We start from the raw sequence: 72,089 nt of genomic DNA, 5'->3' as shown, positions 1-72,089 counted from the left end.
CAAAGAACATAAGGATGCAGGGAATCATCCCAGTCCGTGACTATAGAAGGCTAAGAGCAGAGCTGCTGACACAGCCTGGAACAACGCCACAAGAGAACCGACTGGAAACTTCAAGAGAAGTGAGACCGATCCAGCCTTTAAGCTTGTAATGCAAGAGAATAAGCACCCGATAGGTACTATGTCGATGAATACAAGCATTTGAGACCCTAGGGATGGTGCCCAAGGCACATGCTGAGCTTCTTAAGCACAAAGAACAATGAGGATATTAGGACCCGAGGAAGCTCCAAGACACAGAAGACAGACTACACAAACTACACAACACCACACCGACACAGGCTGGAACTGCCCTGCCCAGCACACATAATGTGTTGCTGATAAGCAACCCACTCCCTTTACCTGGACAGCCCTATCCCCTACATTACCTTTTAATCCCACTCCCCACCATTCCCAGCCTTGTCTGCCTCCTCCCAGCCCCAGTCCTTCAACTTAGCTTTCAGAGAGCCAAGGGTTTGAATCCATCCTCAACAAAAACCAAACAAGCCACACTGGCTAACTGGGGCATTCCTGCAGTCGCCAGGTTCCTCTTCATCACCTGCAAAAAAAAGAAAAAACAAACAAGTGCCAGCAGTAAGCATCACATCAGTCGACACTGACCTCTTGCACAACACCCTCCCCCCCAAGAGCAAGGTGGCCTTCCGCTCACGCGCACCGTGCCGACTCCAAAGTCGGACGCTGTGGCCGTCATCGCTTCTGGCACCTAAGATACCAAGAGAGAGAAAATTACTGTTGCACTTGTGAGAAATCACCAGCCCTGCGCTCCTCCTCGCTACTCCCCAGCTCACCTCAAAAGCTCATCAGTTCCACAGGCGGCCCACACAGCACCTGCAAGACCAAAGAGAAACGCTTCACGGAGTGGCCACAGGATACTTTGCTCTTAGACACCGACCCAGACGACAACCACCTCACCTTCACAGACCTCTTGTCAGCACGCTGCTTTGTCCCTCTGAGACAACGTGCAGCACCTGCCAAAACAAAAGCAAAAAGGCACATGCTGAGGTACTGCACAAAACCGCAGGCTGCCTGCAGCGATTCCCATCTCCTGCTCCTTTACCTCGGCTGCTCACCCGCCCTGCCTCTGCTATTTACAGGTTGCTACACTGAGACTCAGTTATCACCTGTAAGACACAAACAACAAGGGATGCTTCAACCTTCACCAAGAATACAAGACCTGAAAAATAACTGCTACTTGAGCCTGCTAGTCATGGCTCACCTTGCTGGAGTCAGCTCTAGTGCCAATATCCTGCTTTGCACCTTTAAAATTAAAAACCACGAAATCTATAAGCTAGCCATACAGCCACCGGTTGCATCTTCCCTCCAACACCACACACCAACCCACCTTCTTAAAGCATTCTGCTGGCCTCTCCTCCGTCACCCATTGGCACACAGCTTGGGTCTCTGCATCTGAAAATGCAATATTGAATGAGTCACCCAAATGCTGATTGATAGCTGAACAGGTCCAGAGGAATCAATTTCATTTAGAAATACCATCTGGAGTCTAAGTACAGCCTCCCATTATAACAAAAGAGACCAAAAACTTTAAGCCCCACACATACAAGCCTTACCACCTTTGAGATTCAGTCTGCTTCACTACCACTGAACAGCCCCTCCCACATGGCTCTAATCACCCCCATCAAATGCTATGGAAATGACTGTCCACACAACCTGCCAATGGCTACTCAATTTCAGATGACCGTATAACCATTGCCTAAATAGTCTAGGCATATCAACATATTAACCATAGGCTCTTACTGCTATTCCACCCACCCCTGACTCCACACACCTGGGCAGAGCAGCTCCAAGCCAAACACACACACAGAGACCAACACCCCTCAAAACATGACAGACAATGCAACTCAAAAGACAAGAGAAAAGCTCTCGGCAAGAACAACGATGTCCGGACCAGAGATGCTGTCAGGCAAGAACACCTACAGGGCCACAACGGTGAGGCGAGGAGGCTCTATGGCAGCCCCAGAAAAGAGTGCAACATAATGGCCCATAAGAAGTTACAGTCAAAACTGAGATGATGGATGCACAAGAGGCCTGGCTTCAAGACCAAAGAACATAAGGATGCAGGGAATCATCCCAGTCCGTGACTATAGAAGGCTAAGAGCAGAGCTGCTGACACAGCCTGGAACAACGCCACAAGAGAACCGACTGGAAACTTCAAGAGAAGTGAGACCGATCCAGCCTTTAAGCTTGTAATGCAAGAGAATAAGCACCCGATAGGTACTATGTCGATGAATACAAGCATTTGAGACCCTAGGGATGGTGCCCAAGGCACATGCTGAGCTTCTTAAGCACAAAGAACAATGAGGATATTAGGACCCGAGGAAGCTCCAAGACACAGAAGACAGACTACACAAACTACACAACACCACACCGACACAGGCTGGAACTGCCCTGCCCAGCACACATAATGTGTTGCTGATAAGCAACCCACTCCCTTTACCTGGACAGCCCTATCCCCTACATTACCTTTTAATCCCACTCCCCACCATTCCCAGCCTTGTCTGCCTCCTCCCAGCCCCAGTCCTTCAACTTAGCTTTCAGAGAGCCAAGGGTTTGAATCCATCCTCAACAAAAACCAAACAAGCCACACTGGCTAACTGGGGCATTCCTGCAGTCGCCAGGTTCCTCTTCATCACCTGCAAAAAAAAGAAAAAACAAACAAGTGCCAGCAGTAAGCATCACATCAGTCGACACTGACCTCTTGCACAACACCCTCCCCCCCAAGAGCAAGGTGGCCTTCCGCTCACGCGCACCGTGCCGACTCCAAAGTCGGACGCTGTGGCCGTCATCGCTTCTGGCACCTAAGATACCAAGAGAGAGAAAATTACTGTTGCACTTGTGAGAAATCACCAGCCCTGCGCTCCTCCTCGCTACTCCCCAGCTCACCTCAAAAGCTCATCAGTTCCACAGGCGGCCCACACAGCACCTGCAAGACCAAAGAGAAACGCTTCACGGAGTGGCCACAGGATACTTTGCTCTTAGACACCGACCCAGACGACAACCACCTCACCTTCACAGACCTCTTGTCAGCACGCTGCTTTGTCCCTCTGAGACAACGTGCAGCACCTGCCAAAACAAAAGCAAAAAGGCACATGCTGAGGTACTGCACAAAACCGCAGGCTGCCTGCAGCGATTCCCATCTCCTGCTCCTTTACCTCGGCTGCTCACCCGCCCTGCCTCTGCTATTTACAGGTTGCTACACTGAGACTCAGTTATCACCTGTAAGACACAAACAACAAGGGATGCTTCAACCTTCACCAAGAATACAAGACCTGAAAAATAACTGCTACTTGAGCCTGCTAGTCATGGCTCACCTTGCTGGAGTCAGCTCTAGTGCCAATATCCTGCTTTGCACCTTTAAAATTAAAAACCACGAAATCTATAAGCTAGCCATACAGCCACCGGTTGCATCTTCCCTCCAACACCACACACCAACCCACCTTCTTAAAGCATTCTGCTGGCCTCTCCTCCGTCACCCATTGGCACACAGCTTGGGTCTCTGCATCTGAAAATGCAATATTGAATGAGTCACCCAAATGCTGATTGATAGCTGAACAGGTCCAGAGGAATCAATTTCATTTCGAAATACCATCTGGAGTCTAAGTACAGCCTCCCATTATAACAAAAGAGACCAAAAACTTTAAGCCCCACACATACAAGCCTTACCACCTTTGAGATTCAGTCTGCTTCACTACCACTGAACAGCCCCTCCCACATGGCTCTAATCACCCCCATCAAATGCTATGGAAATGACTGTCCACACAACCTGCCAATGGCTACTCAATTTCAGATGACCGTATAACCATTGCCTAAATAGTCTAGGCATATCAACATATTAACCATAGGCTCTTACTGCTATTCCACCCACCCCTGACTCCACACACCTGGGCAGAGCAGCTCCAAGCCAAACACACACACAGAGACCAACACCCCTCAAAACATGACAGACAATGCAACTCAAAAGACAAGAGAAAAGCTCTCGGCAAGAACAACGATGTCCGGACCAGAGATGCTGTCAGGCAAGAACACCTACAGGGCCACAACGGTGAGGCGAGGAGGCTCTATGGCAGCCCCAGAAAAGAGTGCAACATAATGGCCCATAAGAAGTTACAGTCAAAACTGAGATGATGGATGCACAAGAGGCCTGGCTTCAAGACCAAAGAACATAAGGATGCAGGGAATCATCCCAGTCCGTGACTATAGAAGGCTAAGAGCAGAGCTGCTGACACAGCCTGGAACAACGCCACAAGAGAACCGACTGGAAACTTCAAGAGAAGTGAGACCGATCCAGCCTTTAAGCTTGTAATGCAAGAGAATAAGCACCCGATAGGTACTATGTCGATGAATACAAGCATTTGAGACCCTAGGGATGGTGCCCAAGGCACATGCTGAGCTTCTTAAGCACAAAGAACAATGAGGATATTAGGACCCGAGGAAGCTCCAAGACACAGAAGACAGACTACACAAACTACACAACACCACACCGACACAGGCTGGAACTGCCCTGCCCAGCACACATAATGTGTTGCTGATAAGCAACCCACTCCCTTTACCTAGACAGCCCTATCCCCTACATTACCTTTTAATCCCACTCCCCACCATTCCCAGCCTTGTCTGCCTCCTCCCAGCCCCAGTCCTTCAACTTAGCTTTCAGAGAGCCAAGGGTTTGAATCCATCCTCAACAAAAACCAAACAAGCCACACTGGCTAACTGGGGCATTCCTGCAGTCGCCAGGTTCCTCTTCATCACCTGCAAAAAAAAGAAAAAACAAACAAGTGCCAGCAGTAAGCATCACATCAGTCGACACTGACCTCTTGCACAACACCCTCCCCCCCAAGAGCAAGGTGGCCTTCCGCTCACGCGCACCGTGCCGACTCCAAAGTCGGACGCTGTGGCCGTCATCGCTTCTGGCACCTAAGATACCAAGAGAGAGAAAATTACTGTTGCACTTGTGAGAAATCACCAGCCCTGCGCTCCTCCTCGCTACTCCCCAGCTCACCTCAAAAGCTCATCAGTTCCACAGGCGGCCCACACAGCACCTGCAAGACCAAAGAGAAACGCTTCACGGAGTGGCCACAGGATACTTTGCTCTTAGACACCGACCCAGACGACAACCACCTCACCTTCACAGACCTCTTGTCAGCACGCTGCTTTGTCCCTCTGAGACAACGTGCAGCACCTGCCAAAACAAAAGCAAAAAGGCACATGCTGAGGTACTGCACAAAACCGCAGGCTGCCTGCAGCGATTCCCATCTCCTGCTCCTTTACCTCGGCTGCTCACCCGCCCTGCCTCTGCTATTTACAGGTTGCTACACTGAGACTCAGTTATCACCTGTAAGACACAAACAAGGGGTGCTTTGACCTTCACCAAGAATACAAGACCTGAACATTAACTGCTACTTCACCCCACTAGTCACAGCTCACCTTGCCTGAGCCACCTCCAGTGCCGATAGCCTGCTTTGCTCATTGCTTCGCACCTTCAGAATAAAAAACCCAAAACCTATAAGGTAGTCATATAGCCACCAGTCACATCTTCCCTCTGACACCACGCAACAAACCACCTTCTTGCACTGACCACTCACCTCTCCTCTTTTGCCCATAGGCGCCCAGCTCATACCTCTGCATATAGCAAAGAAATATTGAACAGCTCACCCGGATGCAGAGTGATAGCTGAACAATTGTAGAGGTCTTGTTTCCATTTAGGAATACCATCTGGAGTCCAACTACACCCTACCGTGAAAAAATCTGGTCATCCCCTGTGTCTGCATAACACTATGGAAATGACTCTCCTCACCTGCTGCATATGTGGCTACTTGCTCCAAAATGGACTGTACACCCTTTGCCTACAAAGCCTAGGCCTGTCAAGATATTAAGTAGAGAATCTCACTGCTATTTTTTGGCTGAGTCTATCACTGCTACGCCCCCAGGCAGAGCAGCTCCAACCCAGACAAAAACCACACACAGACCAACGCTGCACACAAACAAGACAAAGGACACAACCCAGGGACATAAGAACGCTCCCTGTAAGAAGAACGAACTCCTGGACCAGAGATGCCATGGGGCAAGAACACCTAAGGGGTTGTGAGGAAGAATCTACAGCAGTTCCAGAAAAGTTGAATGCCGTGCCATGTGACAATAAGATACGGCCACAACTGGGACGAAGCGTGTGCAAGAAGCCTTGCTTAAAGACCCAAGAATGTAGGGATGGAGGGAAGAAGTCTGAGAAAAGAGATCCATGAAAACAGACCACTCAACATCAGACATGCTGATGTGGCCTGGAACAATGCTGCAAAAGAGGACTGACTGGAAACTTCAAGATGCAAGACCTATCCACACTTTAAGCTTGAAATGCAAGGAAAGCAGCACCCAGTTGGTACTATGCCAATGCATACAGGCATTCAAGACCCTAGGGATGGCACCCAGGGGACATACTGTGCTCCTTGAGCACAGAGATGACATGGAGACTTTAGGAATGTCTACGACACAGAAGACAGACTGCGCAAACTACACCACACAGACACAGGCTGGAACTGCCCTGCCCACGCTAGTCTTGTGCTGAAAAGTAACCCCCTCCCTTTACCTGCCCAAAGGTGACTCTTCCTGGGCAGCCCTATCCCCTACACTAACTTAAATACCCTCCCTGCAATTCCCAACCTTGTCCTCTTGCCCCAGAGCCCCCTCCCCAGCCCTGGTCCTTCCACTTATCTTTCAGAGGGCCAGGGGCCTGAATCCATCCTACACAAAAACCACATCAGCTAACTGGGATATTTCAGCAATTGCCAGATTCCTCTTCATCTTCACAAAAACAGTGCCAGCAGTAAGCATCACATCAGTCGACACTGACCTCTTGCACAACACCCTCCCCCCCAAGAGCAAGGTGGCCTTCCGCTCACGCGCACCGTGCCGACTCCAAAGTCGGACGCTGTGGCCGTCATCGCTTCTGGCACCTAAGATACCAAGAGAGAGAAAATTACTGTTGCACTTGTGAGAAATCACCAGCCCTGCGCTCCTCCTCGCTACTCCCCAGCTCACCTCAAAAGCTCATCAGTTCCACAGGCGGCCCACACAGCACCTGCAAGACCAAAGAGAAACGCTTCACGGAGTGGCCACAGGATACTTTGCTCTTAGACACCGACCCAGACGACAACCACCTCACCTTCACAGACCTCTTGTCAGCACGCTGCTTTGTCCCTCTGAGACAACGTGCAGCACCTGCCAAAACAAAAGCAAAAAGGCACATGCTGAGGTACTGCACAAAACCGCAGGCTGCCTGCAGCGATTCCCATCTCCTGCTCCTTTACCTCGGCTGCTCACCCGCCCTGCCTCTGCTATTTACAGGTTGCTACACTGAGACTCAGTTATCACCTGTAAGACACAAACAAGGGGTGCTTTGACCTTCACCAAGAATACAAGACCTGAACATTAACTGCTACTTCACCCCACTAGTCACAGCTCACCTTGCCTGAGCCACCTCCAGTGCCGATAGCCTGCTTTGCTCATTGCTTCGCACCTTCAGAATAAAAAACCCAAAACCTATAAGGTAGTCATATAGCCACCAGTCACATCTTCCCTCTGACACCACGCAACAAACCACCTTCTTGCACTGACCACTCACCTCTCCTCTTTTGCCCATAGGCGCCCAGCTCATACCTCTGCATATAGCAAAGAAATATTGAACAGCTCACCCGGATGCAGAGTGATAGCTGAACAATTGTAGAGGTCTTGTTTCCATTTAGGAATACCATCTGGAGTCCAACTACACCCTACCGTGAAAAAATCTGGTCATCCCCTGTGTCTGCATAACACTATGGAAATGACTCTCCTCACCTGCTGCATATGTGGCTACTTGCTCCAAAATGGACTGTACACCCTTTGCCTACAAAGCCTAGGCCTGTCAAGATATTAAGTAGAGAATCTCACTGCTATTTTTTGGCTGAGTCTATCACTGCTACGCCCCCAGGCAGAGCAGCTCCAACCCAGACAAAAACCACACACAGACCAACGCTGCACACAAACAAGACAAAGGACACAACCCAGGGACATAAGAACGCTCCCTGTAAGAAGAACGAACTCCTGGACCAGAGATGCCATGGGGCAAGAACACCTAAGGGGTTGTGAGGAAGAATCTACAGCAGTTCCAGAAAAGTTGAATGCCGTGCCATGTGACAATAAGATACGGCCACAACTGGGACGAAGCGTGTGCAAGAAGCCTTGCTTAAAGACCCAAGAATGTAGGGATGGAGGGAAGAAGTCTGAGAAAAGAGATCCATGAAAACAGACCACTCAACATCAGACATGCTGATGTGGCCTGGAACAATGCTGCAAAAGAGGACTGACTGGAAACTTCAAGATGCAAGACCTATCCACACTTTAAGCTTGAAATGCAAGGAAAGCAGCACCCAGTTGGTACTATGCCAATGCATACAGGCATTCAAGACCCTAGGGATGGCACCCAGGGGACATACTGTGCTCCTTGAGCACAGAGATGACATGGAGACTTTAGGAATGTCTACGACACAGAAGACAGACTGCGCAAACTACACCACACAGACACAGGCTGGAACTGCCCTGCCCACGCTAGTCTTGTGCTGAAAAGTAACCCCCTCCCTTTACCTGCCCAAAGGTGACTCTTCCTGGGCAGCCCTATCCCCTACACTAACTTAAATACCCTCCCTGCAATTCCCAACCTTGTCCTCTTGCCCCAGAGCCCCCTCCCCAGCCCTGGTCCTTCCACTTATCTTTCAGAGGGCCAGGGGCCTGAATCCATCCTACACAAAAACCACATCAGCTAACTGGGATATTTCAGCAATTGCCAGATTCCTCTTCATCTTCACAAAAACAGTGCCAGCAGTAAGCATCACATCAGTCGACACTGACCTCTTGCACAACACCCTCCCCCCCAAGAGCAAGGTGGCCTTCCGCTCACGCGCACCGTGCCGACTCCAAAGTCGGACGCTGTGGCCGTCATCGCTTCTGGCACCTAAGATACCAAGAGAGAGAAAATTACTGTTGCACTTGTGAGAAATCACCAGCCCTGCGCTCCTCCTCGCTACTCCCCAGCTCACCTCAAAAGCTCATCAGTTCCACAGGCGGCCCACACAGCACCTGCAAGACCAAAGAGAAACGCTTCACGGAGTGGCCACAGGATACTTTGCTCTTAGACACCGACCCAGACGACAACCACCTCACCTTCACAGACCTCTTGTCAGCACGCTGCTTTGTCCCTCTGAGACAACGTGCAGCACCTGCCAAAACAAAAGCAAAAAGGCACATGCTGAGGTACTGCACAAAACCGCAGGCTGCCTGCAGCGATTCCCATCTCCTGCTCCTTTACCTCGGCTGCTCACCCGCCCTGCCTCTGCTATTTACAGGTTGCTACACTGAGACTCAGTTATCACCTGTAAGACACAAACAAGGGGTGCTTTGACCTTCACCAAGAATACAAGACCTGAACATTAACTGCTACTTCACCCCACTAGTCACAGCTCACCTTGCCTGAGCCACCTCCAGTGCCGATAGCCTGCTTTGCTCATTGCTTCGCACCTTCAGAATAAAAAACCCAAAACCTATAAGGTAGTCATATAGCCACCAGTCACATCTTCCCTCTGACACCACGCAACAAACCACCTTCTTGCACTGACCACTCACCTCTCCTCTTTTGCCCATAGGCGCCCAGCTCATACCTCTGCATATAGCAAAGAAATATTGAACAGCTCACCCGGATGCAGAGTGATAGCTGAACAATTGTAGAGGTCTTGTTTCCATTTAGGAATACCATCTGGAGTCCAACTACACCCTACCGTGAAAAAATCTGGTCATCCCCTGTGTCTGCATAACACTATGGAAATGACTCTCCTCACCTGCTGCATATGTGGCTACTTGCTCCAAAATGGACTGTACACCCTTTGCCTACAAAGCCTAGGCCTGTCAAGATATTAAGTAGAGAATCTCACTGCTATTTTTTGGCTGAGTCTATCACTGCTACGCCCCCAGGCAGAGCAGCTCCAACCCAGACAAAAACCACACACAGACCAACGCTGCACACAAACAAGACAAAGGACACAACCCAGGGACATAAGAACGCTCCCTGTAAGAAGAACGAACTCCTGGACCAGAGATGCCATGGGGCAAGAACACCTAAGGGGTTGTGAGGAAGAATCTACAGCAGTTCCAGAAAAGTTGAATGCCGTGCCATGTGACAATAAGATACGGCCACAACTGGGACGAAGCGTGTGCAAGAAGCCTTGCTTAAAGACCCAAGAATGTAGGGATGGAGGGAAGAAGTCTGAGAAAAGAGATCCATGAAAACAGACCACTCAACATCAGACATGCTGATGTGGCCTGGAACAATGCTGCAAAAGAGGACTGACTGGAAACTTCAAGATGCAAGACCTATCCACACTTTAAGCTTGAAATGCAAGGAAAGCAGCACCCAGTTGGTACTATGCCAATGCATACAGGCATTCAAGACCCTAGGGATGGCACCCAGGGGACATACTGTGCTCCTTGAGCACAGAGATGACATGGAGACTTTAGGAATGTCTACGACACAGAAGACAGACTGCGCAAACTACACCACACAGACACAGGCTGGAACTGCCCTGCCCACGCTAGTCTTGTGCTGAAAAGTAACCCCCTCCCTTTACCTGCCCAAAGGTGACTCTTCCTGGGCAGCCCTATCCCCTACACTAACTTAAATACCCTCCCTGCAATTCCCAACCTTGTCCTCTTGCCCCAGAGCCCCCTCCCCAGCCCTGGTCCTTCCACTTATCTTTCAGAGGGCCAGGGGCCTGAATCCATCCTACACAAAAACCACATCAGCTAACTGGGATATTTCAGCAATTGCCAGATTCCTCTTCATCTTCACAAAAACAGTGCCAGCAGTAAGCATCACATCAGTTGACACTGACCTCTTCCACAACACCCTCCTCCTCAAAAGCGACATGGCCTTCCGCTCACCCACACTGTGCCAATTCCAAAGTCAGACGCTGTGGCCATCATCGCTTGTGGCACCTATGATACCAAGAGACAGAAAACTACCATCGCACTTGCAAGAAGTCACCAGCCCCATGCTCCTTCTTGCTACTACCCCAGCTCACCTCAAATCCAATTCCACAGGCAGCCTGAATAGCACCTGCAAAACCAGAGAGAAACACCTAACCAAGCTGCCACATGATTATCTGCTCTTTGACACAGACCAGGCTGACAACTGCCTCACCTTCTCAGACCACGGCTTCACCCCTCCAAGCCTGCTTGCAGCACCTGAAGAAACCAAAGCAAGAGGCATATGTGAGATACTGCCTGAAACCACAGCCTTCCAACCTTTCATTCCTTTACCTTGGCTGCTCACCCGCCCTGCTTCTGCCATTTACAAGGTGCCATGTCAAAGCTTGGGTACCACCTGCTAAACACAAGAGATGCTTCTAATCTCACTACAAAACAACACCTGAAAATTAACTGCTACTTGAGCCCACTAATCATGGCTCACCTTGCCTGAGGTCACCTCAGTGCTAATAGCCTGCTTTGCTCATTGCTTCCACCTGCAAAAGAAAAAAATCCCCAACCTGTAAGCTACTCAGTCCTGATGCTTATAATTTATGAGGGGCCTGCCACAAGCTGTAAAGGTTTAGGGACAAATTAGTACTCTGTGGGCAATTGGGTAGGTGATGAGCTGCCCCATACCCTGAAAGACACTATGAATTATGTCCCAGCTACTTTCTTAAGAAATGTTAAAGTTCATATACAGATGCATATAAAATGCTCACCCTAAACCCTGTTAGAAAAATTTCACTATCAGTCTATTAGCAGAGACTATATCAGCAACATACACAACATATAGCACAACTAGTGAAAAAAACAAGGTTCCACCTTCAATAAAGTCAGGAAATGCAGGAAAATGCAACACATCTAGAATAAAAAACCCTGCATACAATCAAACCATCTTGCCACCCCTAAACACTCAATACAAAATTACTGACCTGAAAAAAACCCCAGTGCATACAGGTGTACTTTCTACTACCCATGCTGCTGAACCTTGACAGGTCCTGAAGCTCTTACCTCAGACAGACACCTCTGCTTCTCTAAACATCAAAACACATCTGCACAAATATCTTAGACAGCTCAAAAGCAGCAATCAGCTGAAGGAACAGCAGAGCACTGACACCAGAGAAGCCCAGGAGCAGAATGAGCTCCCTGAGGAGAGGCTGTGGCTCATATACCCTGGGCCTCGCCCACCGCCCTTCCCACAATCACCTGGGGAAGGGGAGGGGTGAATCACCAGAAGGCATAAAGGTGGCCGGAGGAGCAGCAGCGAGTTCACTTGCCTACCTTAAGTTTACAGCATGTAAAGCACGGAAGAGAGAAAGCAACCCTTACTGGAAATGATGATACTTGTGCTTTTACTACAACTATATCTATTGCATCAGCAACGTGACCAGGTAGGGAATGAAACTTAATTTTTCTGGGGTGTAGATAGAAAAAGATAGATATCATACTAAGTTATATAGGAAAGTAGTTCATTAAAAGCAATAACTATATTATTATCAAAATTTATGTGCTTCAGTTTCCTATTAAAAAAACCCAAAATGCTGGAGGGTTACACTTAATTTCCAGCAAGACCACGCATACCATCTAACTTCTACCAAAACTATGTTCTGGGTAGGACTGAATGACAGAGCAGAATTAGAACCCGTAAGAATCCCTTCTCAAAAACATCTCTGCTTGCAAAGTAAGTTATTTACTGTAAATCACCAATGATTCAGAGTTACCTTGACAGTCTCTCCGACTGACTCCCTTATGAAAACTAGATGAGTCCCGAAGGGTAGAAAGCACCAGAAAAACATGGAAATACAAAAAACGCATCAGAAACTGTATGAAGCAGCCTAATTAGCACTGAAGTAGCTAGAACAAAACGAAATGGCAAAACACAACAAAAAACACAATGGGGAAAGTGTTGATAAAAATAGATGAAGCCTATTGCCTTCTCTGAAAAGCTCAAGATGAGATCTGAGCCGATGATAGACATCTTTGGGGTACCAGATACCAAATAGGAACACACTATGAGACAGAAAACAAAAAGACTGCTCTGGAGTGCTAAGATGGCTTTGGAAAAGGTTCTGACAGAACAAGAGGCATTGTCACAGGGATTAGAGAGGTCCCGAAGGGGCCAGAGAGACCAAGGAAGCCTTGGGGATGCAATGAGCACAAAAGGGAATTGAACAAAGTATGGATGTCCTCAGGGGACCGAATGGAGGCGCACCGAACGGATGAGAGGACAGAAAGACCCATCGGGGTAACACATGAGGACTCAGGAAGAATTCTGAGGGGAAGAGAGGGGTGCAAAGCACCCCCCCAAGCTAAAACAGGGCTCTAGGGCATAGGGGATGTCTTGTGAGAGCTGGGCAAAGGGAGCGGAGGAGACCCGAGGGGGCCTGAGAGACCAAAGAATCCTCAGAGATAACAATGAGGAACTCTGAAGGGGATTTCAACAAAGCATGGATGTTGTCAGGGGGCCGGGGGCTGAATGAAGACATCCCAAATTGCAAAGAGTAAGATAAGAGCGCTCTGAAGAGCACAAAAATATAAAATTGAAAGGGAGCTAAAGTGCTACAAGAGTGCTGTGGAGGACAAGAAAGGACTGGGGAGACATTGTTATAGAAAATAGAAGAATTATGAGGCAGCAGGGGAAGAAAATAAGGCTTGGAGACACAATGAGGGCCTTGGAGTCTCAGGAGGGCATCTATTGGCCCTTCATTGCCACCATGCACCCTCCCTTGCCACTGCAGCCCCCTGCACTGCCCTAGGCCAGTTCTCCCTTTGCCCCTTGCCTGCTGGGCCCCCCACTGTTTCTATCACAGGACTCGCAGCCCAAGCACGAAACAACCACCCATGCTCACCTACTCTGCAGTTGCAGCCACAGTTCTAGTGCCAACTTGTAATGTTCAATGACTCCCCTGCATGCAACTGCCCCCCAGGGGCAACACAGCATGTGCTCATCTGCCCCCAGTTGCAGCCTGGCCCACTGGCATCTTGGTTCACAGCTGCAGCCTCTCAGGAACACAGGGCCCATCACCATTATCTCCATCAGGGAAAGCTGGGCCTGACAGGGCAGCAGAGGTGTGTGCCAGCTCCGGAGAACAGCTTGCTGAAAGCTAAAGAGAGCACCCTGGAGCATACAAATGGGAAGGAGAAGCAGTACTAAGTGGACAAAAGAACAAATGGCGAGCCTAGCAGTGCAACAAAAAGGGGAAAAAAAAAAAAAAAAAGAAACACCATGCAGTGATGGGGCAAATGGATGGCCTTGGTATGCACCAAAGGGCTTCTAAAGCATGCAATGGGGCTCGGCGGAGCCAATGGGAAGTCAGCCATCATCATGGAAACTCCATCTCTCATGCCTGCCAGCCAAGGCCCCAGCCCTTGCCACCAGACACACCAGGAACGTGTCAGGATGCTAATAGCAAATCCAGGGGCAGCCTCGGGACCTCACACAGCCCTGAGGAACCCTGGCTGCCTCCAGGATGATGCAAGCCAGCTGAATATCGATGGCACTGTGAGAAAAATCCCCTGCAGCCCTGGGGTTGTCCTGGAACACTGAGGAACCTTGAAGTGTTCCAAGAGCCCTCGGGACCGGTCCCTAGCCTCTCAGACACAATGTGTAACCTCCTCCCTGGAGCACTGTGTCGAGGCACTTTTTACTGAACACAAAGGGATGTGGTATAGAGGTCACGGTCACGACCTACGAGGGTTACCTGACCCACAGGTGTGTAAAGATCATGACCATGGGTTTCTCAGGATTCTGCAATACACAAAGACATGGAGGTCTGGGTTTCTGAGAATTTCTTTACTACAAATTACTACAAAATGACTATTATTAAAAACAAATATATATACACACATATATAAAAATAGTATATATAGTCACTACAAGTCACTACAAAATTATCACTAGGAAAGCAAGTATATATATTACAAGAGTAAAGCAAATATACGTGTATTACAAGATATTACAGAATTCCAACTAGTGAAGCAAGTATATATTTATAAACCTTTACCTGTGCGCACATGTATAAATATATTATGTGAGGTGTTACCGGTATGATGCTCGTCAAATGGCTCTCAGGAGCGAGGCTAATTGATGACGGAAAGTCTCACTTCAAAGATGATCCACACTGCAGAGTCTGGAGCCAGCCATGCATTCCTTCTGAGGGTCCCGTCTGTTCAGAAGATCTCGTGCAAGGAAGCTCTGGCAGAGAAGCTCACTTTGGGTAGGTAGCGAGTTACTTTTTATACCTTTTTGGTGTGGATGCATAAATGGGTGTAGGACATCAGTTCCTAGAATAGTTGTTGCCGATTCCTGTTTTCCTAGAAGGTCAGTTCGTTACCACAGTTTCTTTGTGCTGCACCCATCAAAATTTTTTTGTCCCCCACCAAGGGGGTTTCAGCTGACCTTACCAGGGACATCTTGGGGAGACATCTGTCTTTGTCAGTATGTTTACCAGGTCACCTTTGTGGCAGCTCCGTCGCATGGACAAGAGTTGAAAGCGTAACGCAATCGTTTATTAATGAATGCACATAAATGACACCTGGGAGTGAGTGTATCACACAGCTCAGTGCCAGCATGCTCCCCCTTCCCCTGTGACACCTGAGAATCCATTGCTGGACCACCGTTCATCAGACCAGTAGGGAAGGATCGCCTCCCGCTCCTGCCCTTGACGAGGCAAGAAATGTAAGTAGATGTCAAACCCACCCCCTTTTTCCTTCAGGGATAGGATTCAGCTATGGTATTGGAGAGGAAAAGCCCTGATTTCATGTGTCTGTACTCTGTCCTACCTCTAGAATAAAGCCCTGCAAGAAATTTTCACAGCTCTCAGCTCACTCGTTACCTTAGCAGTCCGATTTTGTGTGAGGCGACGGCACCATATCAAATCCAGACCCTAGATGAGAGCACAGAGCTGAACCCTGGTTGGCACAGGCGAAGATTACAAACCTCACAGAAGGGTTCACCGCCTGGTGTTTAGGGTTCAGGGCTTACAGTTTATTATCTTAGGATTTAGACATTTCCATTTTTGTAAGTCATCGATCCTAAATATAAGTTATAAACTTCAAATCTTGGAACCAAAATGGTTGTTGGGGATTTAAAGTTTATGGGTGATGATAGATTTTGAACCCTGATGCCTGATTAGTAAATGAGTAAACTATAAACCCTGACAAATACTGAGCCTCACAAAATAGACTATAACCCCTGAGTAAATAACCCTCAGCTACAAACTCTAAAAAATAAACCATAAATGAAAGACTCTGAACTCTCAGTTTTAAGTAAGAAACACCAAAGCACATATGAGCAGGAAAACAGTAAAGAGAACCTGAGGAAATTTTGCCCACAGCTTTAAGTTTCCCTGCAGCAGAACAGGAAGACCCACATGAGAAATGTACTTCCACTGAACTTACCTGCAACAACACTTTAAGCACTGAATCATCCGCATTAGGGACAATTAACATAATTTTTGGGGTCCTCTCAGCTCCACAGGCAAACATCTAGAGCCAGTGACATTTATTACCAGCAACCAGCCTTTCTTTAAGGAAAGCAGAACCTGCTGAGAGAAGCATTTGTGACAACTAGTAATATTCCTCCTGCCGTCACTAACAGCACTTCTAAAACCTTTGCCTCTAGCCAGTAAATCCCACCCTAAAGACTAAGTAGAAAATGCCTCACAGAACAAAGGTAAAATACTGCAGCTGGGGAAATACTTCTCATGATGTAAAACAGTATTTTTTTTTTTAGCCTGTTACCCACATTCTGAACATTTGTAGTTCAAGCTGCTTAACCACTCAGCACGTCACTCAAATTGCCACTGCTTGGCAAACATGTGTCCTGCTCAGTGCCCACACTCAGCTTCGGTCTCAAACCCCGCCCCCTCCAGCTCCTTCCACCCAGCAGCACACAGACTGTCACACAGTCTTCCCCATCCCCAACTAGGACGCAACCACCTTCCACTCGTCCAGCCTCCCTCATGTGCAATGCGGCTGCAGGACTTACCGGTGCCCAGGGTGCAAGTCTGAGCTTGTCCTCTGTGGCTGGCCATAGATCTCTACAGAGCTCCCAACTGTGACACTCCTTCAACTGCCAGGCTATATGTCAACACCTGCAAAAGGCAAGAACAGATACCGAGCAGCCAGGCGACTGCACAGCCCTCCCAGAACTATCCCCTACTCCGAGGCCCATAATTGTTCTCACAATTAAGATTGACTCTACGCTGCTTTGGTCACCTCTTCCAGCTCCATTTCATTACCAGGATGTCACATAGGCCTCAAGGACCATCAGGCTCACTTAGGTACCCAGCTAACTCCAGCCTTCAGTAGATGGTGGTACTCAGAGAAACTGCAGCACAGACTGAGACCACAATGCCAGAAGTGTTTCTCTTACTTGGCACAAAAATGCACGAACACAACACAAAAAGGAGGAACAAGCAGTCATCTCTCACCTGCCCACCCTCTCACTTCCCACAAGCAAGACAAGGAAAGCCAGGGGACCACCCGTCACTGTGCCTGAGCGCTACCCGTCACCAGGAGTGTGCCTCTCATCCATACAAGAGCTAGGAAGACCACCCACCCAGTCCCATTTCCCCAGCCCTCTATCACCCCTACTCCATTTATGCTTCTGCACTAAGTGGAACCCTAGTCCTTCCTCTGTAAGGAACGCTGGCAGGTAACTGCCACAGCACCTGGTATTTGCTGTCAGACCATCAGACCGCTCAGAAAGCTGTGCCCGGCCAAGACAGGATAAAATACATGGCCTCTAAAACCTCCAGAGACTGGAGGGACCGATCTAATGGGAAACTGACCCTGACTAGGACAATGACAGAATGAGGGCTTCGCTTCCCTCTCTCGAGCTGCCTAACAGACAATGCGGCGCCCTCTCCGCCGCCGGCGCCGTGGACCCGCGGGCTCTAGGACCCGGCGACCAGCGCGGGCCGGGGCTCCGCGGCCTGCGCCCTGGTCCGCTGCCGAGGCGCCGCGCTGCAGCGGAGGGGGCGAGGGGGCGGAAGCGTCGCAGCGCACCCCCAGCCACCGTGTGCTCGGCTGGTCCGCGTCAGCAGGGGAGCGCCGAAATCGACGGGAGCGTGGGGGTGCCGCGGCGGGAGGGCGTCCCGATGCCCTTCTCAGGTGCGCCGGGCAACTTCACCGCCAGCTGCTGCTGGTGCCCGGCGCCTCTGAGAGTCCTCTGGTAACTACCTCGCTCGCGAGCGTCCGAGAAAAGCAGGCGCTTGGCCGGCGGGGCGGCGCTCGGAACCACCGCCGCTCCGGGAGCGCGGGCGGCGGGCGGGCGGGCCGCGGGCGTGGCGGTGCCGGGCGGCCCCTCAGCTGGGCTTCCTGAGGGGCAGCAAGGCCGGCTGGTGCCGAAGCCGCCAGCCTGGGAGGGGGAGAGGAGGTGCACGTTCTCCTCGTCCTTTGGCAGGCCTGCCCCTCCTGATGGTTACCCTGAAGCATGAGAAAACAGCGAAAGCCTCAGAGATTTGTCTTAAATAAACTCACAAACAGACAGTCTCTGAAGAACTCTTCTGAATGAGGTCTGGGTGAACCTCCAACCCTTGATAAGGCTACATTTGCTTTTGTTCACGTCTGTGTTCTAGGTGTATTAAATTGTACTTACATCTTTGTGTATATGTACGGATAGGCACATACACGTATTCTCTGAGGCCTAAGAAAGTCTCGCCTATGGGAAAAGAAATCCTTGTCCTTTAACTTTGCCTTAAAAATCACTCAAAACTGTACTAAGAACTGTACAGATGAATTGTTCCATTTGGGAAATTTAGAATTTTTAAAAAAGCAAGGCTTTTTTTTTCTTGACCCACTGCTTCGCTGAGGTATTTAAAATAATTTAATTACTGACAATAATTGTTTTCATGGAAATGTCTAGCTCAACCAGTTACCCGCAAAAATAGCTAGAGTTCAGTCAATCTTGTGAAGTTTCCAGTGCATTTTAGAAGATAATTACTTTAGTTCTAGCTATGTAATATAACTTGGTTATTTTGCCCCAGAAGAAATACAGTTTAATGGTCATGGTTTTTTTTTCTCCGTAAGTTACACATTTTGTGCATTAGCCTTCTTAAAAACACTCATTGAAGTTTTATCCCCATGTTGGAGTTGCCCTTGGTTGTTGGTGATTTTTTCCTAACAGCTATCATTCTGGTTTGGGATTTATTGGCTTTACTGGTTTTTATTGGGATTTTCACCCCTCTTTGCATCAGCTGTGTCATTGCAAGAACTTTTCCCTTATTTCTAGTAAGCCAGAACTGTCATTCATATACCAAATTCTCCACTGCACACTGAGATTCTGCCTGTCTCCTTGGTGTCAAATGTGATGCTGACTACACTTCGGAGAATGCTATTGTGGCGCTTCTAGTTTCTTACTTCTAAGTAAAGTGGGGTTTTTTAGTATTTCATCTATGCACAAACTGATGACTGGCTTTTCCTCAGTATTCAGTACAATGCTGTCGAGATGCATCTTGAATTCCATCGCTTTTCATCTGGCAGGCAAGTCACCATGCGAGCCCACTATTTTAGTTGCATAGTGTGAAGGGAAGTCATTCTGGCATGGCGTCTTGACTTGAGAGCAGCATTCCACAGCAAATCTGACCTACCTGATTGGCTGTCTTGGAACGGACTAGTTTCTGCTACTTGCAGGCATACTGAATAGGTGTACTTTCCACAGAAAACTCTCTGCAGATGGCTGAAATTTTGTCATACTTTTACAGTCCATTACATGAGCAGTGCTCAGCAGGGTAGTAGGAAGCAGCTGAGGGTCTACTCCTTCTGGGTCCCTTGCCTTGCTAGTACTGTAGGTTTTTCTGGAAATCTCTTTTGCCAAGCATAAATTATTTTCCTACTCCGTCTGTGCCGATTATTGTAATTTTTAAGGTCTTTGTCCGTTTTGTCACCAAGCAAATGCACGCACGCACGCACACACACACCTGCGCGCGCGCACACGCACACGGTTAGCTTAAGGGTTTACATGAAGTACTTTGTCTCTCATTCTATATGGTTGTTTTGCAAGCAGTCTGGACTTTGGCCTTGTGAAAGCCATCAGAGATGGCAAGTATGCTACACTGAGTGTAGAATCTCAAACTTGTCCAGGCAGTGGCCAACCCATGCCACTTCAGGACTGCACAGGTCCCTTGAATGCACAGTGTGAAGAGGAAAGCTTGGAAGTAGTATGGCGAGTAAAGTTTGGCTGTGCACTAGAAATGTTTATGTCTTTCTGGAAGGTAATGCAGACCTTCTGGTCGAGATTTGAGTGGTCTGAATTCTACCTAAGTCCCTAACTGGCTAAATATATTTGAAGGTCCAAAATCAAGGAGATGATAGAAAATGCTAGCTATTTGAAATTGCTGACAGTACAGATGTCACAAGTCTGGTGAACTGAGCTTTTCATTGGTCTGTATATAATCCATACAAAATGGATTTGAATGAGCCATGCTATTACAAAGGTGGAAGCAGATTAAGGGACATGTAATTCTGGAAATTAAACAAAGAAAGTAGAGGTTCATTTTGATGAACCTTCAGGTTTATTACCATTCTGTATCTTTTCCAGTGAAGAACTTACTTATCTTAATATTCCCATAATTCTATTTCTTGAACTTTGTTCTTTGTCATTCATAGGCTGTGGGCTTTTTTGTCTGTCCCTTTCTCTAAGTATTCTCTCTCTGTTTCTCTTTGAAATCCATTTTTATATATTGTGGTGTTTTGTTTTTTTTTCTTTTGGGGGATGTATAGAACTTGTCATAGAATTAGCAGTAATTACAAATGAAGCTAAAGCAGTTGTGCTATTTTTGTCTCTACCAGCCTCTTACTGCAGAGACATGCTGCATCCTGCAACAGAATACTAGAAACATCTATCATTTCTAAAAGCTGACAACACGAATCCCAAATTTTAGCTAGACAGCATCCAAGCCAGTGCATTTGCAGCATACCTCTTCAGACACTCTATTTTCTTACTTTGCTACTACCTTTCTCATTTCCATCTTTGTGTGCTTGTTGTTTGAGAAAATGGGAAAAGAATTGCTGACAGCATGTTGTAAGGGAGAGAGCCCTTTGTGTAAAGAATATTGTGTTTTTTATTGTGTTCAAGATTTATTGCAGCAATGAAATCATAGCATACTACAGAAATGCCTTCCCCCCCCCCCCCCCCCCCAAACATTTAAAAAAAACAAACTGCAAACTTCAATTTTTGTGGCTTTTTTTTCATGCAGAGGCTCTGTGCTTGCATTCCACCCTGGCTGGAATTTTAGAGCGCTGTTAGACTTTGGCATGGCATAAGACAGGCCGAGAATTTGTCCAGGCTTTGCATTTCAGGAGACATGCTTAGAAAGAAATTGACTGAGAAAAAGCTGTTGTTGCAATTGCTAAGATCTATGCAGAAGCAGGGTATGTTTCTTTGCTGTTTGAAAGAGTGGTTGTGTTTTAAAAGTTGGTATTCCTTAGGATGACAGAGGGGCACCACAGAGCAAATACTTAGGTTTGAGTGAGTGCATGTATTCATATTAACTGTTTTATACCTAGTGCACAGAAGGGAAGAGGAATGGGGTAAATGACAACTGCATTAAAGTGGAAGTTAGTGGAAGGTTCTTTCTGTTCCATTATTTCCATGGAAGTAGGTTTTTCTGCAGGAACAAGAGAAAGAAAGCCTCATTTTTGGCAGTCTTGTAAAGCAATCCAGATATTTAGAGAGAAGGAAAGTTGTGGTTGAGTGCAAAACACTGAGTAGGGGTTATTGTTGGTATTTCTTTCAATAAAGATTTTTGTTTCTTTTGTATAAAAGTTCCTTTTAGGTTATTTTACTGGGTATGCATACTTAGGTTCATTAGGATATTTCTTGATACATCAGCAGTCAGCTTTGAGTTTACTGTGTTACTAGTTGAAATTTGCTTTCAGGTGGCACGTGGTTGGATTTGTGTTCAGACATTTAAGTTATGATCTAAGGAGCTCTATACAGGTAGTCTACAAACAATTAAGATATTCTTTACAGTGTGTTATTTTACTGGGCTAAAATAAATTATTTCCATTGATTTCCAAAACTGGAAGATCTTTTCCATGCATGAGAGAGAATCCTTCAAAACCACAAATGATATGTAGTGATACAGTTCACTAGTACAAAGCATTGTTTGCAGTAATTAACTTGGAGTATCTACTTGGAGTTTCTTGCCTGTAGACATAGGGTTTTTTAGATTTAATTTTTAAAAACAAAGGTGTAGTTGCTAAGATGCAGATTCCTATCTCTTGTCAGCTTTGAGGATTTGTCAGGGGACAGATTGTAGAGGATTGACCCATGTCCATTCGTTTAACATTGAGTAAAAGCACAATAATATGGTTAATGAAGGAAGATTATTCAAAAAATAATTAAATGTTTTTGATTTAAATTTGATGGTATTATTTTTAGCTGGAAGAACTATGAAATGCTACAGTTACCTGTATGAGGAAAAAGGCAGTGTGCAGGAGAAAGCATGAAGAGATGTTACTCCAAGAGTGCCCCATGCATGGAATTCTCACTGTATTTTAGCACTGGGGGTAAAAACTTAAAAAAGAAAAAGGCAAGCATATTTAAATTTTGCTCGTTGGGCATTATGTTACAGACTTAGATGCAGCCATCAACTGCCTGTGAACAGAGATACGCTTCTCTAGGAATAACAGCCAGTTTTTGGTGCGAAGCTGGGTGTATGGTTAGGATTTTTTGATTTGGGCCTGAGGTGCCATCTGCCAAGCTAAGCAGCTGTGGGACATGTAACTTGTAGGTGGTCCTACGTGATGATTTGAGGTTCAGAATAATAGTATGCTGGGTTCTAAATGCATTTTATCACTTTATTCATACTTGCACTTTGCTCAAATCAATCTATCATTAAACTCACCGTCCAACTGTATCCTAGTAATTCCCCGGTTAATCAAAAAGAGTCTCTCCCCACCATTTTTGAAAGACTTTTTTTTTTTCTTTAACCCCAATTTACTCTATTGAGCAGCTGATAGTGTGACTCCTCAAACACAATAGCAGAATTGACAGCAAAGGGTGATGCTGTGACATAGAAGGAGGAGTAAGTAACTGATGGAGGGTGCAGACTCACTTAGACAGAATTGCTGCCAGAGGCTCCGTTGTAAAGCTATCTCCAGGTGTCAACATGTTGGAGACTTTGCTTACAGAAGATCCAAATGGGTCTTAACTCTACTAAGCTTTAGCATTCTACGTTGTCTGAATTCTTTAAGGCAAGGCTAATGCTTGACAGAATTCCTCAGCAGAACATCACCCGCTTGAGTCCAGCCTGGATCAGCATTAATTAAAAGTTGCTCTTTGATGGCTTCTACTGTGTAATGGGTGTCCTTTGCCCTCTTCTGCACTTCTCATTTTCTAGTGGCTGACAGAATAAGCAGAGGGGCTCAAAATTACATGAATTCTGGAAATTGAACTTTTAACACTAGGGAAGCTTTTAATTAAATTCAAGCCTCAAAGTAGAGTTTTAGTATATTACCTGAAGTTATTATTTTGTAATAATTGTTGAAAAGAAAGATAAGAATATATACACAATCACATCATGTAGTAACTCATTACGGTTTACTGCATGGATGGCTGCAGTATTTAACAATATGCAGTAATGCAGTGTAGTTCATTACAAAACATACAAGTGATGGAGATTACTGAAGAAATTTGTCTGAACAGAATAGAGTCATCCAAGTTATAATTACGCAAGATACAAGTTGTTACTTTAGCAAAACATTGGTTCCTCTTTAGTCATAATAGTCGATTGTAATATTGGTTTCAACGCCTACTGAAAAGTTTTTAAGTAAGTCCTCACACAGTCAAAATACTTTCGGTCACCTTGCCATGCTTTGATTCACAATGTGGGGGTTCAAACCTCACTTCATGGTGTATGTCACATGACAAGCATAGACTATGTTTACCTCCTGAAAAGGTAGAGAACAATAGTGTCTATCTCTGTAAAAGGAGAAAACAGAGGGAAGATCTTCACACACTTGAAAGCGCTGCTGTTTTGTCATGTGGTAGACTTTTAAAGTCACATAGGTGGGAGATCGTTTTAAGACTCAGCTGCCATGAAGTGGGCTGGTGCTGGCTAACAAGGCAAAGCCTCTGCCCACGTGCTGTCTGACTTTCCGGCTTTGTTAAAGACGGAACACTGAACTGAGCAGTCATTCCTTCCTCAGTAAGGTGTCACGCTGCCGGCCAGTTGCAATTGAACATGACAGAGAGTATCAGTCTGTGAGACGACTGCACTTCTAAAGATTCTGAGCTGTAAGTGAGCAGGTTGAGAAAACATTTTATGTGCCTTTACTGATGCAACAGTAGTAGCATTAAGCCTGACTTCTAGAATGCAGCAGAGACCACAGGTGGATGAAGAGCTGGCGAAGGGTTTTGCTCCTATTAAATAGCAAGCAGCTCCGAGGAAACGACTCCTCGGGAGCCAGCTCCCCTACCGCCCATCGTTTACCAAGCCGGCGTTCGCGAGGGGCGCTGCCCCGGGCCTGGCCCCTCAGGGCGGTGCTGGCTAAGGCCCCTCGCTGCGTGGGGGTACAGGACCCGTTCGGTCCCCTCGCGGAGCTCTGCTTCTGCTCCCGGCGGCGAAGGACGGGCCGCTTGCTCGCGGCCCGGGACTACAGCTCCCGGCTGGCCGTGGCGCCGGCGCGGCGTCTGAGTGGCTCCTGAGTGGCTCGCGCGCCGGGGCGGGTGCGCGGCAGCTGTGCGCCGGGGTAGCGGGATGTGTGCGCGGAGCTCCCGTCGTCTCTCCCGCGCGGGACGGAGCCGCGGGAGGGGCGAGGCCTCTGGCTGGCCACCCGCATGGAGCTGACCAGCGTAGAGGCGGCCTCCACCCGGTTCCTCGGCCTCACTCAGCGGTACCAGAGCCGGGGAGGCGGGGGCCGAGCTCGGGCGGGGCGCGGCGCGGCGCGATGCGGTGCGGGCCCGCGCTGACGATGGCGGAGAGGCGGTGCTGTGCTTCCACCGAGCGGGGGGCTGGAGGGGCCGCCGGAGCGGCGGCGGCGGGTCGGGCGGCACTGGAGGCTCCCGCGCGGAGGGGCGGCTGGCCTTCAGGCTGCGGAGCGACGGGAGTCCCGGAGCTGCAGCCACCGCCCTCGGGGGCTGCTGCAGGTGACGTGGGCGGAGCCAGACGAGCGTCTTCAGAGTCGATGTCGCAGCTTGTTCAGCGTTACGCTCGTGCAAGCGGATACCGCTGGGATAGTAACTGCAGTTACCCGGTTGCTGAGCGCGCTTGTACCTGTGCCTGCCTCTTCGGTGAAAACAGATTAACCGATACTGGCAAGTAAAGGTGTGGGTGGTAAGGAGAATGGAGAGCCCAAGAGGCAAGCAGGCTATGTTGTCGTGATCGCGGAGGTGCAATCTGCAAACTCACCCCCTTCTGCCACTAGCCCCCGCCCCCCCCAAGTAAAATGCTTTCCAGTGTCAAACTCCTAAGAGACAAAACTTGTGATTTGATGCTAGGATCCTAAGAATACATGCCTGAGTTTAGATTAGCTAATATGTTTAAACTTGCTTTGTTGTTCGACTTTCAGGACTGTTAAGTTTGTAGGAGCTTCTGTTGAAATGGGAGGAAGCTGGTCCTCTCTCCTCTTCCTCATTACTGTACGTTTATACAACAGCACCTGTGTTCCCAAACAAAGGGGAGAAGGAGGTGGAGCATACCGTGGGTGCTGTACAAATGTATATAAGCTGGGGTTTTTTCACGTGAATAAAGGCTCATCGGTATTAAAACACTTTGCAATGTAAGTAAATTTTAAATTGCTGAGCCGAACTGGTCTGAGCCACTGGTAAACTAACCTAAGTATTTCAGGGCTGGCAGTTCATCTTAGTAGGATGAAAACTATTTTAAAACTGGCATCACTGGAGCAACAGTGTTTTTCTGGTGTAGATCAGGTCGGGGCTGAGGGAGGATGTAATCCAGTGAAGAAAATTAATAAGAAAAGCTAATATTAATCACAGCATATTTTTTAAATTGGATTATATGATATGTCATAGAGTTGATGAGTACAAATATTGGTGGTAACCAAGAATGGAGAGCCAGAGAGGTATGCAGGCTAGAATTCAGCAGGGAATATGTGCACTTATGCAAATAGCCTGATAATGTAAATCTTACCTATGCATAAATTAAGGTTAAGATGCTCAACTTTCACGAGGTTGTCTGTGTAGCATTTATGTGGGTGTGAGATTCTGCTTTAAGTGCTTGATATGAAGTAGTTAGGTTGAGAAGAAGCAGAGATTCGCTATTGGGTATAATTCTGATTTTTGAAAGGACTGCTAGTGTGTTTGAAAGTCAGGTATGTTTTAGGTACTTTGAATTTGGATGCAAATGGATAAGAATATTAATATTACAACACTATTGTTTTAATCAACATTTTTCTCAGATATACTCCGTTTTTTTAAATAGCGAGAGCGGTGTCGAAAAAATGCTTTTGATACCAAAGCGTGTGGTTTGTGGCGAGACAATGGTTTTCCTTAAATTATTGGAATGTAGTTTGTGGAGAGGATAGGAGCATAAATCTTTCAGGCGTGCAAACTGTTCTTTATGCTTTTTCTGAGCTTGTCTGCATTTTTCACCTATATTGCGTGGTCTAAGAAAATAGATTACTTCTCCGATTAAACTCGCTTGCTTGTGGTGTTCTCCTCTGCATCGCTTGATGAATATACCCTGTCTCGCTGCATCTGTGAATCTCTGTAGCCTTAGTAGGGACAGATCTTAGGTATTTGATCTGGAATGGAGTCCTGTGGGTTCACCTGAGAAGGCATGCATGGATATCACCTTTCTTTTTCACCTGTGTCACCATAGGTGTCTATGACTGTGGGATTGCACTGGAGGCTGGCTGTGGTATTGCAGTATCTCTTCTTCTCAACACCTGCTGAAGAGTGGTGTGAAGCCTCTGCCAGTTTCCTTGCAGAATGTGACAGTGCTGTCTCCTTGTTATTTTATGTATACTGCTGTTGGCTACTGTCTGCACGCTTATCATTGTGTCTATCGTGCAATGACACAACTCTGAAACAGCCCTGCTCCCTATCATTCTGTGGCCAGCAAAGCTGACGAAATGTGAAACGTTGGAGTATGTTGGAGTGCCTCCTAAAGGCAGCTATTTTATGGCTTGTTGTTAACGCTAAAAAAAAAAAAAATTCTAATAGCCATACTGGGATTGGTTAGATCAAAAGTTTTTTTGGAGAATCTGGAATAGAGGTTATATTCATGTGATAGAGAATATAGTTTTGTAGACGTCACACCAGTTGTGAAGAGCTTTGTATTTGCAAGTGCAGGTAAACCACAAGTTTGTGGATCAGATGGTCTCCTTCAACATCCTCTCTCTCATGGACATCAGGGAGTCTTTATGGTGAACCTTTCTTTGGGCTAATCGGCCTCCAGAATGTTGCTAGAAGCAACGTTGAGTACACCTGACAGAGTGTGGGGGACAATCATCCTTTTCATGTTGAGGAAAAAAGAGATTTGTATGGCAGAACCCAAACTTAACTCTGCACCTCACTTTGTCTTGTGTTTTGTTGTGACTCTCTGGTTGGGAAGTGTTACTGCAGTAGCAGTTGTTGGGATGTATCTTAATGATCTTAATCTTAATTAAGATTAAGTCTGCTCTTAGTTCTGCCACCATGTTTTGGACATTACTTGCCAGGCTCTTTACCTGGGCTGCCAGGCATATACCTCAATTTTGACTTTTTGTATTTCTAAATTAATGGCTTTCACATTGTGTCCTCCTTTAACTTTATAACCTGTATTTTGTTACATTAGTGCATTCATGTGTTGTGCACCTATATCCATTTCTTAGTTATACAATGTTTGGTTTTGAGTGCTCCTTTCATATTTTATTTTTTTAAAGCTTTTTGTTAGCTACTGACTTTGTTATCTCTGCAGCATTAATATGCTCAGATCTCGGCGTGCTTTTCCTGATAGCGTTTGACTTTTGCTCAGCTGAAATATCACCAAATTAAAGTATAGGACTTAGTTTGTGTGTATGCTGATAGTTCTAAAATTACTTCATAACTCCCTGGATTTATCACACAGGTTATTCACGAAATGGCATTCACCTCTAGTTTCATGCATTTTGAGGTTAGCTTTGCCACAAGACAGAAAGTAGTTCAGTTTTATAAACCTCAGCTTGCTTTTTTTCCTGCTTTGTGGAGGTATCACATGACTGATGAAAGTCTCTGAAAATCATCCAGGCGGAGATGATTTGGTTCAAAGCACAGTAGGCCAGATGCTCTTTGTGGTGACTTTCTAATTTGTATTATGTTTGTGTTTGGGGTCGTCCAGATGTCAGACACACAAAACAGTGATCTGTCTTTCCCAAAACTTGAAAAGTTTTATTGTGCTAGTGACTGTTGTTGGATTTTTTTACTTAATTTTTTTAACCCACTCCTTGAATTGTCATCTTATGTACATGTCTTCATTTGATCAAAGACTGAATTTCAGAGCTCAGCGACAGCAAAATCTCTCTTGACTGCTGTTTCCGTAACATTCTGCCACCAGTACTGATGGTGACAAGTGTTCATTGATCGGAATTGCTTTTACAGTGGTTTCTAAGGCAACTAGCACACCTAACCACAAAAATGAATTTTGTAGGACAAAAGTAGCACACAAAGAAAATGCTAGCACTACCACGATTACCTGATTTTTCTGTAAAAGTAAAAAAAATAATAGAAAACGCACAATGCCTTAAAATATATTGCAAACGAGGCATTCCATTTGTTTCATGAAGCATCTGCCAAATTTCATGTGTATCTCAAAATACAGGAACTCTAAAAATTGCATTTGATGCGTTATTACTTTTTAGGTTTTATCTGAACTTTCCAAATTCTCTCCAAGATGTGTGAAGAGGCAAAAGGATCGCTTTCAGTCCATACAAAACTAAACTTGGGAACTCTTCATTCCATCTGGAAGGGAAAAGAAAATCTGATGTCTTTTATTTTTGTCTGTATAGATGTTAATCTTGAAATACTTTTTTTTTTTGTTACCCAGTCTTAATAACTGCAGAGAAAATTTGTTAACCAGATTTCTGTGTGTCTCCTTCTGAAAGAAGAGAACTCACCAATAATAGCTTCAAAACTTTTCCCTACCACCAACCATACTGAAGTAAAGTTGGGGTTTTTTTTATACTTCCCTCCAGATGACTGAAAGATGGAAGATGATGATGCCTTTGCAATAAAATGTAAAACATGCATGATTTCCTTGTAAATGGTATGTAGGAGTAGGGTGAAAAGAGACTGTCCAAATACACTTTGAACATGTCAATTATTTCTACAAAAGCACATAAAGTAGAAGGTAGCTGTAACAAGTTAATTGAGATGTGCAGCTCACATGTGCATTCAGTCTTTTCTCTACTCTGGGCCATCTTCTCTGTTGCAGGCTCAGAAGGAGCTTTAAGTGTTGTGGCGCGCTGCAACTTCCATGCAACAACGTGGCAGTATTGCATGGCAAGGTTCACTCAAAGGTCCGACAGCAGTAGTGGTAGGTGTATAAAAGTTTTGGACGTGAAGTCCTTGTGGTCTGTGATTGCTTAAGATTTGAACCTACTTCTGGATGCTCAGACTTTCTGACTTAAGAATGGTTTATCCTCTTGGTCTCCATTAAGATTGTTTCATCTCTGTCCAGTCGATAAGGCTCTGAAAATTCTCAGTGTCACAAATATGAAAAGATAGATAGAGATGAGATGTACTGCTGCAAACTTTGAAGATTCCGTCTTCGGGGCATGCTTTTTTGAGGTAGCAACCTGAAGTAGCCTTACTCACTGAAATTGATTCTTGTTGTGGCTCATTTGTAATTTATGTATATCCAAGTTTTGAATACTGTTTTTCTTCTCATTTTGTCTCCGTCTACTTTCTGTCCTGCTGTGGGGAAGAAGGAGGCATTATTGTTGTTACCTTCAATTAGAGTACAAGCTGTTTGAACTGTGGGCTTTAACATATTTTTTTTGATCTCAAGTATGGTAAGGCTCTGAAATACTTATGTCTACAAACAGCTCATCGTAAGTAAGATGAAATTGTACCTGCTTTGATGACAAGGACTCTTATATCAGGACCCAAGCCCAATTTCCTTTTGTATCTCAGACTATTTCCATCTCTGCTGTGCAGATTCCTGATAGGGGAACTTACTGTTTTCCTGAAAGGTATTTCACGCCGTTTTTTGGTAAAGTTAAGATTAATAACTGTCCCCAGTCAAACATAAGTTCATTGTGCAGGCAACCACAAGCTGAAAGCTTAAATCATTGTATTTTTGTTTAGGTTGTAATACTTCCAACTGAGTGATTGTTTTGGAGCTTGTAAAATTGCATCTAATGTGGATTAACCTCAGTTCTTGTAGGCAGTTTTGAAGTTACTCTTGTTGCTGCTGCTGCTGCGGTGTGTATGCGTGTGCTCCCATAGGTGTCGGAACACAGACTATGGCTTCGCTGCCTTCAGGGATCAAACTGGCTGCATACAGTCATTTTTGCATAGGAAGCAGTATAGATGTGTTTGTGCGACAAGGGATCTGGCTGAAAGGCAGCTGACCGAGAAAGTACAGGGTATACGTTACCAGAAGCAATAGTGTCATCCAAAGGTTTTATTCGCATGAGGTTGGAAATGCAGCTCTGTTGTCGCAACCGCTAACATTCCTGCTTCAGTGTGTGGGTCATTTAAAATTACTATTATTGTCGTGTTCTTATCCTCCCCTCATAACTTACATACTAGAAACAAATACTAGAATTATTTTGGTGAGTTTTAAAGTTTTATTAGATAAGTCTTCTTTGTATCGTTTCTCCTTGGGTAGAGACATGGAATCCAAGTGGACAGAACTCAGAAATATGAATCATGTTTAATACATTTTACGTACTTATTAATACAAATCCAAATAGAAGAGCTTTCTAAAAATTAAAATGTTTCAGAGTCCAGTGTTGCAGTATCCCCTACAGTCAAGGAGCACGTATGAGGATGTTGCATTAAAATTTAGATCTTTCTTCTGTTTATCCATGTAACATTGCAATTTACAGTACTGATAATTTCCAGAAAAATTAATCTCTTATTGCTGGATGGAGGGTTTCTTGTTGTTTTGTTTTGTTTGGGGTTTTTTCCATTAAAATTAAATGACTTTATTTTCATTACTGCTGACTGAAGGGTGAACTGTAAGTTTGGAATATGATGGAAGGATTGAGCTGTTAACCCTGGTACAGACCGGGTAATCAAGGTTTATGTTAAATTTGCGTCTAAATCTTTATTTAGCTTGTATTTGTAACATGTATATCCCCATTGCAAAGTCAGGAGGCTTAGTATTTGCAGTTAGAGGAGGTTTTTGCTATCTGTTTTGACATCGTGAAGCACGTAGTGATGTGCTTAATGTGGAATGATGTTATGAGATTATGTGTGATAATGCATGTAGATTTTGAACTTCGCATTCTAGGATTGCTTTTGCTTGGTTGACAATTTTAGCTTTGTAAAGGTTGGTGGGGGGAAACCTGTGAAATGCTGTGCTTTCCTCACACTTTTGAATAAAAGTAATTGTTTAGTTTCCCTTTGTGTGTAGGCTAAAAAAAGACTCTGAAAAAAACTGCAGCAACATACTAAGTGTGAGCTTATTGAGCATAGTGCTGTTGTCCTGTTCGAGGCATTAAGTTTACTGTAGGTTTTTCTTCCCTCAGATTAAACACAGTTTTCAAACGTGGTTATAAGCCACCACCTGCTTTGGAACTCTGATCACATCATGACTAAATATTTAATTTAATCATAGCTTTTGCTTCCAGTCAGGACACAGACATTTCTTTTCCTTTGGGGGTAATACGAAAGCCAGACTGCAATCGCTGCTAGAGATTATGCACATTGTAAGGAGTCTTCCCTGCGGTAATGAGTTTATGCACTGCAAACCTTCTTCAGCAGGAATGATACTTGGTAATGGCAGAGTATAGCATTGCAGGAGATCTGAGGCTAGTTGACTTGTGTACACTGATGAAGTATTTCTATTCCAGCTCTGTCTCTGAAGATCTGGGTTGCAGACGTGGAGAGTTTAGCAGAAAGCATTATGGATCTGTGGAGCTAGTAAGTTTACATAGCCTGTCCTTTGATTTTAGCAGCTTATAATGCAGAGCTCAAATCCTTTTCATTTCCAGGTGAAAAATTTGATCTAGTTTGGAAAACGTGCTTTCTAAGCTGGACTTGAAAATTACAGGGTAATAAAAAGAGGCTTAAGAATAGATATATTAGACCTGTGCTAGGAAATCTTTTTACTACCTTATTTATGAATATTTCGTCATAACGGGACAAGAAGCGTTATATAAATATCGTGTTTACCCCCAGATGGAAATTGAGCCTTTTTTCCTCTTACAAGCTGAAGATTGCAAAATATTAGGGTAGTATTTGATTAAGTACTTGTAATTATGTGAGTTAAAACCTGTGTGCGTGCTTATGCGTGTACATTTATCTGTGTGTATGTGATTTTATGTGTACGTGCCTCAGAGTAGTGGGAGAGGGTTTAAAATTAAAAGAACTAGTCAGAATAAGGATTTTGAAAACTGTTCCCTAAAATCTGTCAGTTATTCTGCATTTTCTTCAAATTTAAAGATTAAGTTGGCACTTCATTTTTCTCATATATAAATTTCTTCTCTGCTGTGAAAATAGCAATATGTCAGCAGTTAAAATAACGTCACTCTGTATACAAGGCCATAATGAAATTACATAAACTTATTATAGGAAGACAGAAGTGGGAAGGGGTAAGGAAACTGGACTCCAGCTCTCTTATAGTGGGAAGAAATCACTAATTTTCTACTAGGTATAGTTGTAATTTGAAGTTCTTGGATAGTATATTTATTAATATGCATATAAATTGGTGGCTTAGTTGCTGGAAGTTGCATTGCAAGAACATCAGGTATCTTTCTTTCCTTTCCGTACATTCCACATATTAGATGTGGTGTTTTAATCAAAAAAGCAAGTGAACTGCTTTCTGCTAAGAGGCTCTGTCACTACTAGTACTTAGATTCTTTTGCTGGAGAACAAAAGTTTATTGGTATATAAATTATAAATTGTTATAAATTCACAGTAAGCTCACACAAATGGTTTTGTCTTTTGATTGGTTTTCTTAAAATTCTGCTAGTATTTTATCAAAGCGTGTCTTTTTTAGAGTACAAACGTATAAAGGTGCTTGTTGCTCTTTCAAATTTCTAAATGTTTAATATTGAACCTTTCTTGCTTAATATTTTTCACAGCAGCTTCTCAATTTCTCAATTATTTCCACCTTCTATTTATTACAACACAATTATTTTGTCTCTGCCCTAAACATTTTTTCCTGTCTTTCCCACTGCTGTAGTACGACCAGTTGTCCATACAATTTCTCTTACAGTTTATACAAGGCACCAGGATGTGTTGGAGTTTTTGCCATGTTAGTTTGTTTCTGACATAGCCTCAGATCACTTCAAAGCAAGGAGCAAAGAGAACTTCAGAATGTTGTGATAACTCTTCCACCAAGTAAAAGGAGAAAGTATTATCCTAGAACGACATGGATTGCTAGAGGGAAGCGAGGAATGGTATACCATTGCATTATTGTTGTTCAGATCCCATTTCATAAGTTCGGTACGACATGTGACAATCTCATTTTTTATGGTTTTGGGAGGAGTAATATGCAGTATCATTGGCAGCATTCTTCTCCTCCTCTCTTGCAGGGATCCTAAGCAGTGTTGCTGAACACATCAGAATTGTCGTGTTATCTTATGTTTTACTGAACTTCTCAAGAGCTTTTTTTAACAACAAAGAGAGTTTCAGTGTTCTGGGAATCCCTGGATTCCCTTATAAAAAGACCAGGCAGTCTTTCCAGAGTATTTATGAAACTGTTGAAGTCTTCAGCTGGAAATAAGCCTTATTTTCTGATGTTAATGCTGGAAGCAGACCAGGACATCTCCTGAACCTTGTGTTGTTCAGTATCATCGCTGAGTATTATTGTTTGGAGATTCTTGCTGCTCTCTTTCTCCTGAAAACATCAATAAATAAAAAGCAGTAAAAGACTGTTAGTCCCAGTAACACTGCCAACAAGCAGTGTTTTAGGCTTAGCAAGGCTGAGAGGACAAGAATCATCATGTCTGTAAGAGCCATTGTTTTGAAAGGAGCAAGCTTCAAGATCAGTTTCTGGAAAGCGGGCAAGTCCCTTTGTAGGCATTCTGTGTGTTGCTGGAGCCAAAACCTGAGACAGGAGAATTTCTGATTAGTACTGGGGTCTACTGAGAGAGTGAATGGCTCTCCCGCTTATGCCTCCTTAGAGTTATAATCGAGTCATTCCAAACCTGTAGTCAAATTAGCACTAGCGGTGCTCATCCCATCTCTGTGGGTAGTCATATGATGCCTGGGAGAAGAAGAAACCATAGTAAACTTTGATTGCTGATCATACGGCTATTTTTGGAACTAGAACCTCTGTCTTAAACTCTCTTATAGCTTATATCTAGTGATGCTGATGGAGCCATTCAAAGAGCTGGACGGTTCCGCGTGGAAAACGGCTCCTCTGGTGAGGTAAGTAGCTAAAGATACTCATAGAAAGCTGAAAAAATAATTTAGCTTCAGTTATTCTTTGCCACTGAAAGATGTATTTGCAGTCAATTACTAAAGAAGAGGACTTGAAAAATGCTAAATAATATGAGAATGTAAGAATCTAAGAGGAGGGACATGGTGGGTTTTTCCCCCAAAAGTCTAGTTTAGCTCTTCTTTCAAGAGTATGCGGTCTTGACAATTTGATTTTTTAAGGGAAAAGATGGTTTTTTCTTTAGTTTTGGTAACATTTTGCTCACCTGATCATGTTAGAAGAAAAATACCTGTCTTATTCTCTGAATAATGCTTTGCAGTCTCTAGTTCATTGCTTTATATTGGTGTCCTGGTGATACTACTATGTTCAAGCTGACCTTTGTGCTTTTAAGTTTATTCCTTGGTATAGTGAGGTTATGGCTTAATTTTTTTTCCCCTTAGCTGTCTTTTGGCAGCTATGCTTATCTTTAAATACGAGAAAAAGAAGCTGAGGGGAGCCTGAGAGAGTCATTCCCTCCAGATTTCTGTGCTATTAAAGTCACGGTGCGTCCCTGCAACCACTCCAGTGACACTTTGGTTTCTACTTATATTCATTTTTTATCTTCCTTTGCAAAACTTTTTTGGCTGTAAATATCGTTGTAATATTGAAAGGAAGACCACCTCCTATTCTTGAAATATATGTAAGTTCTTGGTATTGAACAAATATTAACAGTAAACTATTACTGATCATCTGTTTGCATCAGCACTGGGTGCAGAGTTTAAAGCAATCTATTCTGCATTGATTCTCTGTGGGTTCATGTTCTGTACACTGTCAGTTCAATTTCATGCAGTTCAAAAGCTGGTCAGCTTGTATCACAGAAAGATTCTCTGTGTGGGTCATGGAGAATGACTTTTTCTCTGCATGTGTTAATTCTTAGTGGAAAAGGACTTGAGGGATGCTTGGGAATTTACCTTAACTGGCCAATCCAGAAACAACACTGAAGAACCTCCAGAGCATGCTCTGGTCTAGCGAGGAGTCCTTGAGGATTGTTTTGGGAAGAACTGAGAAAACAAAACCTGGAGGCAGAATTCTGATTATTAATTTATTTAAAGTTTTAAAAACACTGGTCTTCAAATTTCACATTGAACCATCCTCTTTTCAGTGGAGTACTAAGCTATTACCTGTAACGGTGGTACAATAGGAAAAGACTGTAGTTACTTAGAAAGAAAAGAGGAAAAAAAAGGAGAGGGACGAGCTTTAATTTCAGCTGCACAACAACTGACTTCAGAATAATTATTTGCTTTTCAAAAAATAGTATGCAGCTAAAACTCTTCAGGTGAATCAGCCACTCTTGATTGGCTTTTGCCTATATTCTGTTCTCCTTTTTTTTCACTTGGCATTTGATCTGACAGTCTCCCAATTCTATTTCAGAATACAGACTATACTCCGGGTACGTGGCACAGAACGGATGTGCATTTGGAAAACCCAGAATATCATACAAGATGGTATTTCAAATATTTTTTAGGGAAAGGTAATTATCTTTTTGCAAATGTATTGAAGTCTTGATCAATGAAAATGCAATGTAGTTTTGAATTGCTGTTATTTAAATATGGAAAACAATATGGTATTAATTTAGTATTAATACATTTTCTGTCCTGTACAGAAAACAAGTTCTTGTTTCATGTATTTTTAACCTGAAGACAGAGGATGGGTTTCTGTAAGCGGTGGAACCCCTGCTACCAAAAAGGGATGTTTCGAAACCCTTCTTGGCCTTGAAGGCTGTACCTATCTCTTGGGTTTTTTTACACATCTGTATATAAATACATAGTTATTTATGTAGACAAGTATATATTTTTACATATGAATGCATATATTTACACATTTACACACGTCTCTCTGTGTGCACACGCGTGTGTCTATGTGTGCACGTGTGAGCGGGCGTGTGTGTCTTCTTTATGGTTGATAATGCTTCTTGTTTTTCCCTAACAGTTCATCAAAATTATATAGGTACAGACGCAGAGAAGAACCCTTTCTTTCTGTCTGTTGTACTGTCTGACCAAAATAATCAGCGCGTTCCTCAATACCATTCAATACTTTGGAGAAAAACAGTAAGAAACAAATATTTAACTGTTGCTCTGACTTTTTTTTGGTTTGCTTGTTTGTTTTGGATATGTTTGTCGTCCACTTTTTTTTCTTTCTTCAGAATTTCAGTATTTAATACAAATTTTTCATTTTCTACGATAAGAACATATCATTCTACCATAGAAGATAAAACTAAACTAGCTTAGTAGATAACATTGTACTAAACTTTCTGACAGAAGTCTGTGATGTCAGATATTTTTAAATTGTTCTTACCTGCAACTCTGTGTTATTTTTAGAAATATTGCCTAAATTGTTCTTGATTTATGTCCTGTGATGAATTTAGGCAATGACTTTATACTGCTTTTAGGATTTTCTTATACAGCGTTGAGAAGATAGGCAGGTGTGATACTGGTTTTGCTAATACTGTTTAATGAATTTTTTTTTTCACTTAGTGTTCCATAAGAGCCTTCTATCCAAGCAATTAATTTAAAACTCTCCTGTATGCATGCATGGTTCACTTTTTTTTTTTTTTAGTAGTTTGAAATGAGCCCTCATAGCACATGCCAAGGTAGTCAAAACTAACTTAAAAATAATTTTGCACCATCCATGACTTTTTACATTCAGTTTTTCTTCTTTTTTCTCCACCCTCCCCACCCCCCAAACCAGTAGTAAGTATGACTATGTAAAACTAGCACGGTTTTGTTCTTTGTTGTTTTACTTAATTGTTTTTATTAATATTCCCATTTGAATACACAGAAAAAGTCGGTATGTCCTGTAATATCTCCTAGCTTTTTTTCTTTATAGGGTACTCAGAAAATATGTCTCCCTTATAGTCCCACAAAAACATTATCAGTGAAATCTATATTAAGGTATGTATTTACAAATAAGTTATCAGTTAAGATATTTGCTTGTATGCCTTTTCCTGTAATTTGTAGCTTGTGTTGTATGGTTTTCATGATAGATTTGTAAAAAACAGGTTTACAAATCTTAATCATTGAAGGCAACAAAAAGTGGTTTTAAAGCCTGTTCTGGAATAGACAAAGTGACAACTTAAAAAGGAGGAAAATTCTTAGCACTTTTTCTTCAGCAGAGGGACTATTTTCAAGTTAATTGGAAAACAGGTGCTAAGTGGAACTGCAGTGGTTGAGAAGAAATACCTTTTTACACTAGATAAACAATGAACAGACTTAAGGAACAGCAGATTTTGACAAAGGAGGTGGTTATTATGTGGCCCTAGCAGGAGGAAGCAAACAGGGAAGAAATCAAGAATTATTTTTTCCGTTGATTGTCTCCGTGTAAGTCTCACTGTGGGTATGTTACACACACTGTCAGTGAAGCCAAGAAAACTCCTTCCCCCAGCCAGTGCCTGTATGGGCATGCCCGCACTCTGTCCTGCCTCTTTGGTGTCAGAAGAGAATGTAAAGTGAGCAAGCCCAACACCATTTCTCTTTCTTTCAACATTATAATCAGCTGAAATGTCAGAGCATGTGTTTACATAGTGTTCGTTCAAATGTAATCGGCAGTTTTTATGATCTAATCATGTGGTGTGTTTTCTCAAATCACTCACTGACAACATCTTCAAATGCATCCTCTGTAAGGATTTTACCTCCTCTAGAAACCCATAAAAAGTGCCTTCATTTACTGAACAGGTAGTGTATACCAGATAAATGGGCAGTCTGCAGGTCTTCAAAACCTTTGATCTGTATAGAGTACGAGCAAATGTCTCTTTCTTTGTTGAAGCCGGTCCACTGAATCACACTGCCAGTGCTGATGTGAGAGGGGAATTCTGGGAACTAAGCTAAGTCCCCTCTTCTAACTCCTACAGCACTGGCTTGAATCGTGTTCCTAGTTGTCAGTACTGCATGCTGTACCTGCATAAGCACCTGATCTTCCATGTTTGCCCACCAGTTGCTGAAATACCTCTTCATAACATCCCTTTCTAACCCAGCCTCTCCCTCCCCTCTCACCCACATATACATTTTTGGTGAGGCATCGCAGAATGGAGAAACTTTGTCATCTGTTAGCTAGGGTCATAACTTTTGCTGAAACACCCTCATGTGTTCCATCCTGTGATGCTCCAGTATTTTACAGAGGAAGATGCAGACTTGTTTCAGACCTTGTTCCCCACTTCTCCCAGGGTCTGTGCCACCTGTGATCAGCTGGATAAATGTCATCTCCTTTTGCCCACTTGGGCTTGGACTAAAATCTCTTCCCTGATTCTTCGTTTGCTTTTATGGTCCTTGAGCCTTCCCTCAGGCCTGATTGATATTCCTTTGACTTTTCACCCTGTTCACAGCCAGTGAAAATAATAAAGACTGTCCCAAAGAATTTTGGTTACATTAATAAAGCTATTTTTTCTAAGTTAATTGGAACATTTTAATCCCTTTCAAAAGGAACTAAAGCAAATCCTGTCTGCATTGTGATCTAGCGTAAGCAATGATGGAAAGGTGCATCAGATTTGACCTCCCTGTTAGTTCACTGTGCACCAGACAGACTGCATTCTGTGACATGCTGCGTTGGTCTATAAATTTATGCTGGGGGAAAAAATGGGCAAAAATAATAGTAAATGCAGAAACACAAGTTAGGAAAAAATGCTATAAATTAGATATTTCTGTTTATTGAGGCAGTTGATCTTGCTTTTTATTTAAATACTTTTTTCTGTTCTGTTTGTGGATCTTTGGTGTGTGAATTTGATGCTGAACTGCTTGTTCTTCATTTGACTTGCCTTGAATTATTTTAGAAGAGAGAGAAGAAAAGCTTACAAAATAGAATAGGTTATTGAGTCCTCCTAAAATGCTCACAATGGTTATGTATAAAGCCAAAGTAAAGGGTGATGGAATAAAGCCCTGTGCTTTATAAGCAGATACAGTAAATTTAAACCTCATCTCCATGCAGCATCTTAGTAATTCCTGTTTTTAAAATCCAAAAGAAGTTTAGGAAGTCTTGGAGGTTAGTATTGTGGCTAAGAAATGGCTATTCCACAAAACATTCCATGCAAGAGAGTGTCTTTGAATAATTCCTTTTGTAACCAGTTCTAACTGCAACCAGTTCGTGGTTTAATGTTGAAATGTATACTTGCCCTTCTACAAAGCAGTATTTCGTTTGCATTTCAGTGCTATGAGTCTTGACAAATTTGAGAAGAGCCCAAGGGAAGTTTTTCATCCTGAGATACAAAAGGTAGGAGACAACTTCTTTTTTTGTTCGGTTGTTTTTCTTTATTATTTTCTGGAAAAATAAGTCATTAAGTATAAATGCTACTAGTTTGTTTCTTTCAGTAGAACCAAGTAAACTGTCTTTATCAGTTTAGCTGACTGCTTCAAAACAAAACTTAAATATACAAGGATGTTACAGTTTTATTTGTGCTATCTTTAATACCAGTGTGCTAAAGATATTGTTTTGTTTACAGGATTTATTGGTTCTTGAAGAGCAAGAGGTAAATGTAAACTTCTCAATCCTAGCTCACAGACCTGTTCAACAAATACAGTTTTGTATTTGAAATATTCGCACAGACATGCTTGTGACTCCTTAGAAATCAATTGCTGATTGCAGTAAAAAAATGTAGTATTTCTTTGCAACATGTGAGTTCAAAAATCATTTTAAGCACCAACCTAATATGTCGTATTAATAGATCACCAACTTAGTATATTGTAAAATTCATAGTCTGTGATTAAAGGTAAATTATTAGGTATCCGCAACTTGAGAATGTGATGGAGTTGGTACGAAATGTATATTCCCATGTGTAGGATGTATACAAACGTACATATATAAAAGTCCTTATAGAAAACATTGTTTAGGTCTTTTATTTGATTGCCTGTTTGTCATATAATATTTGGCTTTATTTCTCAGGGATCTGTGAATTTTAAATTTGGAGTTCTTTATGCTAAGGATGGGCAGCTTACAGATGATGAAATGTTCAGCAATGGTGAGTTTTTCACCTTTTTTGTAATTGTTTTATTCATCGGAATAAAAAAATGTAGGATAGTACCTACATGTGGAAGCCAGAAGGGAAGCGATCATTCTGTGAACAGTAGTTTCGTTAGGCTTTCGTGTTCATGTTGGGTGAAAAATTACAGCGTAGAATCTTCTATTTCTATAAAAGGTTGCTGTAGGAAACCTACTATTACTGAAATACTGAAATTTCTTTTCTAGAAATGGACTATACAACATAAGATTTAGAAAAAGGAGGCAGCAGAAGGAGGTGACTCATGTTATCTGCAAAAAGTCACTGTTTTTTCTAGTTCTTACACTCCTACGTTTTTGCAGCATGATCATGTTCTTTCATGCACTTGAACAGTGTCTTGGAGTTAGCAAAAGAGGTCACTGCTTAATATCGCATGATGATGCCTATTCTGCAAGGCTGGGATGCTGTTTCTCTAAAGGTAGAAGGCTTGAATGACATGAGGAGGAACTAATCCAGCTGAAACTTCAGTTCTCATGTCCTGGGAGGAGGACCTGTTCCTGTATTTTGATTATGTTTTTATAGGTGTTCTACTACTACATGTGCTTTTCTGTTGTAACGTTTCTCCCTTCCACATGTAGAAACCGGAAGTGAAAGCTTTCAAAGATTTTTGCATCTCTTGGGTGATACAATTACTTTGAAAGGCTGGACAGGCTACAGAGGAGGTCTGGACACTAGAAGTAAGAACTCATCTGAGGCAAAAAAGTGGGGGGACTGCAATATAAATGGCTTTGCTTATCGCATGCGCATGTTGTATATATTGTAGAAATAATACAATCCCAAAACAGCCTTCCTCATATGCATGCTAAATGCTCTGCTTCAACAGGAAAAAGTCAGGTTAGCTTAAATCACTGGTATGGAATGCAGTTGAATAAAAGTATTTATATGACCGGTATTTTCAAGGTGAACAGTTTCATTTTATATTGGAATGGGGTGAAGAATAACCTGACGTGTTACTTGCTTCATGATAGTAGGGCATTATGGCTTGAAGAACCATGCGTGATTTCAGGAGGCTAGGTGAAGGACATCATAGGTTTTAAGTATGTGAATATGCAGATTAGGTTGCAAACTTGGGTTTGGACTCATGTAAAACATGCAGTGTGGACACTTTCTAAAATGGATCAGAAAAAAGGATGACTAAAGAAGGTTGGGTAGAAGGACCTGAAATATGTTTTGACCTTTAGAAAACTTAAAAGGACATATTCCTTCTGAGAATGTTATTCCTGCTGAGAATGTTGTCTTCCTTTGCAGATGATACAACAGGAACCTGTTCCATCTATACAGTTTTTCAAGGGCATGAAATTATGTTCCATGTTTCAACCATGCTACCATATTCTAGAGAGAACAAGCAGCAGGTACACGGTTCTCTCTATCTTTTTTTTTTCCTTTAAATTTTTATTTTATTTATTTATTAAATCACTAACTTCAACACTTTGAAAGAAAATAAGGGATTTCTTGCCTGTTAATATTTTAGAAATATAAGTCTTAGACTTTTGCTATGGTTTTTTTTGTCGATATTATACCTAATGCTGAAAATTTCATTATTTTTGTTAAAGATAATGCATCATATCATCTCTATTAAGGTACTTGTGAAGAAGATCAAAATTGATTGACTGAGAAGTGATTGAGTATTCTGTTATTCAGATGACTTGTAGAGCTTCACTGCTGCAATTATCATTACCTCAAAGAATTTAGGAAGGCTGGAAATTAGACCCATGTGTGAATTGTCAGAATAGTCCCGTAACACATAACTCATACTCAGGTAGCAGTTCATGTAGCTTGAAAGAAATTCCCCTTGTGAGCATGTTAACGGCAAGCTTTGTGCATTTGCTCTAAAGCGCTGCTGTTGCCCTCTCATAGATTGACTAGGTGGGTTCCTGGGTACTTCAAGTGTGCTGTCATCCATTGCTTGAACTTTTCTATGTATTATATGATGAAAAAAATACTTTATAAGCACATGCATTTACCTATACATCACACATCCATAAAGATTTACCTAAAATTACTCGCAAATTACTTGTTTTACTATTTTCTTATTTAAGCAATGATTATGTATTATTATAATAGATTATATAATTATATTGTCCTTTTTGTATTTCCATGTCAGTTTTCTCATGCTTTTGCCTTGGATTGATGACAAGATCACAGCAGAAACCAGAGGCCAATCAGGACATTCGTTGTTTTTAAAGAATAACTAAGCATCAGGGTTTTTTTCCTTTTGTTTCAAGTGGTGGATTTGCGTTTTTGGAACGATAGGTGTTCCATGCCCAATTTGTGAATGTTAATTGTGGAAATTACAGAAATTATGAGTGCTTTGCTAGTTTAAAAATATGCAATAGCTGCAGATTTAGCAGCTGCCTTGTGTGTGTACCATGGCATTGCTAGGTTTACTTGCTTATAGTTAAGTAATAATTTTATATTGAGTTCAATCATATTGACTGTAACTTTTCTGTTTGCAGTTTAGGAATCTTGTTTTACCATTCTCTCACAGAATTGTTAAGGTATTTATTTATGTCTTTTAAGTCATTGTGTCTGTCTATTCTGCCCTCCCCCCCCCCCCCCCCTTTTTTTTTCTTTTTTTTTTTTTTCCAGGTAGAAAGGAAGCGACATATTGGAAATGACATTGTAACTATCGTATTTCAGGAAGGCGAAGAGTCTTCTCCAGCATTCAAGCCATCCATGATTCGCTCTCATTTTACACGTATCTTTTTCCTTACATTTTCTAGTGGGTTTTGGGTTTTTTTTTTTTTTTTTAAAAGTTCAATATTACTTTTAATTCTACCCAAGTCCTTCCTGCATGCTGTTTATGGAAGTGAAAACTATTTTAGAAAGACAGGTGCATTCTTGCATTCCTTACCTTTGACTGCTTAACTGGGAGTCTCTAAGTCTGCCTCATAAAAGAATTTTTATGTTGAACCATTTAGAAGATAAGGTCAAAGCAAGAATGTGATTTTTAAATCGTATTTTTATTGAACACATTTATTTGGATCACTTCGCAAATTCAATTTCATACATTTTCATAAAATATAAATTCATAAAAATATTTCTGTTAGTGATGTAAATTAATTTGGCATTAACTACTGAATAGTGCCTTTTAATGTTTAGATGCTGTTTATTTTAGGTATTTATGTATTTTAGAACAGTGTTTCTCAAATCTTTCAGACCGTAAACCACATATTCTCCAGATTTTGGCAGCCCGCGTTTTGCAAACTTTTGCTTGAAAACATTGCGAAGACAATATGATTCCAGAAACCACCTGCCAATTGTTTGGGATTATCATGGGGTGATGCTAGTGGTTCATAGATCCCAATCTGGCATCTCTTATGCTAGTGGAATTAAAAAAAATTGATGGAAAGAAGAAAACTCTTATTTCTATCCATGCTCTTGTTGCTGAGTTTTTAAAAATTATTGCAAAGCTTACAGCTTCTAAACCTAGTTCTCGGGCTGACTAACTGTTATTAGAACTTTCTTGCTAGAGTTGTCCATGGCTGGTGTTACTTTTTAGATTTAAGCTCTTAATATTAACCTCCCTTACTCTAAATGAAAGAAGTAACTAGAACAAAAAGAATTCCACAATTAAAAAAAATAAATCTTTAGATATCAGAGGAACCTAAATATTGTTAGTAAGAAATGTTTACCAAGTCAATGTACCTCTTCATCAGAGTGTCAGCGTTAGTAAAAAAGGAGTAATTCTTCCCTTATTGCTGTTAGGAGGACTTGTTATGATGTAACTGATAACGTCTCACTCTCTTTGATTTTTGACAAACGTTTTGAGATTCAACTGTCCTTGGTGTCATAATGAGTTGGAGGGGCTAATGTGCCCTAAATCCATAAGGATGTATTATCATTTAGTTAATTTTAAGTAATCCACAGCTGGTCGATAGAGTCACATCACCTTCCTGATGTTTTCAGTTGACAGTAGCCAGGGATAAAGGTGTCTGCAAGAAAACTGGGGGTTGGCACTGATCTGTGTCAGATGTGGTAAATCTCAAAGCTCATTGAATCTGTACTAGCGCTTCATACTCACTTTCTTACATATTACAGCACCCCTTTTTTGTTACTTCTACAATGGGAAAAATTAGCATACAGATATCCCACGGTGCTGTTCTGTACAGCAATGATAGCTGCTGTAAGGGTTTGCCATGTGTCACCGGTGGGGTAGGATTGAGTTACCCAAATAAAGATATCCAGCACCAATTTAGATGTCCCAGCATATCTGAAATGTCTGTACAGGTCTGGCAGATATGACTCAGGGCCTACAGGAGATCTGTGCCCCTTTTGGAATAGCAGCTGGAGATTAGGCAATATACTCTCAAGCATCTTAAATAGCACTGGATGCTGACATTAAAATAATTGAATCCCGTCATAAGTCTTTTTTATTGTGTAGTCTGCAATAGCACTGATCACAGCTATTGGCAAAGGTGTCTTCGTTCTATCTGGAAGAAACCCATACAGTTAATGAAGTTATTCAGACTTACACTTTCTTTGACACTGTTTATAAGGACTGAAAACCTAGAGATGGTGTTAAGAAAATCTGTCAAAGCAAGAAGCCTCTAACAGATTCAATAAAAATATCGTGCAACCATAAGGGTTTCTCTGATTATTTTTTTTTGCCCAGGTGTGCTCAAAGTTATGAATCAAGACTGGTAATACGTTTTTGTGTACTTGCACTTTAAGTCCTCCTCTCTGTTTTCTTACAATTCTGTTAGCTAAATTGTTTCATTGGAATCTTTTCTTCAGTGGAAGTTCTGGTATAAGCAAAGTTCAGAATCAGTACTTTTTTATCAACTAAAAGAATTTTTAATCACAAGTCTATCAAACACACACACAATACACAAAACTATATATAGCATGTTTTACGCTTTGTATAACAGCAAGAAGTCTGTATTTGTGCTACCAGCTTGATTTTTTTAAAACTGTTTTTAAAATTTTGTATGGGACCTCCTTTGTAAACAGTAAAATGTTTATAGTCTAGAATATTTTGTGTATTTACACTGATTAATATATTTTAGCTTTATTAAATCTGTGATCTGCTGCAGGAAAAAAAAGTGTATTAAAATACATGTGAGCTTCATTAGTACTGGATTAACTTCCTTAACTGCATGGCAGATATTTTTGCCTTAGTGAGACATATTAAGCAGAATGATAGTTACAGGTAGGTGCGGATTGTAACAAGTAACTTCACACTGAATTTCTGATGGTTTAGAGATAACGGGAAAACATTTTGTATTGTCCACCTGTCTGTATGCCAGGAAGCCAAATGAACTTACAAAATTGAAGAGCAATATGGACCTGAATGCAGATGGCTGTAAACTGGCTATGAATAAGTTGCATGTTTCTAACCATCAGAAAAATGAAATTCTAAGGGGGCAAACCAAAACTACTTTTTAGATGAAATGTAACAAAATTTGACACCATTTCCCGCAGCATTCTCCTGGAGAAACTGACTGCTTATGGCTTGCACAAGCGTGCTCTTCGCTGGGTGGCCGGGCCCAAAGGGTTGTGGTGAATGGAGTTAAATCCAGTTGGCGGCCAGTCACAAGCGGTGTTCCCCAGGGCTCAGTGTTGGGGCCGATCTTGTTTAGTATCTCTATCAACGACCTGGACGAGGGGATCGAGTGCACCCTCAGTAAGTTTGCAGAAGACACCAAGTTGGGCAGGAGTGTTGATTCGCTTGAGGGTAGGAAGGCTCTGCAGAGGGATCTGGACAGGCTGGATCAATGGGCCAAGGTCAATTGTATGAGGTTCAACAAGGCCAAGTGCCGAGTCCTACGCTTTGGTCACAACAACCCCATGCAACGCTACAGGCTTGGGGACGAGTGGCTGCAAAGCTGCCCGGCGGAAAAGGACCTGGGGGTGTTGATTGACAGCTGGCTGAATATGAGCTAGCGGTGTGCCCAGGTGGCCAAGAAGGCCAATGGCATCCTGGCTTGCATCAGAAACAGCGTGGCCAGCAGGACTAGGGAAGTGATTGTACCCTTGTACTCAGCGCTGGTGAGGCTGCACCTCGAATACTGTGTTCAGTTTTGGGCGCCGAACTACAAGAAGGACATTGACATGTTGGAGCATGTCCAAAAAGGGCAACAAAGCTGGTGAAGGGTCTGGAGCACAAGTTTTTATGAGGAGTGGTAGGGAGAGCTGGGGTTTTTTAGCCTGAAGAAGAGGAGCCTCAGGGGAGACCTCTCTACAACTACCTGAAAGGAGGTTGTGGTGAGGTGGGTGTTGGTCTCTTCTCCCAAGTGACAAGTGATAGGACAAGAGGAAACGGCCTCAAGTTGCACCAGGGGAGGTTTAGATTGACTATTAGGAAAAACTTCTTCACTGAAAGGATTGTCAGACATTGGAACAGGCTGCCCAGGGAGGCGGTTGAGTCACCATCCCTGGAGGTATTTAAAAGACGTATGGATAAGGCGCTTAGGGACATGGTTTAGTGGTGGACTTAGCAGGGTTAGATTTGCGGTTGGGCTTGATGATCTTAAAGGTCTTTTCCAACCTAAACGATTCTATGATTCTGTAAAATGATAGAAGGTGTGCCCGGAACATTCTGACCCGCTGAGATCAATGACATAGTGAACTACATGTATGATGAAGGTTAATTAGATGTAATGTTGTGATAGCCATGGACTGCAGATCCTTACAGGTCTGGGTTTGATTGTAGCTAAGCACACCAGTTCATTTTTAGGGATTGTAATAGAGTACTTGCACAGCTGGACATCACGTACTTAAAATCTAGGGGAATTTTGCTGGTAGATAATGTGTTCTTCATCTGTTTTTCAGTTAGCCTTGGGACCCTCACAGTTGGAGGCATAGGCTGTCCAAGTCTGAGTCTGCTAGGTCTCACCAGAATCTGAAAAGCAAGCATTTCTGCAGCCTTGTACCTAGGCTTTTATGAACAAAGTGGCTTTAACCAAATAGTTAATCCCACCTGTTGTCTTGAGATTAATGGTGAGATGCCAGAGATATGTCTCAGTCTTGAAAAAGCAGAGTGGCAGTGGGATGTCATTGTCCGAGCCCATGGGAGGGATTCACCTTGGGCTTGAACCAAATAAGCAGTAAAATAATAAAAGAGCCACCCTTTAGCTAATGGTGTGTGCCGCAGCTCTTAGTATAGGCCATAGACTTGCCACTGTTATTTCTCCTTCAGAAAGTACTAGCAATGTCTGTAGTGATCCCTCTTCTATTGAAAGTATGCTAAGTCATTTACTACTTAGACTATGTCAAAGAAAAAAAAGTGCCTTTTTTTTTTCTTTCTTTTTTTTGAAACAACCCATATCACTTTGACAGCTAAGAAATATAGTACAAGTGTGGAAGGCTTTTTTTTTTAGCCTCTCCCTCAATGTACAATGCAGACCACTGATACCAGCCATGGTCCATGGTTTCAGAAGCTGCTGCTCATATCTGATCACCATTCCAACATATGTAAATTCCGGCTTGCTTTGGAAGTTTTTTATATTTCATAGGCTGAGCAATCTTCACGGTCATCGAAGAATCTGTTCTTTTTGCTGCAGTATAGGCTACTTGAACTTTTTGCATCTCAAAGATACAGGACTGACTAAGACTTGCCTAGCTCCAAAACTGGATCATGAGCAGTAAGAGTTTGGTGCTTTTTTGCAACTACAACTCCACCTACTCATTTATGAATGTTACTTGAAATCATCTGCAGTGCAAATGTGGAGATGCACAAGAATGTGATGGTGAGAAGAAAATGGATTAATATTAACTAGATTTCTTCAAGAGAACTTGCTGGTAAATATGTGTGCTTTCTCCTATCTTACCTTTTTCTTCGAGTCCCTGAATATTTGGGAGTCTGTATTTTGGGGCATGCTGGAGGAGAAGGTTCACACCATCCTTGTTGCTTCACACCATCCTTGTTGCTCTTGATGTGGAGTGTGAGATAAGACAAAGCATGTATATGCCAAATAGGTGCAGGAGTTGAAAGTCTACAAACTTGGGTGCTTGAGGTGCATGTATATCCATAGGGGGGATATATATACCGCCAAGTACATCTCAAAATAATTTTTCACTAGAATTAATTGTCCTTTTCAATATAGCTAAGCAACTTAAATCTTGATTCAATAAGGTGCGAGAAATCTATATATATTTCTTCGGCATGCTGTTAAATCGAGCTCCAGAGAAGTATCCAACAGCATGATACTTCAGTTTGCATATGTGGGTGTTTTTTTCCTCCTTCCTATTTATAGCTAAGGTTTGTTTTGGAAAATGTCTGTAGTGCAGTTAAAAAAAGGAGTAGTTTTGTTTTGCTCTAATTTTGTGAGCAGCTTCTTGCATTATTTTTTTTCAATTGATTGTCCTCATAGATCCTGCTTTTCAGCATTCCCAGGTTTGTGAGAGGCACAAAACATGTTCATGTTTCCAGCGTGCAGTGAAAGCTCAGCTTCTTTTCTTCTTGTTTTGGAACAGAAACCTGGGCATACATCCCTCATTAGCCTTTAAGAAGTGAATGTTGTCCTGATCGTAAGCTAATAGTCAGTAGATGGGCTAGCCATGGTAAATGCTTTTTACATTGCTATTTGTTTGAGAAAAAAATGAGTAGCAGTAAATAAGATAAATTTGTCTCTCTGGCTTTGAATAACTGACGGCTTTTACTAGATCAGTCCATCTTATTCCTTAGTTGCTTCATTCTACCGGTCTTAACACATCTTCCCATAGTGCGTACCACACAGTATTTTTACGCTGTATGGCAGGATTAATACGTTATTGTATATTTCAGCTTGGCCTAATTACATTTCTTTCTGTCCCTTCACCTTAGGTCCATATGGGACTCTTGTTCCTTCTATTATTTTTTTTGTGAAGACGGTCTTCCAAGTGGCCAAAATTCCAGTCAAAAGAAACAGGGGATACTCTAGGCTTTTGAGACAAATTTTCCTTGTTTCATGCAATGCCACTGTGAGGTCTGACACTGAATTTCTGCTTAGAATGACTTTATATTTTATGTCACTCAAGAAGTCTATTGTTTTCGTTGGTTTTGTTGTGGTTTTCCCCATCTTAACTCATTCTGCTCTAGCCAAGGAACATTTCACACCCTGTGTAGTGATAAATTATTATTTTTTACCTGGATGGAGTAAGATAGACATAGGGCATCTCTGAAATTGTGTCTCGAATCTGTGAAACCGGTTTTAGAATGATCAATATTCATGCAAATGTAGTACCGCATTTCAGATTGTATGCGCAGTTTCTAAGCTTTCATGAAAAACAACGGGATGAATCCACTGGAATCCATTTGACTCAATACCAGTCAATCACTGCTGGTTTTTTGAGCAGGCAAATTCTGACTGGTTTGTGTAACAGTAGAGATGGGTGGAATCTATCATTTTACCACTTGCTGCATCCTGTGTCAGCTGCACATGCCGCTTGGAAGATCTTTGACTGCTGTCTCACAGTGAAGAACATTGTGCACACTGGCACTTGAAATACCAAGGAATGATTACTTACCTTAAAGATGCTACAGCTTGCTGAGCATATTGTATGCACGGGTTTTGTACCTGCTATTCATCCTTGCTATGCCAGATTCCTTATGGATCAAAAGAACTCAGAAGGTCCAGCTGCCATGGAAGTCATTCTGACTCTTTCTTCCTCAGTGACAATGAATTTGCTATTCCCGAGATACAGAGTCAGCTGTAGTAAGCCATTGTTGTTCAGAAAGAAGCAAATATTTCACACATGTGGTGAATGCATAGGTAAGGTGGAAATCTATAAGGAGAACGTATTTTGTAGGCAAAGAACTGTTCTTGTACAGCTTTTTTGAAAAGGACTAGATTTTGCTAGTGCCACTAAAAGCATTGTTCTATGAGAAGAACTGCAAAGTTCTGTTGTAATTGTTAGTGTCCCAGTGTTAGTTTGTGTAAAGGAAACAGAATTTTGCTCTAGTGAATAATTCCAAGTGAATGTTTTTTGTTAGGCCTGTGGGAGTTCTTACCTAAGACATACACAGATAACAGTTTCCAGTTCTTTCTTCTGTTTTGAATAGAGTCCGTAAAAATGGTGGGTTTTGAATGTGACTTTCAGTATAGATAAAGATTTGTTCTTTCAATAGGCTGAAAATATTTTCAGAAGAAAGTGTTCCTCTCTTTGGGCCTCCCCTTCCATCCCCACCTGTGTTTACAAATCACCAGGAATTCAGGAATTTTGTGTTAGTGAAATGTAAGTCAGTTTTTCTTTTGCTAGAAACACTTTTTTAAATAAGTGCATTAATAAATTGAAATTCACGATGCGTAAAATGTAAACACATTTTCTTGTGTATGCTGCTGTTCTGTATGGAATTTTTTTCAAATCTGTAGCGTAGGTGCGATGTCAGTTCCATCAAACTGTTCCAGTCAGATTAACAAAAAACTTAATTTCTATGCAATTATGCTTCTCAGGCTACTAGATACAAACTGACTTTTACAACTGCAGAATGTGCAGCCATATTTAGCTTTGCATTTTCTTAAAGGACTTGGAGATCTGAAAGAATTTATAATGCTGTTCGATATTTAATAATAGAAGGTGTTAGGTTAGCAGCTCTGAAAACCTGAAAATACAAACTTTTCTGAATGCATGCTGCGTAGGTGCCTTTCAGCACCTTTAAGAACTGTTTAATACTGTAATGATTCAGGTCCAGTTTTCATTGACCCTTGCCCTTATAAATAAGCAAGAAAGAAATTTTTGAGAACTGACCATGGTGATTACCATTAGATGCTTACCTGACAGGAATTTGACTAATAACTCATTTTGCATATTTAAATTGGTTTAGTACTTAAATTGAGTAGCAGTTTGTCTTTAATTTTTTTATTAATTAGGAGGTTATTGGGATGCCTTGTAGAATTCTCTTTACAAATTTTTCTCTTTTAAGCTTAAGGGATCATGATTCACTAAAAAAAACATGCGAAAAGGAGGCAATGCTAAATTACTAAGGGGAAAACAGGTGTTTTTGTACAGAGACTAACTGGAGTCAGTGGAAGTTGCCAATGTTCATTTAGGTAATGTATCTTCTTTTCCATAATGTTTTAGTAATAAATGGGGAAAAAGCCACCTTGGAAACCCCAACATTTTCTCAGAAACGTCAACGCACTTTAGACATGCTGATCCGCTCTTTATACCAAGACCTGATGCCTGATCTACACAAGGTAAATGTAAGTCAGCAGTCTCTGCATCCCTCGCATATGCTCTCCTATTCTCACTAATAGATTGAAAGTTCTGTTGCTTTAGAAGACTGTAATCCTAATAAGCATTGAATTGCATACACTAGGCGAAATACCAATTGTCATATAACTTCTTTTACAGTTATATGAAAGTTGACAGACAGTCCTTTCAGGATAGGACTCTTCAGGCATTTGTTTAAATCAGGTGTGAGGAGAAGCATAACAATGTCATACTTTGTATAGGCTTGCCTGCAGCAAGGGAATAGGAAATATACGGTCTGCAAATACAGGTATTAGTTTTGTCACCATAAAAACTGCACTCACTCATTCCATTATGTGTAAATTTGGATCATTTTTACCCTTGGGTAGCAACAAGATAACTTCATTTTAGATGATGAAAACGTAAGGTGATTCTTAACTAACTAAGAAGTTGTTCAATTCTTCTAAAATTAGCGAGGTGCTATTTTTTCCCCCACTGTTTATTTCTCTTAACTAAATAGATCTGCTTAAACTTTTGTGTCCACCATCTTTGTTATGATTCTGTAGAACATGACAGTGATAAACAATGACAAGTTGGAAAGTAAAGCACTCAAGGATTGGAAGAGTTGCAATTCCTGTTCACTGAGAAGCTGTACAGTTAGATTCATCACTACAGGAAAATACCTAAAAAAGACAGAAAATTTAAATGATATCACATTAAATTAATTTAGATTAAAATATTATGAAAACTTTTGGTTGAGTTTAAAAAAGAAACATTTTATGTTTTAGAACATGCTCAATAGAAGGTCCTTCAGTGATGTGTTACCAGAGTCCCCAAAATCAACACGGAAAAAAGAGGAAGCTCGGCAAGCAGAGTTTGTCCGACTTGGTCAGGTAGGATCAATTTAGGAGGTATGCACCTATGTTTACAAAGGCTGCGTCACTCCCTTTGTTTGAATTTGATTAGCTTGCAGAGTTATGTCAGGACTTAATGCAGTTCCCTGTGGTCAGAAATAGTTTTGTATTATTGCATTAGGTTAAGCTACGTTAAAGTAAAATATGAATAGAATCTGTATCTGTTACACCTCAGGTACACAACACAATTACAAATATTTATAAAATACATACGCTAAAAGAAGGTTGGAAAAATCACACCTTAGGATCAAACCTAAAAGGTCTTTCCCTACTTCGTGCAGCAGATGCTTTCGTAAGAGTGCCTTGACTTTTTCTGTGCTTTGGAGAAACATAATCTTTCATGGATTTCCTCTATATGTTTTATCAAGATTTAATTTCTTAGAAATTATTTACCTTACTTTAGCCACGAAGAAGTTTCGACAGTCTTTCTGCTAAATCAGAGATTGCCACACATCTTTGAACATACCAGACACTGACTCCAGTCTGCTTCTTATCTTAACAATACTTCTTTTCTGAGCTGATTTAACTTAGTGGGAGTTAACAAAGTAGGAAACCAAAACAGAAAAAAACCCGAAACAAAACAAACTAAAAAACCACACCACCACCAAAACCCAAGTCCTCCCCCCTTTCCTCCCATTTTTTTGCATTGGCAGGGCTGCAAAGTCTACTCCTCTGTGCTTTGCCCACCCTTTCCCCAACCACCTTGAACTAGCTAGTCACTCTAGGCAGGTATTTTAAAAATAAAATTAAAAAAAAAAAGAAAAAGCAAATATGTTTGTAATATTCAGACAGAAGTAACCAATGATTTATTCCCCAAGTTTACTAATTACTTCAAAGAAGTTAAAGGAAAACATGGTTATTGAAAGTATAGGAACCTATAAGCTTGACCACCTCCACCTCCCCCAAGTTAAATGCTGGTAAGATACGTAACAAATTGCGACCCATTCCTTAAACAAGACTTCCATCCCTGGCGTGGCCTTCATCAAAGGGAAACCTAATAGGTGAGTTAAAAATTCATAGATATGTGTGTGTTTGTGTTTTTCTTGGAGGTTCTTTTCACATTTAAATCTTTGCGTTCCCTAAAAGACCTTTTCCTCTAAGTTACAAACTGTAGGCTTGAACACATTTCAGCATGCTTTCCAAGTAGCTCTTAATCATTCTTGCCACTCTTATCAATGTGTCTGTCTCTTAGTTACAGTCAGTTGAGTTTTTAGACAGTAAACCAAACTCACTGATGACTGGCTTAGCGGTATATTTAAATCATTTATTTATTGTCAAGATGATCTCTACTGGCTGGTGGAATGAAATTAAAATGTTAATGTAATGCAGTATTTCATGCATCTCTGTAAGCTGCAAATGTGCAAACGGTGTATGCAGCTGATTACCACCACTTCACAGAGACCATGCATGATGGTAGGCAAACTTTAGGGCAGTAAAATTGGTTTAGGTAATTTCTAAACTTTGCATTAAAGAATGCTGTGATAATTCCATGTGTCATCACTTTATAGGAATGCTGCTGTAAAGGTTAGCAATGATGGTATATAGGATACCTTAAACAGACTTACTGTGTATCTCACTGAAACTATGCTTATACACTGTTTTTCCGGAGTTCTTAGCCCTTTCAGAATCAGCTCCCTTCTAGTTACTTCTAGTTGAAGAATTTGTGATACTGTGACCGTGTGTCCCTGGCACCCCTGGCAAGGTATATATATAGTTTGACTTAGTGGTTTGTTATGAAGTTTTGCAAGTGAAAGGCCAGCTTGTGTAATTGATAAAAGGATCCTCTATCCAGCTAGCTTATAGAACAAATTGTGTAGATGACTAGCTTGTATGATTTGAGGTGGAGGCTTTTCTCTGTTATTATGTTTGACACTTCTTTTCTGATTTTGAGTTTCCATTTAAAAAACAAACAAACAAAAACCAAAAAAACCCCAACCACAGTATGTTTTGGCTGAAAGATACCTAGCAACCCTCTAGTGATTCAAGCAGACTTTGTTCAGGATATACAGAATTCCGCTTCTTTCCTCACTGCTTAAAATGTGGTAGGAATTCCAAACTGGAGTTACTTTTTAGTCCTAAATTGTCCTTTCCTTATAGTCTTTAGCTTGTATATTGCTGACAAAAACTCAATTTAAATAAAACATCTATTTGTATTAGGCACTGAAATTGAAAACCACTGTGAAAGGGGATGCCACAGCTAACTTGGCAACCACAAGCTTTTGTAAAAAGGAGGTGAGTGAACCCGTCTGTCTGAGGAGAGATATGGAAAAATTAAATGCTATCGAGTATGGCATTGCATGTCAGTTCTGCGTACTGTGTATTTACTTTTGTAATTAGATGCTGTAGCAGCAAAGATGAAATGTATAGCACCAAAGTGATTCTGCAGCCGATATCAGATTAGTAAAGGATAAGCCTGGAGGCAGAAGCACTTCTCAAGTTAAAGCAAGGGTGGATATTTTTATATCTGAGAATATTTGATGAAAATGCCATTTTCCATACGCAGTCATCTTTTGTTTTAACTTCTGCATCAAGTTTAAAACAAAATTCAGTTGTGTTTTTATTTGCTGTAGCACCAGATTTTGTTCAAGGGCATTAGGGAGTGAAAGATGCAAACCACGCTCTTCTGCTTGCATCTTACATTCAGAAGCTTCAGAAGTGCTTCTAGAGTTTCGGAGGCTTCAGGTAATATTTAAATTGGGGGAGAAGGGGCAGGGTCTGGGAGGTAAGTACAGAGAACACATGACAAAAGAACAATTTGGCAGAAAGGCAGTTTTAACTGTACCATATGCTAGTGACTAAACATCACAAACTGAGCCATAAAATGTAAGAAAATTGCATATGCGTGGTGGTACATACGTTTTAAGTCTATAGTTTGTTTGGGTTTTTTTGTTTGTTTGTTTTTTTAAATAAAATACATACTGAGTATTTCCAGGGTTGCACTGAATATCAGCTGCATGTGCTTTAATTCCAGTGTTTCAGGAATGTGTCTTACACTTTCTAGTCTCCAAATCCAGTTAATATGGAGAGTATTTCCTCAGCAAGAAAATTAACTAAAATTTGATATTTCACATTCAAAAAATGTACTGTTTGGAAATGTATCCTCCCAAAAGCATTTACATGTTATTACTTGCCATTGTCTATCACATTCTGTGTCTGTATGATCTGTATTTCTTAGTGTACTTAATATGTATCTCTTATGTTACTTCATAGCCTTGGGAATCTCAATCTTTCTGCAATAATTTTCCTCATGAGGTTGTCTGTGCAGATTCTTGGGGCCAGTCCTTGCTGGTTTCTACAGATGCTGGCATCTTGTTAATAGATGGTTAGTAAATGATCCGGTGGTTTTGTATCTGACCATTTTCTTTAAAGTGTATGTTCATAAGCTCTATTCAGGTGTTGGTAGGTCTTCACCTACAGGGTTAGTTACCAATCCAAGTGGATTTATTAGATTTATGTAACCTAGTTGCAAAAATTCTCTCTGCACCGACATCAAGCTATATTGGGGAGCCAATGTTAATGCAGATTTCTGAATGTTTTGTTATTTCAGATATTGTTTTCTTGACCATCTGAAAAGACTTATGGCTTGTCTGGATTTCTTAGCCCTTAATGATAGTGAGCATGAAGCCAAAGGCTTATGTGACAATGAAAGCCTGCTTCTTCCATAGCAATGATATTGCTAGTTTGACACCTTATCTTCTGTGTGCCACATAAGGCCAGTGGAACTGAGGGAATGAAGTTAGTTCTCGGTGATAATTCTCAAACTTTCCAAAGGAAGGTCCCTTTTAGGCTTCAGTTGCACAATCTGATACATGGCAATGATAAAACTCTGCCATGAGGAAGTATTGGCTATGATGCTGTGGTATACGTAGCAGCTTTGTGCAGTTTTTTTAATTTTCATAAGAAAAAAATGAGGCTTTTATTACAAGAAAGAAATAAGTCAAAACCAGTGACTAGCAAATTTTAGCAGGGTTTTGAATAAATATGTGTGTTTCTTTTTTAGATGGTCAACCGTCAGTGCAAGTATTTGATAAAACTCTTCAAATAAAGCAGATGCATGTGTTGGAAGCGCTGGATCTTTTGATTGCCCGAACAGACAAAGGTAGGAGAGGTCCCCGTTCTTTGATTCTCATATGAATGTGGCTGGTGCTCGGTATGTATGTCTCATGAGGCAATCGTTTCTATCAGTGCTAAGTATATTAGATGCCTCATTTAGAGTAAGGGAGCACATACAACAACTGTTGTTATTTTTCTAAAAGGCTGGCGGGGGGGCGGGGGGGGGGCGCGGAATCCTTAAATGCTTATTCATGCTTCCTTCAAGGCAGGCCTGAAACTGGTCATATGGCCTTTCTTCAGCCACTGTTGGAACTTGACACTCTTTGGAAATCTCCTTGACTGAATTATATGTTTATTCAGTTGTGCAAAACTGTGGGGAAAATTACTTATGCTGTCACTGTTTTACCAAAGGTGTTTCTTTGGTATTTATTCTGTTAACTGTCACTGCATCCTGGTGCTACAGAATGTATTTTCGTGAAGGTTCTGGTATAAAAGAACTTAAATGTTGTTTGGACTGACAGTGTTTCCTTTTTAGCCTCATTTGGAAGCATTAAATGTGCATAAAATGTGCACTTTTTCAATGAGGTACTTCTTACGCAACAGTCTGTGATTGAATTTCACAAAGTGAACATACACAAAGCAAGAACAGGATCTTTATGTGTAACACAGAGAAGAGCGTTATAAATATGATTGGTTTATTGTTTTTTACCACATTATGTCTGTTTGCTCAGTCTTGGCTGAAGTTACATTTACCCAAACTTAGGGTAAAAACATGGTTCCCTTTGTATCATTGGGAGTTGGCCAGTTTGGCTGCACCTGATGAAATTCACCCTGGGACCTTAACAGAACTCACTCAAACTACCTGAGAGCCATTTGCAGTTCTCTCTCAAGACACCTGGAGGGTGGGTAATGTTTCTGAAGATCTGAAAAGGGAGGTTGTGGCTGAAGCTTAATTTGTGAAGCTTCTAGAAAAGATGATTACATTTAATTGTCAAAACATAGTACTGTTTGGTTAAACCTGAAGAGAGAGATGTAAGCAGGCATTTTGAAGTAACAGAACAAAGTATTACTGTCATCAATTCATGATGCTTCAAACATAGTCTGATAAAGTTTTACTCATGTAACAAATTGCAGAGATTTTTTAACTCTTGATATGGATGCTTTCTGAAGCATTTAGGAGAAAGTTCTTTCATACTCACTAGAATTCTGGACTCCTATTTTGTATTTGCATACCATATTGAAATTTAAGATCTAGGATGGAAGAAAAATCATACTTGCCTTTCATTTTCAGACTACACCTCAGCAGCAAAAATGAGACAAATAATGAGTTAGATGAGCAAAAGCTGGGCTCATAAGCTGGGTTCAAAGATTTTGTGGGGTTTTAGGATAAAATGTTATACCCTACAAGGTTACCTTTTTAAGCTTAACTATCAGCAAGAGCTTATTCAGGTCAACATTCCAAGAGAAGGCATTGAAGGAGACGCCAATACAGCAGGTGTCAATGACAGCAGCACAAATTGCTTTGGTAGCAATGGCCTCTGTTCTAATACAGACACAGTTAAATCTAACACTACAGTGGGGTTTTTTTGGGACATCTGCTGATTAAATTTCTCCTAGTAATGAAAGGCAAGGCACAGAAATGGATCTGGTTTGTCCTCCAAGCACATATTCTTTTGTTCCAGCTTCATTTTGTGAAATGCCTAGACACGAGGGCGAGGGGGGATGAGGAAGAGCTGCTTTGCTTGAAAGAATCAAGTCTGTAGGTGGTTAAGGAAAACTAAAAAAGCTCAGATGATAATAATTTTTATAGGCAGCCACAGATAAATCTGACACTACAATGGGGTTATTTGGAACATCTGCAAAAGAGCTAGTATTGTGAAAGGGGAGTGATGCATCCTAGAGGACACACTGCTTAAAGAGCCAGAGCAATTTTAAACAAGGAAAGGTGAAGATTTATGTCTGCTGAAAGGCAGGCTTACTGTCAACCTGTGGGGTGCACATCTCATGGCTTATGGGAATTTAAACCCCAATTCCTTTTTAAAAGCATATCAAACCAATTTCAGTGAAGGCAGTGGTCATTGTTCTGCCTTCATAGTGAAATGCCTGCCCGGGAAAGAAGTTCTCATGTGTGTTATTCTTTGCTGCACACACGTAGCATCTTCACAGAGGTAAATATGGCATGTTTGATGGAAGCATAAATGGTCTTCTGAAGTCTGGCATAACCTCCAGAAATAACAGCACTTAGTGTAGGTGGTAATACTTGCTCCCTCCTATGTCTGCCTGTTTACAACCATTTCTTGATTTGAGGAATGCAAACATTCAGATTGGTCAGAAGAAGTTCTTGAGTTTTGCTATGGGTACGCAGTTGTAGCATTTCGCAATTGTCTGCATCATCAAGAATGTTTGTAAAATATCTAGCTGAAATAGTAGCTCAGGTACGAAGACAAAACACTACAGTTGTCACTGGAGGAGCAACTACTTAATCAGAAGCAGAATCTAGGAGAAAATTGTAATAAATTTAGAGTAAATTTTTTCAGTCTTGAATGGCTGCACTAAAAACCATCTCCGATCTCAGTGCAAGTGATGGTAGTGATAAGAATTGCAGCTGATTCTAGATCAGGAAAGATGGCCTTCCTTCAGGTTGTGTCAATAGCTGCTTTAGCTTAAAATCAATGTTGATAGAAATGGAGAAGCATTTTAAGGTGTTTGGTCATGTGTAGGTTTTTATGTATGTGATAGTGTTTGAAAACACTCACATGCAGCACAAAGAATTGTGCAGTAGTTGTAAAACAGTGGGTGAACATGCAAGTCCTTGATTACGTTTCTCATTTCATAGCATTAAAACGTTCCATGAATTTGAGAGCCACTCTTGATTCCTTTCCTAAATAAAGATGCCACAAACTGGTTAGGGAGTTTAGATTGACAAAAGCGATCAATTTGTTGCTAGGCAGCAACCACAGCCATCCAGTTTTGGACATGGGATTATAATTTGCACTTTCCAAGAGTTAGCAACAAGCTGTGAGACTTTCTGAGCAGATATTGCATAATCATAAGAAATCATAAGCAGTTATTGCAAAGGTTGATGACAGGGCTAGTACTTAGTTAACAGAAAACTGTTACGATACAGTGTTTTCCAAGTGTCGTATTTCTAAGACTCTGTCTTATGCCTTTTCTGAAGTGAAATCAGAGCCTCCTATATGTTTTTGTGTGATTTCCCTAGTCCTGTGGGATGCTATCAAAAGTCACTCTTGTTTACTGAGAAAATTTTGGATTGCAGATTGCTACAGAGGCCCATTCAGTTGCCTCTGCAGCTATCTATCTCAGATTTTGCCATGTTACTATGAGATGATCATCACTAGCCAGGGCCAAAATTGCATCTAGTATGGAAGATGCTAGCTGGTCAAGTGCCATGGGCGAGGATGGTATCCGAGAAGTTGAGGAGATTCTTGGATAGAGTGGGAAACACCTTATAGGCAGCCTTACTCATCAAAAGGAGAAAGGCATTAGAAAAGAGCAACCTAATATTACCAGGACTTAAAGCATGGACTAGTTGACTCGCTGTAAATCTACAGTGTAGTTTATCTTTTGGCAACTTGTGACATTACAAACGTAAGATATGCGTTTTCTACACCTTGATGTTTGTCTGACTAATAAGATTTGTACCCACCACAGAAAAAAACATATTTACGATCTTTGCTTGTTTGAAGAATTTGCCGGATTCTGATGGTGGATTCTTCAGGTTGTTATGTTTGGAATAACTAACTGAACAATAAAGGCAGGACTAAGTCCAAAGAGAGACTGAATTGATGAGAGCAATAACACTGTCCTTGAACATTTGACTTAGCTCATGTTTTTTGGCCTTCCCTCCAAAAGGGTGTGAATGTTGCTTGCCATTCTTCCACGAACGAGTTCATGGAAGCACAGATTCTTGTGTGCACACGTTCTTGAAAAGAGAGGAATTGCATATATTTTGTTTTCCTTTTGTCAGTGTTGACGGTAACAATTTGCTCTCTGAGTCAGATTACTCAATCTTTCAAACTGTGGCAGACTTAAGGAAGCATTGCATCTTCTCTTCTCTTACACTTGTTGTGGGAAAAGAAGGTCATGCAGGGGCCAGATGTCCTGATTCATGTTGCTGTTCTCTCAGAATTGAAGGCAGCACCCATGATTTCGCTTCTGTCTTTATGGTGGGATTCACGCCAACTATATATTGAGAAAGCATGCTTAATTTTCCAGCAATACCAGCTAGTCTAGTAAAGGAGTCCACCTTTGTCAGGAAATCTTGCCCTGCTTGTATTTTAAGAAACTTCGAAAAGAAACCACTCTTTAAGTCACTTATTTCCCAACTGCAAGTAGTAGTGCATCATTTATTTATTTGTTTTAAATTTAGGGGTTGTAGATTCCACTCACATCTATCTTTGTGGGAAACAGATTTAGCCATGGAAGTAGATATGTATTATTTTTGCAGTTGGAATATGCCTTGAACCTCACTTGCCTACCTTTGAAGAACTGATAAGCAAAACCAGTCTGCATCCGGAAGGGTTTCAAACTCTGTTAAGGATCCTGTTCCCAGCTGCTCAGCTGGATGGTTCCGGCTTTTAAAGTTAACCCTTTTACTCTTGCCCTTTAGTTTATATCTATTGTATTTTCACTATCTTGTGAAATTTTGTGTATTTGTGAAATAGCCTACATTTCACTGTTTTGAAGCTCTTGTGTCATTCTTTGCTGCAGCACCACCTGATGGGAAACTCAGCTACTGAACTGAAGGGGTTGGTTACTAGAATCGTAAAGCCTAGAGAGTTTATAAGCAGTCTTGTATGATGTTGCAGCTCATCCCCAGAGAAGCAGTATGCTTTGTTTATCTTTGCTCTGTTTGTTAGGTGCTGCTTCTCTTCAGAAGTATTAATTTCAAACTACCACCATCTTTTTTTATCTTGTTTTTTTCCTGGCTCTCTTCATCCTTCAGGGAAAGACTCTCGTCTCCTTGTCTTCAGACTCAGTGCTGTCCAAAAAGACATAGAAACAAAGCAAACGATAAGAAGCAAATACGACTGCAGAGAAAATAAACTGGAGAGAACAAAAGGTGATATTATTATCCTGTGTTAAAAACATCCACTGTAGTATGATGCCTGTTGCCAGGGGCTTATTAGCTCCCTTGAGGCAGTTGTAGGTGTTCATCTTTAGTTTTTTCTCTGGACAGTCAATTCAAACTTTGTTAAGCTTATATGTGAAAATAAGTCTGGTATAGTCCAGCATGACATTTTAGAACTTTGTAAAAATACTGTGTTACTTGGCAATCACTGCTGATGAAAAGCTCTAGAGAAAAATAGATATGTTGCTTTCTGATTGAGGGGTATGAGAAGAATTATGCAGGGATATGAGACTGAAATAAAGGGCATTTTAAAGTGGAGGAACACTGGCAAATCTCCATTAAATAGTAGTGATTAGATTAGTTTGGGTGTTGCCGATTATTTTAGTAGACGTAAACATTTTCTGGTCTTCACAAGCAAGCTGCTTTGGAAAGCTGGAACCTGCAGAATAGTGAAAATCATGTATTAAATCTTTACTTGCAAAAGGAGTAAGGGGAAAAATAGATTTCAAAAGAGTCAAAGCCTTTTGTCTTTTTCTAGAAGTTAATGTTATCCTGTTCGTAGGTTTGTAATTCTGTTTTGCTAAGTCATGCATCAGAGCCCCGTTGTACTAATCATCATACAAATACAGAACAAAAAAAGCAAACCCTACCCCAAACACTTACGATCTGGAGCATTATTTCCTCAGGCTGCCATTTGTATGCCATTAATACTCACCATGGCAGTGAACTGAGGATTGTTGTGGCTATTCGGAACAAACTACTTCTCGTCACAAAGAAATATAATCCACGCAACAGTTTAACCAACAGCTGTCTGCTGTCATCATCTGAATCTCCAGTGGAGGAGTTCCAGTACATCCGGGTATGTGTAATCTAATCACTGATCACTAATCACTTCCCTTAACAGGCTGGGCAGCACTTAGCTAGTGGTGGGGAAAAAGACAAAGAGCATGCATTTTTATCTTCCTGAACCTCCAGACAAATAAAAGCGAGAAGCCGTATGATGGAGTTCCATCATATATATGCCAAAGAAATCTTTCAGTTTTTTTAATTAAGTTTCTGCTTGTTCTTTATCATGTTTATGTGCTTAGAGCACATCCCTTTAAATTCATGGAGTACCTGCAGCACCCACAGTAGGAGTTTGAAGAAGAGAATAATTCTATTATTTACATTATAGGAAATATGCCTTTCTGACCCTCCAGTGGTTATGACACTGGTGGATGGACCTACTGGAGACAGTGACAATATGATCTGTGTAGCATATCGGCATCAGTTTGATTTAGTTAATGAGAGTACTGGGGAGTCCTATAGATTGCATCATGTCGAAACAAACAAGGTAAGTTTTCATCATTGAAACTATTTTCTTGCAGAACAACACTGAACATAATTTCTTGCAGACTCAGCGCATCCTGTGCTGGCCTCCTGGCAGTGCAATTTATGGAGATCCTCATGTCTCTTACTTTTCACTTCTATAACCTCTGCTTTAGGGCACTCTGAGATACTTGTTCCTTTTGGGATACATGATAATAATCACTCCCGAGAGAGGTAGTTATAAGATATGACACATTAGGAAGGAGCCTGTGTTTCAGGCTCTGGAGTATCACTGTCAGCATAGATTAATTTTTCTCCTTTCTTAGTCAATAGTTTGCTTTTTGCTTTTTCTTTGTCGTCTCAGTGTTTTATTATTTAAGAAATTGCAGCAAAATAACTCCAATTGTTGGCCACCAGTATCTCATTCAGACTTGCCTATTTGCATGTACTAAGGCTAAAATATTTACATGTAGCTTTTAGTTCTATTTAAGAAACTACTGCCCAGTCAACTAGTAAATTAACTGAATCTTTGTAACTAGGACGTAGGATTGGGATTTAAGCAAATGTCCTGCTTTTCAGAAAAGAGCTCCAGTATTTCCTGCTGCTGGGAAGATAATGATCTTCAGCATCTCTGAAAATCAGATAATTTTAATTGTTTCTAAATATGGATGTGAACATACAGGTTTAGAAGAAAAAAAAAATTGGAAGATTTTGCACAGTTAATCTTTTTTTGTTGTTTTTAATTGACTCTTTTTCTCATAATGAGATAAGGGACTACTCTTTTCATTTGGTGGTTCTTGTTGATAGGTTATTTTCTTTTTAAATCATCTGTATTTTTATTCAGATATGATGATGAAGAGGTTTGGTACTCCTAGCATGGGCAATACATTGTAAGCTTCTCCGCAGCACTGGTAATCTGTCTTAGTGTGGATGAGGAGGAACTACAAGTAAAGAATGGGGATGGAGAAGTACACCACCACCATACCTGCCCCCCGCCCACCCCCACACCCCCCCCCATTCCTCTTCTCCCCAGGAATCCTTATTTCCTTTGAGAACACAAACAAAGCAGACAATTAATATGAGCTGAGCCAGGCATTTTTGTGATGTTGAAATGGAACACCAAATTATTTCCACAGGTAACAGAGCAGAAATGGCTTTCAGTCACGACAAAGGATGGGTCAAAATATGTTTAGTATAGATATATAGACTTCTAGGTCTGTTTAACAGTTCTTGACCTATACAGAAATCTTAAATCAAGAGTGAACATCTAGCTTATTGTACAAAGGAAAGTCAAAGAACTGTTGTTCATGACATTGGTCTCCAACCCCTCTCCTTGCCCAAGTAGTGAATGTTGTGGTCTGGGAAGCATTTGTCTAATGTTATCGTATGTATTTCACTAATAAGGTCTCATTTCCTGAACAGATACCCTAGTTTTTATGGCTGATCTGGATTTTTTAATCTAATTGTAAAAGGCAAATACAGAGTTGAAATACGAGAATTTATGTAGCTTATGCTATGTAAAAAATACTGTGGTTTATCCAGCATTGGTTCTCAGTTTCTAAATTCGGCCTATTCAGAAATCCTTAAGTACATCCCTATCGACCTCTGTAAGTGTTGGTGGTTTTGAACCAGTAATTGTTGCTGCATTTGATATTTCTGCTAGTCATGATGTGCAGTGGAGCTTTCTGGACTTCACTTTTTGAAAAGAATTGTTATTTTTAGCATATCATGTTGATTCACAATGTCCTGAAATCACCCCATTTTCCAAAATTCATATTGCCAAATAAGTTACGTAAGTTTTTATTCCTTTATACTGTGGGTGTGGTATTGAATATTCAGTACCGTACAGAACTGAATACAAAAGAAATTTATTTCCATCCTGAGAGCATCCTGAAAATGAATCACAAAAGAGGCTGCATTTGAAAAATGACTACTTTTTTTTTTTTTTCCCTTTTATCTGTAGTTGTGCACTCCCCCAACTGATTGTGTTGCTTGTTAGTCAAAACCTGGTTGTAATAACCACAGTATCCTCTGCCTGTTCATTACCCTTTCCCGTTATCATTGCAGGTTAATTTTGTGGCAGCTATTGATGTATACGAAGATGGTGAAGCTGGTCTACTGTTGTGTTATAACTGTAAGTATTTAGGGAAGACCAAAAATGGTAATACCTCAATCTGCATATGTAATCCTTTTTTCATTGGAGTCTAGGTCTGTATTTTAAAATAAATTTCAGTGTTTCATGAAAAGTTTTTCAATATATGTTCTTTTGAATTTAGATGTGTATTAGAGAGACTAGAAATGGAAGTAGTATTTTATTGTAGGGTATGTTGAATTTAGACATACTAGCTGATAGGTTTTAATTTCAGGTATATAGATGTGCATCTCTATATTTATAGCTGTTATCACCTTACTCACAAAAGTCCTATTGCTTCAGATCTAGCTCATTCTTTAGGTAGTTACACAATTACTAGGTGTTTTCAAGACATGTAAAATTTAGCATTCCACCCCTTTTTCCTCTGCATGCTCTCCCATTCTGTCTTTGTGCTTTTTCTTCCGCCTACTTTTTGGCACTGTTGCATTATTTCATTGTAATTCTCTCAATCTCCTTTTATAAAGTGGCCTTGGATATAACACGCATATGCTTTTCTCTGCAGTACACAGGTACTTTTTCTTCTGATCCTCATGAAAATAGAAGCTCTTAGCATGAAGCAGCCTTTATGAGGCAGTGCTGAAGGACAAGGCATGGCTTTCTCTACTGCAGAAGGCGTGTCCTATTTGCCTCTCCAAAGTGAACATTGATGGAGACAGGATAAATACACCTATGTTCCAGCACTGGCTATTGGTTTGGTACCACGGAGCAAATTTTAAGTGTCTCTAAACTATATCTTTCTATGCTCTGTGAGGCCTTATTGCTTCTGGTAGCTTGCCAGATCCTACCTGGTTCTGGTTCACTTTAGCACTGCTTCAGAACTAAAAAGCTATCTGACAAAGCATAGTGGATTCCCACCTATACTTCTGCACAGAATCAGTTCCCCTCTAGTAGACCCATCGCTGAGCCAAAGCTAACAAACTTAGCTGATCTTAAAGTTACAATAAAGGGACTGCACAGGCTTGCAGCAACTTGCATTCCTATTTCTAGGACGGTGTCACAGGGAAACCTACATTTGTTCTTTAGAGAGTTTTATAATTCTGAAAGTGTCATCATAGAACAAATATGAAAACACAGGATTTGGCAGTGTCCTATGTTTGTATTTAGAAAAAGACCTGTAATACATTTCTGGATATAAACTTTGATTCAGTCTAAGGGCATCAGTTACAGGAAAAAATAGGATTTTGCCTAAAAATAGAAAGGAGCTGGAAGCAGCACGTATTTGAGAGGGTGATAGATGTTTACCTGGAGCCCACAGTACACTCATATGAGCTTGTCAAGAAAAAAAGATGACTGCAATTGCATCTCGTCTTTAAGCTTTCTTATCGTTTGCTGATACGACTTCTCAAGTCCTGAACTTTAATAGATGTTTGATCAGCACTAGTGCATGTGTTTAAAGAAACATCTGTTGGTAGTGGAAGGTTAAGTTCCCCGTTATCTAGATCTATCAAATTAAAAATTCAGAATTGCATTGCCAGTAAGAAGCTGTATAAGCCAGCTTTCATGTCTGACTCATAGAAAGACTGTTAATTTCAGAATCAGTGGACTTAAAGCAGATAAGAAGTAGGTTCACAAGTTATATGATTAATGAAATCTTGGTGTCTGTAACATTCCATGTGTATAACAGTCTTCAAAGAACGTAAACTGTGCTAGCATATGGGCTGCTTGAAGGGCAGAGAGGTACGGTTCTGCTGACACTGCTTTCTGAATTTTTCTTGCCTATTCCTCTATCGGTAGTCAAGGTAAGGAACTGATAACTCTGATGCTGAAACAGAGTAATACTTACTTTGTGAAATACGACAACTTATTAAAATGTAGGTCTTTTGATCTTTCAAATGCTGTGTTCACAGAGGAAGCACATTTCCCTTATCTGTTTAGATATAGGACTTCTACATAACTGTTTGATTATGTATATAATGCCCACACTTCTGCAAAGTCTGCCTATAAAGTTGGTGTTTGTCACTTGCAGTGTAAGGTGGTGGATGCTTCTTTTTTCTTTTTTGTTACAGATGTTTGCCAATACAGAAAGGTATATCCTTTCAATGGAGGTTCTCCACTGATCCAGCCATCAGCTTATGACTTCCACTTCAGCTGGAATCAAGTTCCTTATGCTGTTGGTAAGAAAATACCTCTTTTTACTAGATGGCTGTTTTTTTCATTACCATTTAGGCTTGCACTTGGCTGTTAGTGGAATTACGGTATGTGTGCTAGGAATACACATGTTACATTCATGATGCCACTTTAGCTAAGTTTCTACATATGATAATTTTAAAAAGTGGAGCCTTGGTGCCAAGTTCTTCCTTTGCTGAACTTTTTTTCCTTTCTCTTTTTTCTGGTTTTCATTTGCCATTCAGTCTACGTTCTGCCAGGCATGGAGAGTGAAGTTTTCTTCAGGCTTGATGTAGCTCAATGTCCATCAGTATGTTAGACAACCCTTTTCGTAGGAAAGGGAGATGCCAAAAGAAATCAGATACTCAAGAACAGTTTTCATGGAGCATCCAAGAAACATTTACATTAACCATTTTTCCTTGCCAAATAATTTTTGTTTCATTGCAGTCTGTGCTTTCCCTTATATCCTTGCCTTCACTACTGATTCCATTGAGATCCGATTAGTGGTGAATGGGAACTTAGTCCACACAGCAGTTGTGCCTGAGCTTCAACTTGTAGCGTCAAGGGTAAGACACAGGAAAATCACGTTTGACTATTTCAGTGATATGTTGGGATCTAATTCGCATAAAAAGCTGCTGCAGCCAAAAACCAAACAAACCAAAACTGAAACATGTGCTACCTGATCTGTGGTAACTGTTTGTGCTCTTAGTTTATATCAAGTACAAAGAGAATCAGAACTGATCTCACTGTCCTTTATTGCTCACAGTAATGCAGATCTGAGATATTTGTCTGTTAATGGGGCAAATGCTATCCTCAACATCACAGATGTTCCCTCCACTTACAGTGGGATAACCTTTCCATGATGAACCCTAGCTGACTTAGTGGCAATACAGCAATAGTGGCAATAGAACATAGTGGACAAACATTTGAGCTCTTAGAAGATGGTTAAGAAAGTCTCGCTGTACTAATGATGAGTTATTTGTCATTTCAGTCAGATATTTATTTTAAAGCTACTGCTGCAGTAAGTGGATCATCTGACAGCAGCTCTAAGGAAATGAGTTCAAGGAGTTCTCCTCAAACACTGACAGCTTATGAAATGCCAGAATGTCCTCTTTCTTCTCTAGAAGGTAACATGCTTTCCAGGCAGCTTGAATAATGATCTCTGGTCATTCCAACAGCTATCACATCTCGGTGCAGCTGATCTTTTGCAAGATGAAATTGATTAGGTAAAAGATTTTGAGTTCCTAGCTGAGACTCTGGAAGATAGAGATTTTTCTATTTATCAACAGACATGAAGCACCTGGCTGAGCTTTTGCCCCATAGTATCTCTTCTGAATGCATGGTAGCACTGTTTGGAAGAAATCATTTCTGTAGGAGGGGAGGAATTAAGGTTCAGTAGCTTGATGAATCTTTGGCAATATGGCCGAGAATAATAATGCAAAAAGAGGTATAAAATTGTGGGGAAACTTGAGATTTCACATACGCCATTCCTTTCATTCAAGAAAAGCTAAACTACTACTGAATGGTTAAAGCTCTTTTGCAAACCGAAAGTAAGAAGTAGTTCTAGCCTTGAAAGAGTTTGCACCGTCAATTTAGTGTAACATGATCTGTGAACAATCACTCTATAGGGGAACAATAATGGAGAAACAAGGGCACATCAACTGGATAATGCAAGATGCATGTGTATCTTCTGCACTTAAATCTACTGCTGCACTGTTGGCAGAAGGGGAAAGGAGAAAGGAATCACAATTTCAGTTTTTAAAAGGCAGTGCTATTTGATGGTAAGTTGTTGGGTTTCTTTTCTAGGAATTAGGAAAACACATGGTATTTTATGTCACCTAAGAAGAGGAGCCATAATTTAAACCACTTGGGATCCAGGCTGCAATATACTTGCAACATACTAAAATACATGGGGAATATTGCACAGAGTGCAGAGTCATGGTGTAATAGTCAGAATACCAGCTTCAGGACATGTAAATTTACTTCCTGGTTCCACTGCTGATTCATCACATTGCCAAGAGTCAACTTCTTTTTCTCTCTAAGTCGAATTGCAAGTCTGCACAATGTGGTTGTATTTATTCCTCCTCCTAGCCTATTTATATTGAAAGATCTCTGGGCCCAGAAAGATCTTTGTTATTTGGGTTAAACAGCACCCAGCATGACAAGTATAATATTTCTGTATAACTTTTCATTTGGAAGTATTAAGAAATTATTCTATTGTGAAAGTGTAACATTCTTTTTCCTTCTGTGTTTCAGGTGAAGTTCCATGCAAAAACCTGTACAAAATTCCTCTCAGTAATCTGGTTGGGCGAAGCATTGAACGACCTCTGAAGTCACCTTTGGCTCCCAAGGACATCACTACTACAACATCCAGTGGCATTGCCTCTCTTCCAGTTACTCACTCGCTATCCTTATCTCGTATGGAAATTAAAGAAATTGCAAGCAGAACACGTAAAGAATTGCTGGGTAAACTTTCCTTGTTCTTCAGTGTACATAACACCTGCCAAGCATATAATTTCTAATCTTTGAACAATCACAGTCAGATTTGTAACATGCAACCAGTATTCATAAATAAGTAGTAAAACGAACAAATGAAACTGTGAGAAAACATTATTTGCAAATAGTCTAGCCAGCATCTGATCCCATATAAGGTGACCATATTCTAAGCCAGGTAGAAACTATTCAGTTATAATGGAAACCAGCAACATATACCTTAACGTTTTCACGAATGCTTTATTTTCTGTTGAGAGTGTTAAGTCTTCTGTTCCTTTATTGAGGCCTCTTGGATGAGCCTGTACCCAAGACAGAAAGTGCACAGAAGCAAAAAAAGGTTCCTCGAAGACAGTCAGACCCCAAGCAGGGAGCAGTAAGATCAACTAGTAGTGACAGGTAAATATACTGGCTTTAGAAAAGAACCTAAGTTAGACTGCAAATGTTTTCAGAATTGATTGTTTTTCACCCTGTTCATGCTTATCCCAGTTGGCATGTGGCTGACCGAGACCTTTGTATACCACTGTGAATTTCATGCTAATGTGTTAGAGTATCTGAATATTAGAAGTACTGAAAAGATTATACTTTTTGCTAAAGACATGTTAATGAGCAAAGCCAGACTAAATGGGATTTTGTGGGGACCTGCTGCAGTTGAGCCTGTCATTAGGATTTGGACTACTAGATCTGCACTGTGCAGGCTCACTTGCTATTTTCTTCATAGGCTCTTGTGTTGCTATTTCCAGAATAAAATTTGTGAAGGAACACCATAGCATGTGTCTGTTTGGCTCTGCTTACCTGACCCCACTGCCATTCTCTTGTTTTCACTGTTTTCATAACCTATGTTTCTGTAGAGTAGTGGCAGAATTCAGCCAAGATTCAGTAGACTGAGATTAACAAAACAAACAAAACATCTGCTGCAATGTAAAACCGTATTTGATTTATTTCACCATTTGGAAATTATTTGGGTGGGGGTCTTCATTAACAGTGTCTTTTGATATCTTCAGTAGAGTAAAAGAGAAACTCAGTTTTAATAGTCTGTCTTTAGGATAACTTGATTGAATCTAGAAATAGTCATTGATCCTACTTGCCCTGATCTGTGTATTTTTTTAGTAACTTTTGTCTTCCTCTTTGCAGGATAATCTCAAGCTCTTTAGAAAGCTATTCTGAAGGTCGTCATCTTTCCACTAGTTCAGATCCCGATACTTTAGCAAACAAGGAGGAGAGCTCACCATCTAACTATCCGTTTCAACTGATTTCTTTATATGATGAAGACATCATTGACTTGAAGTGAAGACAGTCTTAAAAACTTTCGTCCTTACTTCACTTTTTCTTACAACTCCGTGAGTTCTATGGGAATGTCACAAGCACTGCTTCTAGTGGTAAAATGTGCCTGGAAGTATTGGTGATTAATCTTTATAGAACCCACGTTGTTCTGGCTAGCTCAGCCTGATTTGGTGATGCTTATATCTTTGACATAGATATGTTTTCTGTTCTCAGTTAATGAATCATTACTTTTTGTGACATTCTAACAGTAGGTAATCAATGAGAGATTTAGGCTGAAACTGAAGTAAATAAAAGGTATTACTTGTTCTAAGCTTCTTTATAATTTGAAATACCTGAATGACATTCTGCTAAGTTAATTGCTGTTACTACTATTATGAGTTGTTTTACAACAGTGTACATCATGTGGGAAGAGGAATTTTATAACATAAATCACTCCTTTTGGTTTTTCAGTCTTTAAAAAAACAAACAAAACAAAACAACAACAACAAAAAAAGGCTTGCAGGCAAGGTCTTTCCAAACAGTGCAGTCTGTCCTTGAAATGATGCAGCTGTGTATGCTCACTGAAGAATCAAGGATGTTCTATAAAGATGAGGTAAGAGATGAAGATGCTACTTTCTTTGCTCTGGCCTGTCCATGCACATTTTTTAGAGAAACTTGAAAACTGTTTTGGCATTAAGAATCCTTGAGCAGAGAGGCTTTTTATAGAAAACACAAACTTTCAAAATATTCTTTCAGAATTGGAAGTAAAAAAAAAAAACAAAACAAAACAAAAAAAAACCCCCAAAAAACAAAAACCCAAACCCCAACTGCATTTCTCCATCTACTGGAAAACTGTTATTGTAGTGCATCTACAGATTTTCCTGTTACAGGCAAAAGAGCCTGTCATTTTCGTTCTGACTACACAAAGATTCCTATGCAGGCATCAGCATTAGCTGTTGTCTGCTCTTGCACC

The 72,089-nt window shown here is 41.3% G+C and overlaps 1 protein-coding gene across 1 annotated transcript; it reads left to right on the top strand.

Annotated features, from left to right (window-relative positions):
• Positions 1–32,047: 32,047 nt before the first annotated feature.
• GARNL3 (GTPase activating Rap/RanGAP domain like 3) lies at positions 32,048–71,211 on the top strand. Its single transcript, XM_059828922.1, has 28 exons — positions 32,048–32,137; positions 34,517–34,591; positions 36,012–36,111; positions 36,570–36,688; positions 37,467–37,531; positions 39,776–39,839; positions 40,069–40,095; positions 40,509–40,584; positions 41,202–41,300; positions 41,872–41,975; positions 43,213–43,321; positions 45,730–45,775; positions 50,675–50,781; positions 51,628–51,749; positions 52,527–52,631; positions 54,810–54,884; positions 55,863–55,974; positions 56,653–56,751; positions 61,672–61,788; positions 62,484–62,656; positions 62,972–63,130; positions 65,173–65,239; positions 67,264–67,371; positions 67,811–67,929; positions 68,355–68,490; positions 69,620–69,829; positions 70,141–70,252; positions 70,988–71,211. Exons 1-28 carry the CDS (start codon positions 32,048–32,050, stop codon positions 71,142–71,144), a joined length of 2,952 nt encoding a protein of 983 aa, XP_059684905.1. The 3' UTR covers positions 71,145–71,211.
• The last annotated feature ends 878 nt before the right edge of the window (positions 71,212–72,089 follow it).

Source organism: Gavia stellata, chromosome 24 (genome assembly GCF_030936135.1).
Source record: "Gavia stellata isolate bGavSte3 chromosome 24, bGavSte3.hap2, whole genome shotgun sequence".
NCBI classification, from domain to species: domain Eukaryota; kingdom Metazoa; phylum Chordata; class Aves; order Gaviiformes; family Gaviidae; genus Gavia; species Gavia stellata.
The sequence above is the reverse complement of the archived record's forward strand: the minus strand, read 5'-3'. Positions and strand labels throughout refer to the sequence as shown.

What these genes read in the sequence shown, in the direction of transcription:
- GARNL3 (XM_059828922.1), top strand. Translation starts at nt 32,048, where the DNA reads ATGAAGTATTTCTATTCCAGCTCTGTCTCTGAAGATCTGGGTTGCAGA. An exon ending in GATTGCCCGAACAGACAAAG is followed by an intron (nt 56,752 to 61,671) that starts GTAGGAGAGGTC and finishes TTCATCCTTCAG; the next exon opens with GGAAAGACTCTCGTCTCCTT. An exon ending in ATCATGTCGAAACAAACAAG is followed by an intron (nt 63,131 to 65,172) that starts GTAAGTTTTCAT and finishes TTATCATTGCAG; the next exon opens with GTTAATTTTGTGGCAGCTAT.